At 41.6% G+C, this 70,865-nt stretch overlaps 5 protein-coding genes across 8 annotated transcripts; 4 read left to right on the plus strand and 1 right to left on the minus strand.

Moving 5' to 3' along the window:
• Positions 1-231: 231 nt before the first annotated feature.
• LOC121614319 (high-affinity choline transporter 1-like) lies at positions 232-8,541 on the plus strand. Its single transcript, XM_041948135.1, has 8 exons — positions 232-415; positions 2,696-2,812; positions 3,144-3,299; positions 3,514-3,662; positions 3,863-4,006; positions 4,322-4,475; positions 6,274-6,491; positions 7,981-8,541. Exons 1-8 carry the CDS (start codon positions 232-234, stop codon positions 8,539-8,541), a joined length of 1,683 nt encoding a protein of 560 aa, XP_041804069.1.
• A 12,886-nt stretch (positions 8,542-21,427) lies between these two features.
• Positions 21,428-29,180, plus strand: LOC121613922 (high-affinity choline transporter 1-like). 2 transcript variants are annotated; one of them, XM_041947634.1, is made up of 8 exons: positions 21,428-21,760; positions 22,977-23,093; positions 25,259-25,414; positions 25,629-25,777; positions 25,866-26,009; positions 26,116-26,269; positions 27,926-28,143; positions 28,415-29,180. In XM_041947634.1, the coding sequence occupies exons 1-8, from the start codon at positions 21,577-21,579 to the stop codon at positions 28,988-28,990; spliced, it is 1,698 nt and encodes a 565-aa protein (XP_041803568.1). In that variant the 5' UTR covers positions 21,428-21,576; the 3' UTR covers positions 28,991-29,180. The 2 variants fall into 2 exon arrangements, with proteins under 2 accessions (XP_041803568.1, XP_041803569.1); XM_041947635.1 differs by having other exon boundaries at positions 28,097-28,143.
• A 3,359-nt stretch (positions 29,181-32,539) lies between these two features.
• On the plus strand, positions 32,540-37,675 carry LOC121614330 (high-affinity choline transporter 1-like). Of its 2 annotated transcripts, none has more exons than XM_041948149.1 (3): positions 32,540-32,797; positions 34,568-34,684; positions 36,866-37,675. In XM_041948149.1, the coding sequence occupies exons 1-3, from the start codon at positions 32,614-32,616 to the stop codon at positions 36,961-36,963; spliced, it is 399 nt and encodes a 132-aa protein (XP_041804083.1). In that variant the 5' UTR covers positions 32,540-32,613; the 3' UTR covers positions 36,964-37,675. The 2 variants fall into 2 exon arrangements, with proteins under 2 accessions (XP_041804083.1, XP_041804085.1); XM_041948151.1 differs by having other exon boundaries at positions 36,902-37,675.
• Positions 37,676-45,165: 7,490 nt separating this feature from the next.
• Positions 45,166-54,894, plus strand: LOC121614002 (high-affinity choline transporter 1-like). 2 transcript variants are annotated; one of them, XM_041947762.1, is made up of 8 exons: positions 45,166-45,405; positions 46,871-46,987; positions 48,253-48,408; positions 49,454-49,602; positions 49,738-49,881; positions 50,668-50,821; positions 53,750-53,967; positions 54,221-54,894. In XM_041947762.1, exons 1-8 carry the CDS (start codon positions 45,222-45,224, stop codon positions 54,779-54,781), a joined length of 1,683 nt encoding a protein of 560 aa, XP_041803696.1. In that variant the 5' UTR covers positions 45,166-45,221; the 3' UTR covers positions 54,782-54,894. The 2 variants fall into 2 exon arrangements, with proteins under 2 accessions (XP_041803696.1, XP_041803697.1); XM_041947763.1 differs by lacking the exons at positions 46,871-46,987; positions 48,253-48,408.
• A 3,786-nt stretch (positions 54,895-58,680) lies between these two features.
• LOC121613975 (ankyrin repeat domain-containing protein 1-like) lies at positions 58,681-65,632 on the minus strand. The gene is made up of 9 exons (XM_041947717.1): positions 65,505-65,632; positions 64,469-64,651; positions 62,787-62,915; positions 62,320-62,427; positions 61,949-62,047; positions 61,777-61,875; positions 61,501-61,599; positions 60,979-61,077; positions 58,681-60,237 (listed from the first exon to the last, which is right to left on the minus strand). The coding sequence occupies exons 1-9, from the start codon at positions 65,529-65,531 to the stop codon at positions 60,145-60,147; spliced, it is 936 nt and encodes a 311-aa protein (XP_041803651.1). The 5' UTR covers positions 65,532-65,632; the 3' UTR covers positions 58,681-60,144.
• Positions 65,633-70,865: the final 5,233 nt, after the last annotated feature.

The raw sequence follows: 70,865 nt of genomic DNA on the forward strand, positions 1-70,865 counted from the left end.
CAACAAAACAAGATGCTCAAAATGCATGAAGGCTTTTGTTCTGCCTGTGAAGTAACTAAACCTGCACCCAGCTATTTTCACCAGAGGGCATCAGTGCATCTTCAAAGTGGACAAGGTTTTTGTTTTTCCTGTCTATCTGGAAGTTCATGCCTCTTTTCAAAAACACTCAGCCAGTCAGTAGTTTAGTCAGTCAGACATCAGCAGGTGGGGAAGACAATCGACCAGTGCAACATGGCTGTCAACATCCCAGGAGTGATAGCTATGGTGTTTTTCTACCTGCTGGTCCTTGGGACCGGCATCTGGGCTTCTTTCAAGTCCAAAAGGGCACAGAAGAAAAGTGCAGCTACTGGAATGGATATGGCCCTGCTGGGAAACCGGAGCCTTAACTGCGTGGTGGGGGTCTTCACAATGACAGGTGAGGAGAGCACAGTTAACAGAACTAGGATGGAAACTGTATCGCTGGGAATTCCAAATGTTCATGATGGCATCATTCGAATGAAAACACCACGATTTCCTACTCAAACAGCCGACAAAAGCCGAATGAAATATGGGCTACAAAATATTAGAGAATAATCAGTGCTTGTACATTATAATGATGCACACAATGTAACTGTGAAGTTGAGGTTGTTTAGTTTACTAAAGCAGAGTTTAAAACACAAAAAATATCAAAATAGAAATATACAGTTGCACTGTCTCTATTTTGGTCCTCTCTACCTTACTTACTATTTTACTACTATAAAGTGCTACGACTCTCTCTACCTCCCAGATCCAACAGCACAGCCACTGCATGCAGAGCACACACTGTAGCACTTGGCCCCAGTCAACCCCTCAATCCAAACTTTGTAATCCTCCCATTTAGTCACCACTTGAGGTTGCTAGCATGGAAGAAAGTGAAGTTCACCAGGAGTTTTATCCCCTCTGCCATAACAGAACTGAATAGATGATCCTGAGTTTTAGTAAAGTATAAGAATGTGCTGGTGGTGGGTGTATGTTGTTGGATCCAGTTGTGTATTCTTCTCATTTTACACTATTTTTTTAATTCATGTTATTGCTACTATTTTTTGGGTTTACATATTTATCTCATGTTATTGATTCACCTTTTAAATGACTGTGGTGTGTGTTTTTAAACCTCACAGCGGCACAACGGAGTGGTTCTTCCTTGGGCAGTTGTGGGCTGTGCCTGACACAGATTAGACCCACATTTAAACCCATCAGAAGACATTCGGAGAGAGGCTGAAATAGGCTTATTTTATCAAGGCCAGTGGTGAATCTGCGTCTACTGCAGAAATTGGGAGACTCTGTTTTGCTTGTTAGCTTCAGAGGCGGTGTTTGGTAGAGTGTGCACACAAGGCAAAATACTTTTTGAATGCTCGAATATTAAGTCTCAAATTTTTGACTGCCATTGTAATAAAATATATAGAGAATTTGGTGATTGTTTAACACTTCTATTTTCATCCTTAGTTTTATCTATTTCTTCTTTATTATCAAGTGGGTTTTATTCCCCAGCATATTTTACATTAATTTTCTATCCCTGTTTTATGTTCATTCTATATGTTGTTGTTTTTTAATGTAAAGTACTTGGTGCATGTGATTTCTTTGTTGTTCAGCACTTTGAGATGTGAATGTTGTATAAAAGGTGCCATACAAATAAAGTTAATTATTATTAGGATGAAAACACTGCACAGAAGTCTTGCCTAAACAGCCAACAAAAGCCTAATGAAATATCGGCTAGCAAATATCTAAAATTATTGAGTGGTTTTAGATGATTATGAGGAATGTGTAAATTGGGTGAAAGTTGAGGAGGTTCAGTTTCCTAAAACAGAGTTTAAAAAGTTAATAATTAGTTAAGAAAGAATTAATTGAGTTTTCTTGCACAATTAAATACAATCTTGATAGTTACTTTTGTTGTAGATGTAGATGTTAATGACTCCAAAAATTACTGTCACTTGCTGTAGTTGCACTCAAAGTACAAGACAGATATATTGTAGTTCTTACTAAATGCTGAATGTAAATAAGATTGATTCTTATTGTGTCTGTAGCCTTTGAGCCCTTTGTCAATTAAGTCACTCTGAAGTCACAAGTGAGTCTTTGACAAGTGGTAGGAGCAAGTCGTCACTTTATGACTGCTGCCACCTAACTCTAACGAGTCCTACTGTTTACGTCAGACTCACCAAGACAGCAGGAGGTTTGAAACTGTTTGTAGAACTCTTTCACAAAGAGTTGAAACATTTTGTCTCATAATCAAGGCTGAACTGAACAAAGTAAAAGTGTCACAGGGCCCCAAACCTAAGACCCCATGTTCACTGTTTGACAGTTTTTAATTTCACTGAAAATTTAACAAGCCTAATAGGGAAGATATAATCAATCCAAATTAATAGAAACGTTTCAATTTTTGCAGTGACCTCTCTTCACCCCCACTGTTATTATTACATCACACAGATTGATTCGAATGTCTGAAACAAAACATGGAATAAATATTTTTATTTGGTTTACGAACAAACTTTGTGGAAACATTAATTTGGACAACAGGATTTTAGACAGTGACAAAATTGTGTGATTATGACATCATGAGATGATTCTTGTGAAAGTTTCTTAATGATGATGAATTATCAGCCAAGTTTTTGTCTTCTGTCCAAATAGCTGCTGTTTGTCCACTAAATTACTGTGTGTTGCTGTGTGTTAATCCATCTTGTAGCTACATGGGTTGGAGGAGGCCTCATTGTTGGCACAGTTGAGATGGTGTACACGCCTTCCTTGGGACTAACCTGGGCAGTCGTGATGTTGATGGCATACGGCTCGTCTTTTGTTATCAGTGAGTGTTTCAAATTACATCTGACAGGCTACTTTATGTCTGCATGTGTAATAAAAAAAATATAGCCTTTGGATCTAAAAAATATGAATTACGATATGTCAGAACGGATGAATAATGACAATGGCTACCTCATAGCTTGACATTAATTAAAAAACTTGTATTCATCACCGTTTCAACAGTCACAATGCTTATTTACAGAATATAATTAGCCACTGTTGCTCAAATGCTGAAAAGCTCCGCATGGCTGCTCTTCTAAAAACAAATTAATCTCCACACCTTTGATCCAGCTTTTCTAACATTGTGATGTGGTCTGTTCTTATTTTAAATCAAGCTGGCTTGGTGTTTGCCAAGCCAATGAGAGAGAGAAACTGTATGACGATGCTGGACCCTTTCTACATCAAGTATGGAAAAGTACTAACAGCTGGACTGAGCCTGGCTTCTCTAATTATTGATTTGGTCTGGCTGCCCACCTCACTACTTGGTTTAGGTACAGTACATACAAATGCACTTTACATACATATTCATTTGTAACTGTATGTTTACACTGCCTTTATCAGTTCAGTACAATACATGTATGGATGGAAATTCCTACCTTTGCTGTGGCGATGAGTTGTGGGAGTGAGTGACTACAATAAATATGAACTGGTGATATTAACACAATGACTGGTCCTAAAATTTCACTGATAAAATGTGTTTGACAGGAGGAATCATGAGTGTAGTCCTCGATTTGTCCTTTACTGTGTGCATCTGGATCTCTGCTGCCGTCGCCATTATCTACACACTGCTGGGAGGCCTCTACTCTGTGGCCTACACAGATGTTATACAGCTTTTCCTCATATTGATCAGCTTGGTGAGTTTACTATACCTTTAGTTTTTACACTGTCTGCCTTTGTGTTCTGAGGAATTGTACACAAGGCATTCAAGATTCAAGAGTCTTTATTGTCATTGAGCATGTCAATGAAATTTTCATTGACAAGGCATCAAAAACTCCAAAGGATGCCTTTAAAAGTTGTTTGTGTTTAACATTCCCATTTTTATTTGTCTCTGCAGTCGCTCTGTGTTCCCTTTGTCATGATGAATCCTCACACCATGGACATTAGCCAGACACTGATGAACAACACCTTACATGCTCCCTGGATTGGTCAACCAGACCTGAAAAAGATCTGGATACTGATTGATAACTTCTTATTCTTTGTAAGGAAGCAACGATACAGCCTATATCAAACACAGTTTAGTTTAGTTTTTACATATAGATTCAGAATTATGAGAAATAATAATAATATACAAATAGTAGACTGTTTTTTATTGTAACTAAAGAATCAGGGTGGTTGTAGGAAAATGCTATTATCTGAAACAGCATCTCTGTTAATGTCAAGGTAAAAATAACTTTTCTATGACTGTGTATATCCATTCTTTGGTGCTAGTAGCAGGCAGACATTTTGCAGCATTTACCTGATGCTGACACCACACAAGTGATTGAATTAACTAACTGTCTGTTTTATGCTTCAGGCTCTGGGGTCTCAGGGGTTCCAGTGTGTCCATCAGAGGACCATGTCGGCTTCTTCCTTAGCCACAGCCAAGCTCACATGTGTTGTTGCTGCTTTCATCTTTCTTATATCTGGGATACCTCTTATACTGCTTGGGGCAGCTGCTGCATCCACAGGTATGAACAGCTTCTGGGGTACTGGGGTAAACTGTGAAAACGTTCGACCATTTGACTTTGAGATCTCCTCAATATTAAATATGGTCACAGTGGAGATTGATGCAAATGTATCTTATCTATAGTACCAGTCAAAAGTTTGCTGTGGTAGCCTTGCTGGTTAAGTGTGCCTTGAATTTGGAATAAATTGGGACCAGTTTCAGGATCAAAGCTTCCCCACACCACCCCTGCTCCATGGTTAACAATAGGAACAACACATGCAGGTACCATACCTTCACCTTTTTCTCAGCCCAAGCAGTTCTCTTCTCTCTCTTCTTCTTCTTGGTCTCCATCTGCAGTGGTTTCTTGCAGCAATTTGACCATGAAGACCCGAATCACACAGTCTCTTTTGGACAGTTGATGTTGACTTGTGTCTGCTACCTTAAATCTGTAAAGCATTTATGTGCACACTAATTTGAGATGCCATTAATTGACAATATCTGAGACTTCAGCAGAAGGAACTCTTGGTCTTCCTTTCTGAGGGCTATACTTGTGAGAGTCAGTTTCAAGTTTGCATCTGCATTTGAAGTTCCTTCAATGTTTGACTGACCTTCATATCTTAAAGTGGCTTAATGGCTTGTTGTTTCTCTTTACTTGGTTAGCAGTTTCTTGCCAAAATATTAATTGATATTGTTGTTGTCAAATAGGACCATTTACTGTATAAAACCACAACACTGGCACAACACAACTGACGGTCTCAAATTTCTATTAAGAATTCCAAAGGCTAAAAATTCCACTTATTGACTTTTGACAAGTCACACGTTACCTGGCTGAGGGACTGCCAACAATGTGCAAAGCTGTTATTAAAGCAAAAGGTGGCTACTTCGAATCCAAAATATAAAACATATTTTGTTGATCTTTCAGAGTTTTGATGACTTTAGTATTCATCTACAATGTTGAAAATAATAAAAATAAAGAAAAAACACTGAATGGGAAGGAGTGTCCAAACTTTTGACGTTTGACTGGATTTTATTCTGAATGTTGGAAGCAATGAATTTTGTTGTATTTGCATGAGGTAAACAGAGACGTTGTGGTTTCTACATAATTAAATAGGCAAAACCAGCACCACAATATAAAGTAGTGTCATCTACATAACGATGAACTTGATGCAAGGTCGAAATGAAACACAAAATCATTTGTAAACAGGGGAGGGCCCAAAATGAATACCTGCGGCACACCCTGACAAAGGGCCATAATTAACAGTGTGAGTGCCTATGCTCATGTGCCTATGTCTTTGTATTAAACAACTTTTGAACCAGCTACATGCAATCCTCCTTTGAATAATCTTTAAAACGTCCACAGTCCTCTTAGAACACAGTGCTGCTTGATGATAAATGATCGTGAATAAGCTCACATTGATAATGCTTACATGCTGATGTTTAGCACCTCAGTGTTAGTCTGCCAACATTTCACTACACCACTTTCCTTTTGACAAATGGATCATGGTGTTTATGATGTTTCCGTGTTTGCTTCACTCAGTGATCAATATTTCAGGCTCTTCAGGAGAATATTCTTAGATTCCATGTATCAGAGTGGAGGCCAAATGATCAAGGGTTGCCTATACATTAGTGCCGACTGCGTGAAAGGTGATTTGAATGACAGGCCTTTGTAAAAAGATTAACTGGCCCCACCTTGCTCCTTATATCTTATCACACAGTGCTTAGTTCATAGATTAGTAGAAACAGTAGTCTTGTCTTAAAATCACTCAAACAATCATGGGAGCATTTTTTCAGTCTTTCCCTCTCTTGTGTCCATGCCTCAGACTGGAACCTGACTACCTATGGTTCTCCTTCTCCATATGAGCGTGGGGAAGCAGCTCTCGTTCTGCCCATCGCCCTGCAGCACCTCACCCCATTCTTCATTGCCATCATTGGTACTGGATGTGTGGCTGCCGCTGTGATGTCATCAGCTGACTCTGCTTTGCTTTCTGCAGCTTCTGTCTTCAGTGTTAACATCTACAGGAACATCCTGAGGCCTCAGGTGAAAGAATGCACTTGTTTTTGAATCTGCTTCACCACAATGAAAAAAGCTGAATAAGCCACAGTTTGTTATTGTGAAGTTTATTTTGGAAGAGAGGCGATGGAGTGCAAGACAAAGTGGCTTGTTGGACAAACAGTGTAGGAGGAAGAATGAAGAAGACTAGAGGGAGGTGTATGAAAGCAGGATAGTTCCAGTCATTTGCTGTTAACTTGTTGGGGCCCGAGCACCGAAGGTGCGAGGCCCTATTGTTTTAGTAATGTTTATTATTATTATTATTATTTTGTCTCCACGGACGTTTGGGCAATTGAGGGGGGGTTGCCATGTGCGAATTCGAAGGAAATTTTGCACCGGTGTTCGGTAGGGTGGCAGGTACGTACACAAAAAAAGCCTCGCCCCTAGCAGAGCCTAGGTGGTCGATAGCGCCCCCTAATGTGATAAAGGGACGGGGCCAGCATACTGTACAAGTTACGGACTAATCCTTCTATGGGGGTGTGTATCATACCAAGATGAACAAAAAAGGTTCTTTGATGCCATGGCCAAGCCCAACAGGAAGTGAGATAATTGGACTTTTTTAAAATTTACATACAATGGAAATTGATTAACTTGTCCTACATTCGATGAGCCTATTTTTTTGTCCACATGAGCTCAAGGCATTAACGATGAAGAATTGCGGAGGGTTTTTTGGGATCTCGTAAAAAAAAGATGGCGGCTCAATGAATTTAGGTATCTTTTTAGAAAATAGAAAAAAATACATTAAAAATGTGTGCAGTATTTCCCAGTGCTGTGCCTTCACAGGGTATTGTGTATTATGACTACAAACATTTCTATGTCTTATAAGTGAAAATATAGCATAGCGCCACCATGTGGTAGATGAATTAGGTACTAAAAATGTTGTATTTGATGTACTTGTCCTACACCGTACATCCAATGAGCGTAGAATCTTTTCCACATGAGCTCAAGGCATTGACGCTGAAGAATTGCGGAGGGTTTTTCGAGATCTCGTAAAATAACAAAATGGCGGCTCGATGAATTTAGGTATCTTTTTAAAAAATAGAAAAACAAATATTAGAAAACTGTGCAGTCTTGCCACTGCATGAACTGTTGCACAGTTCTTCTCCTTCTTCTTCTTCATCTTTCTCTCTCCCTCTCTATCTCTCTCTCTTTCTGTGTGTGTGAGGTGGGATTCATTAGAAGCTAATAGTGGTATGCACTTCAACAACAGCCTCCGAAGCCAATTGAAATGTTGGAAAGTTTACAATTTGATTTTAACAATATTATTCTATCGCTTACTTTACTCGTGTCTCTGTACTGTGCAAATACTTTTGTAGCTCATATCCCTTCTGATCTGTTTGCCCGGTAACAAAGAAGGTCAATATGATGATCTGGCCATATAGGAAAAGATGATGGGCTCGCTTCGAGCCGTCGGTGCGAGGGCCCTTTATCGCTGCTTGCGGCTTTAATTCTTCTTCCTCTCTTTTCTCTTCCTCAGGCATCAGACAGAGAGAGTCAGTGGGCAATTCGTGCTGCTGTGGTGGTCGTGGGCTTGGTTGGTACATCACTCACCAACCTGAAAAACAGCGTCATAGTGTTCTGGTTCCTTGGTGGTGAAGTGGCCTACATTGTAGTCTTCCCTCAACTCCTCTGTGTCCTCTTCTTCAACATCTCCAATGGTTACGGGGCTATTATGGGCTGCCTGGTGGGAGTTGTGTTGAGACTGCTCAGTGGAGACCCATCTCTCGGGTTAGCACCAGTCATACACTTCCCAGGATGCACTCTTGAGGACGGGGTTTATGTCCAGTACTCTCCAGTCAGGACCATCTCCATGCTGTCTGCCATTGCTGCCATCTTGTCATTCTCCTACCTGGCTTCTGTGCTCTTCAACAAAGGCATGCTTCCTGAGAAGTGGGATGTGTTCAAAGTGAAAGTCCAGCAAACAGCACAACCACAGACACCAACAGATGCTGCCACAGAACATAACGAGAATGAGAAACTGAGCAGAAACAACTCTGAGGCCGAGGCATCAGAGCCAATGATGAGCACAAATTGCTAGTGTTCCTTTTTTTTGTGATCAAATTTTTACTTTATTTACAGATGCATATGCAGCAATACAGAAAAAGATTACAACCAGTGCCTCTGAACAAGAGCAATATGCATGCCAAGAATAGAACAATAACAATCGAAAATAATTAAAAGACCATAAAAGGAAAAAGAAAAAGGGGAAAAGAGAAGAAAAAAAAAACATCCCACCCCAGTCCAGGCCACTATTCCTAGAAATAATTCGTTTAAAAAGCTTTTGAGGTGTACAGACAGTGATTGCCACATTTCTATTGTTTTCTCTTTTCGCCCCCATGCACTCGGGCTGTTGATACTTCCAGGTACACAATATCTAGATATGTTAGAACCCATATTCGAAAAGAAAGCAAGTGTGGAGGCTTCCAACGCTTGGCCACCAGCTTTTTTGCTGCTGTAAATCCAGCTAATAATGCTCTCTTTTGGTTCAACGTTAAGCCCAAATTAGAGAGATCATTTAAAATGAGGGCAAAGGGCGAATGAGGACAATCAATCCCAAATATCTTTGAAAGGTTGGAGGCTACAATCCCCCAGAATCTGGAGCATTCCCAAAACATATGAAAGAAAGTACCAGTAGCTTTCATGGAGCGGAAAGTTTCCTCTGTGTCAAGTACACTAGGTGGACAAAGTTATAATGTATTTACTGGTGATCAGGATTCCTGGATACTAATACTATGTTGGACCAGACTTTGTTCCAATCAAAAGCTGGGTCCAGATCAAGGATGTCAGCCCTCCATAAAGCATCTAATGCCAAGGGATGTTGTGCTGTAACATTAACCGATAGAGTTTGGAAACCAAACCACTTGTGCCTCTTGTGCTGAGTAGAATTTTATGAAATGAGTGTGGTGTGAGAGGACTCTGTAATGGAACTCCACTAGCCTTTAGAGCTGATCGCAGTTGCAAATAAAAGAAAAAAGAAGAACTTGGTAAATTAAATTTTGAGCATAATTCTTGAAAGGAATGTAAGCCCTCATTACCATAAATGTCCCCCAGTGCACGCACACCCCTGTCTTTCCAGCAAGGAAACTGAATAGGATGGCCACCATCAAAATTCTAGTATTGTTATACAGCAGGGAACCGGGGTTCCATGCAGAGGGGCATCCACACAGCTTCTCCGCTGATCTACATACTGATAACATTTGTGAGACAATGGGGCCGAACTCCCGACGACATTGAGCTATGGATATGTTTGAAAACAAAAGATCTAGGAGAGAACAAGGGCTCACCAAGCTCTCCTCCAGCGCACGCCAAGACACTGGCACCTCAGGCTGTAGCCAGGTTAATAATGGTCTAAGTGTAAATGCCCAACTGTAAAGTTTAAAAGCTGGAGACAGACCACCAGCCTGTCTCTCCCTCTGCATTGCAGAAAGACTGATGCAAGGCTGTTTGGATTGCCATAAAATTTTTTTACTACTGTCTGCAATTTACTCCAATACTTGGAAGGCGGTGGGACAGGTAACATGGAACTGAAAAAATTTACTCTAGGAAGAATGTTCATTTTAATTATTGACAACCTACTCTGAGGTGAGTTTGGCAATGTAGACCACCTGTCTAAGTCAGAAGTAATTTTACTGAATAAACTGTTATAATTGTTTTTGGCTGTCACTGGAATTGAAGGAAAAATTTCTATGCCCAAATATGTAAAGTTTTTGACAACTGGAATAGTTGCAGGGACGGAGGCATTAACCATTGCCTGATTTAGCGGTAACAAAGCTGATTTAAGCCAGTTTATTTTAAAACCAGATAATTTACCATACCGATCAAAAATGGACAAAATATGCGAGAGACCTTGCACATCGTTATTGAGATACAATAAGACATCGTCAGCATATAATGAAATATGGTGACGTGTTCCATTGATTGCGATTGGTGATAGATCAGGTGACTGACGGATGGTCTGTGCCAGTGGCTCAAGGGAAAGCGCAAACAGCATTGGGCTTAGGGGACAGCCCTGTCTTGAGCCTCTTGAGATAACAAAGGGGGAAGAGCACTTCTTGCCCGTAAGCACTACAGCTGTTGGATTGTTATACAATACCTTAATCATGTTCATAAATGGAGCACCAAAACCCATGGCCTCCAACACGGACCACAAAAAAGGCCACTCTAGGCGGTCAAAGGCCTTCATTGCGTCAAGTGAAAGGACTGCTGCTGGGTTGCTCAGGCCTTGGGCAACATCCATGACATGTAGGAGTCTCCTGACATTGTCTGAGGCTAATCTACATTTAATGAATCCTGTCTGATCACTGTGTATGTGTTTGGTCATGTGACCCTGAAGTCGCAAAGCCAACACTTTGGCATATATTTTTAAGTCTGCATTTAAAAGCGATGTAGGCCTGTAACTAGCACATTCCACCGGGTCCTTGTCTTTTTTAAGAAGCAAGGTGATTAAAGCAGTGTTAACATCTCTAAAAAAAGAACCAATTCCAAGCGAAAACTGTATCATGTCAACAAGTAAGGGACCAATTAAGGGCCAGAAGGTAACATAAAACTCAGGCGGGATCCCATCTGGGCCCGGTGATTTACCTTTATGCATGGCTTTTGCAGCTGTCTCAATTTCATGAGCGGTTATAGAGGCATTTAGCTGTTCAGATTCATTAGTGGAGAGACTTTCCATATGAATATTATTTAAAAAGCCTTCACATGCAAATTTATCAAAGCAATTCTCAGAGCTGTACAAAACTTTATAAAAAGAAGCAAAGACGTCATTGACCTTTTTAGGATCGCTCAATTGTTAGCCTTCCTGTGTGTACAGTCGTATCTGCTGTCTCCAAATATAATATAGACCAGTAAATACTAGTGTAGAGTCGTCACACAAATTTTTGTATCCAAAAAACAAATGTATTGTGTTGGAAGGTGCACATTAATTCCAATCAAAGTATGTAAAATATCAAAGTGTAGTGTGATGGTTGGATCACTGCTCTCACAGCACATTCATACACATTAGGAATTTTCTCTCTCCGATTGGTTTCTGTGTTGTGTAGTTCATTGGACATACACATTAGTTTTCCCTGGTTCTGAAAGTGTCTCAAGACACAATGTAATAATATAATACAATATATTTGTAATATTTGACTTTTCTTTGCATTCAGGTGTACTGTTTTTGTAATTTGCGATTTTGGGAAGATGCTGTTGTGCAGCAGGGTAATTCCGCTTTTTGCTTTTACTTGTCCAGTGTGACAAAATTGTAGGTGTAAAAAATATTAAAATTTGAGAATGTGACCCCATTTCAGTGTGTTTTGTTGTCAATTGTATGTTGTTATAATGTTATATCATCAGGGATTTTTAACCTTTTGGTACAACAGATGTATAAAATATTTTATCTTACCTGAGAATTAACACCAAAAATATGATCTTTCACATTTATTAATGAATTTAATTAAACTACCCACCGTAGGTCTATATGCCTATCGTGAAACCAGAAGCTCAGAGTGAGGGCCTTGATTGATCATTATATGTAGTTTATGAAATCAATACGTACAGACAGTGAGAGATTACTGGCGTCTGAATAGCTGATTGAGGCTAGCCATTAATCCATCCATCCATCCATCCATTGTGGTGGCACCAGGCTGAGCAAGGTAGTAAGATGCTCCTCTGCCCAACGATGTTTCCCAGCTCCTGTTGAGGGATTGTGACGCACTCCCAAGCCAGATGAGATGTATAATCTTTCCAGTCTGTTCTGGGTCTACTCCAAGCCCTCCTGCAACAGCTGGTTGTGGCCAGAAAACCAAATGCAGACTGACTGGTAAGTCCAAATCCCAGCTCCCTCTGAGCTCAACTCTCTCTTTACCATAGTGACCATGTTACTGCTGACGATGCACCTGCAATCGTCAATGTCTGCACTAAAGTGGTAAATCAGTGCAGTCAATGCTTCATTTTGTTCTCACTCATTAACAAGAACCTGAGATACTTAAACTCCTTCACTTGGGGCAACAACTCACTCCCAGCCATGGCCTGAGAACTGGAGGTGCTGACTCTCATCTCGACAGCTTCCCAGTTGACTGCAACGTGCTCCTGTGAATGATAAGGTCACGGTCTGATGAAGCCAACAGAACTACATCATCTGCAACTGGTCCCAATGGACCTCAGGGCATGTCAGACCACTGACTCCTTTAAATAGACTGAGATGTCATTTTTTGTCCTCACTGAACATACATAACATATTAAAGTGGTGATAAAACAAAATGGCAAATGCTTACACATTGACCAACAACGCTGTCCTCTTTTAGTTTGGCTGGGCTGATTGTAATTCTCAATTTATTTAACAATTTTAACACAATGGAAAGTTTCTCCTCTCTTTCCTGCTTGTCTTCCTCTTACATGCTGCCTCTTCTTCTTCTCATATTTTTCACTGGGCTGTCCAACCTGTGAGTGTAAAGTTCCAGAGGGGTGGGTGGTCGACTCTGTTTTCTAAAATTATCCTTGGGTTCTAGCCACTACATTTGACAGACACAGCAATGTGACGTCATGTGATGATAAATTCAGCTTCTGACCTTTTAACACAGCAACTTTCTGAGCAGTAGACAGGATCCAATGGATCTCAGTGACTGTCAGTTTTACTCATTTTATCATATTTTCTTATTTTGCATTCATATGTTGGTTGCTGTTCAGTGTGAATAGTGTGAAATATGAATTTGTGTATATGAAATACAAATACAACATTCTGGATACATCTCTTCATTCTTCAATATGCTCTTGGCTCTTGTTAAAGTCTGGCAGACGGAAAGTTGCAGAACAAAAAGAAATATGTTTATTGTCGAGCAAAAGCAACACACTGTACCTTAAACTGAGATAAGACTGGAGTTAGACATTGTGATGACCCTGGTTTTACCAGTCCTGGCTCACTGATGTTTAGGGCAACATGGAAATGACAGTACAAAAACAATTTTCATCCAAGAAAGAGAAGTAGTCTGTGGTTGGGGGAAAAAGGAAGAGTGCACACAGACACACAAAATGTTACAGAATCCAATTACTTTATTTGAGTCATAAGAGTGGAGCCTGGAGATTTGGATGTAGTCAGCTCTGTGAAGCATGTATGGATGAATGACAGGATATGTGTGACTAAAAAGAGGACATGTGTGGGGGACATGAAGACATGTTGATGCTAACGGAGCACAGCCTGGGACAGCAGCCCTGTCACCTCTCACTCAAAGGTTGTTTGTTGTAACATGATGGAGCTCTGGGATGATTACTGGGGATCACTTTCAGAAGGATTTTGTGTCACACTATCCACACACTTACAATATCTGTTGGAAGTGTTAATCAATAACACTGTCATTACAAATCTAATTCCATGATGTTAATTGTAAATGATACTTAAAGTAATGCAGTAACCACACAAATGATTAAACATGAGTTAAAAGACAACAAATCATTCATGTGACATCACTGTATAGATCTGAATCTTAGGTGTCCATCTAGTGGCAAAACAGTGCATTAAAAATGATGAGAGTGTGGCAACAGACCTTCAAACTAAAAATCATCTTGCCTCCTTCTATGAAGTGTTTGGATCGATATGAACTATATCTCATTTATGACAATGAGATAATAGACAGACACTAAATATTTTTAGTTATTTTTAATGTGGAAAATGTAACATCTGAGCACACTCATTGATAAAGCATCACAAATCAAAGCTGCAATGTACATTTAGTTTCAATATATTGTCTGAAAACTGTTTTTAATTCTCTGAAAGGTGCCCTCATGGGTCCAGTGAACATACCAAAGTTTTCAGAAGCCCAGCTTGTTACTGTATGTGTGGATATATTTTGGGTAACATGCACAAAACACCAAGAATATTTCCATTTGATGTGCATACCCAACATAAAACCTGAATAAAACAGAATGTGATGCTCCACCTTTTTGACACATACTCATAAAACAGCACAACGACAATATATTTTATCTTTGACCTCATCATCTTCGTTGATTTTTGTAAATATCTGGTTATTCTGAATCTGATGCAGCAAGACAAACAAGTTTCAAACAAACAAGAGCAACAACAGACTGGGAAAGATGTGGAACGCTCCAAAAACACCTGTTTGGAACATTCCACAGGTAAACCGGTTGATAGTATCATGATTAAAAGGCTCAGTGGTTCACAGCGAGGATGGAGCGAGGTTCACAAGAGATCTACTGTGGTAGCTGCAATCCCTTCAAAATGCTTTGCTACCCCAGCTGCAATAATATTCATATTGTTTTTTGTAAAATATATATGAAAGGTTGTGGCCTGTCGGAATTTTTCAAGGGTTGAATTTTAGCTGTCCAAGTGCCGTGAACGCAGCAGGACATGACGCTCCCCGCAGACTGTGAAAAGTTGAGATCTCAGGTGGATGAAACAGGATAGACACGCGGTGAAAAAACAGATTTTATCGCCATAAAATAAGAAACTAATAAACAGCTTTGCCACAGTGTGGTGCCAGCAGCCTTTGGCGACAGACGGCAGCTGTCCCTGCAGCTCATTGGTTTCCCGGCCCGTCAGTTTTCTGAGCAGCCTCCCAGTACACAGACGTCGTCACTGCTTACATCACCAAATGCATCGATGATGTAACAGTAACAAAGACCATCACTGTCCGGGCCAATCAAAAGCCGTGGCTGACAGGTGAGGTCCACAGGCTGCTGAAGGCCCGTAACACGGCCTTTAGAGAAGGAGACGAGGAGGGCCTGAGGACAGCCAGAGCCAACCTGTCACGCGGCATCAGAGAGGTCAAGAAGGTGTACTCCAGGAGGATAGCTCATCGCTTCAGTGACAGCAGGGATACGCAGAGCCTGTGGCGAGGGATACAGACCATCACGGACTACAAACCCCCACCGCAGACCTGTGACAGCTCCACCCCCCTGCTAAATGAGCTGAATGACTTCTTTGCTCGCTTCGAAGCACACAACAGCACACCTGCACAAAAATCCCCATCCCCTCCCGGCGAACAGGTGCTGTCGCTGTCCCCTGACAGTGTGAGGAGGACACTCAGCAGGATCAACGCTCGCAAAGCTTCTGGTCCTGACAACATTCCTGGTCGCGTGCTGAGGGACTGTGCCGGAGAGCTCACGGATGTCTTCACAGACATCTTCAACATCTCGCTGAGCCAAGCTGTTGTCCCCACATGCTTCAAAACCACCACCATCATCCCTGTCCCGAAGAAGTCGTCGCCCTCCTGTTTCAACGACTACCGTCCGGTAGCAGTCACCCCCATCCTCATGAAGTGCTTCGAACGGCTAGTGTTGAAACACATCAAGACTGTCCTCCCACCCTCCCTGGACCCCTTACAGTTTTCTTATCGGACATGTTCATAGACTTCAGCTCAGCATTCAACACAATCATCCCACAACAGCTCATCACAAAACTGGACCAGCTGGGACTAAACACCTCCCTGTGCAACTGGCTGCTGGACTTCCTGACTGGGAGACCTCAGGCAGTTCGGGTCGGCAGGAACACATCCAGCACCACCACACTGAACACGGGGGCCCCCCAAGGATGTGTGCTGAGCCCCCTCCTCTTCACCCTGCTGACCCACGACTGCACACCGTCCCACAGCTCCAACCTCCTCGTCAAGTTCGCCGATGACACAACTGTGGTGGGTCTCATCAGCAACGACGACGAGGCAGACTACAGGAGCGAGGTGAGCCGCCTGGCCTCGTGGTGTAAACACAACAATCTCTCTCTGAATGTGGAGAAGACGAAGGAGATTGTTGTGGACTTCAGGAGAAGACGCCCCCAGTATGCCCCCCTTACCATCAATGGTGCTACTGTGGAGAGGGTAAGCAGCACCAAATTCCTGGGTGTGCACGTCACTGAGGACTTCTCCTGGACCACCCACACTACATCGCTGGCCAAGAAAGCGAACCAGCGCCTCTACTTCCTCCGCAAACTGAGGAGAGCTAGAGCCCCGACCCCCATCATGCACACCTTCTACAGAGGCACCATTGAGAGCGTCCTGACCAGCAGCATCACCGTGTGGTATGGCGCCTGCTCCACGTCCTGCGCATCGTGAGAGCAGCCGAGAAGATCGTCGGTGCTTCTCTCCCCTCCCTCCACGACCTCTACACCTCCCGCCTCACTCGCAAAGCCCTCTGCATTGCGAGAGACCCCACCCACCCGTCACACAGCCTCTTCAGCCTGCTGCCATCAGGGAGGAGACTGCAGAGTCTGCGGGCCAAGACCAGCAGACTGCGGGACAGCTTCGTCCACCAGGCTGTCAGGATGCTGAACTCTCTCCCTGCCCTCCCCCTCCTCCACACAAACACTCAACCTGGACTATAACTTCCCCCCAACACACACACACACACACACACTCCCTGGCTGGACACTGAAATACACCCCGCTGCCCGCCCCCCCACCACCACCACCACCACCACCACCACACCACACACACACACACACACACACCCTGGACTCTAAATGCCCCCCACCACACACACACACCCTGGACTCTGACATGCCCCCACCACACACACTCACACACACACACACACACACACGTATACACCCTGGACTCTACAAACTCTCACTGATGTGAACCCCTCCCCTCAGGAAAACAACACACTGTCACTTTATTCACCACCAGTTGTTAAGCTAATTCTTTTTGCACTACCGTTTACATTTGCACTATTACATTCTCAATGTTTCATTGTTTAGTTTGTACAGTTTTTATTTAGATTGTACAGTTTTTTATTTATCTCTTTTCTAATATATGTCCTGTCACAAAGGGTTGAAGAGTAACGCAATTTCGATTCTCTCGATTCTTTGTCCTGTACATACTGCAGAATTGACAATAAAGCTGACCTTGACTTGACTTTGACTTTGACAGTCCCGTAAATGTGTGTATAAGTGTTGAGGATTGTGACCTCTGATGCTGATTTTTTGCCTAATTGACCACTGTAGGATTGAATGAGTACAGCGATGTATTCTGGGTACAGAGCAGTTTCTGAAAATATAAAAGAAGAAACAAATTGCGTACTGCTGGAAATCAAATACAGTAAATAAACACTTCACAGTAAATAAAATGCATTACATCTGTATCAATCAATTCAATCAGTCAATCAATCTAATCTTCATAAGTTCTGCTTCAATCATGTAACATACACATGCAAACTGAAGGTAATCTGAAGGCTAACGGCCAAACAACTACTCAGTTATCTTAGACATGACTAACTCGTGATCATACTAACAGGAAAAAAACGGACATTTTAAAGAGAGCAAATATACACCAGGAGGAACACAACACTATCGGAAGAGGTAAGTATTATGTACACATTCATTTCTAACTTACATTGTCAGTGACTGCCGCACCGTTGTAAACATGTCAAGTTGAGAACGCAAGAGCAACTGACATAAACGGTCTTCAAATTAAAACGCCCACTTCAAAATAAAAGCATGATTACATTCTTAACTTGAACACTTGGAGAATTCTTTAACATATAAGCATATCAACATCCACTCGTGTAAATACTGCCGCAGACGGATTGTGGTGCGGATGTTGCGGGATGTTTTGGACGTAAACCCAAATATTCACTTGTGTTCCTGTGTCTCCGGATTGAAGCATCTTTGAAGTTCTGCAGACAAACTTCTACAAATTTCATATTCTTTCAGAGTTTTGAAAGTGCAACATAGAAACTCATTCGGTCTTAAAAGCACTAAAATCATTCACTCCAAGCCCCAAACAAAAAGCCACATGGCGCATGAATGCAGCAACAGTTGGTTCAGTGCTGCGTGCCGGATAGTTCTCACTTATTTGCACACTATGAGTCCTGACTACAGCTGATTGCTGAGGTGTGTAAATGTGAGTACACATAATGAATATGTAATCCCCATCAGTCACCATCTAGTCAAGAGCACCCATGAGTGCTGAGCATTATGAATGCATTATAATTTGCTATGAATGTGCCCATAATGCCCTTCTGATGTGGTCTTCATACTGAGAATATCAAAGAGTGCAATGGCAAACTGACAAATGCTTAGGATTTGTGCAAGAACTGTGCAGTGAAATGTCTATACTATAAACCCCCTTTATAAACAAGATAAAAACATGTGTGGCTGTGTCATCTGAACAGGGCAAATTAAGTAGAGCTATATCGTAATGCAACAGCAACAGTAAAGAAACGGCAGCATCACTGAAGTCCAAAAGAATGTGGCGACAAAAGACCTGGATTTAGCAGGAAAACACCAGGGGGAGCGAGTGGGCTTTCAAAATCTCACAAGAAAAACTGATCAGTTCTTCTTGTGAATAAGTCTGCATTTCTGCTCTCTCTGCTGTCAAACTAGAATTATTACAGAACGATGGAGGATGTAAGAAGATTTTGAAGGACGTGGTGTTAAAAAGATGCACTTTGCTGTGTTGGGGATGATGAACTGATTTTTGGGAGTGTGCTGAGATGATTTACACTCTGTGAATCGTGTTTCACTGATTTGCATCCTCTTCAGCATCTTAAATTTTTACCAAAGTGTTTTGAAAATGGAAAAAAAAAATCTCTCTCTGCTCTCTCTCTCAGAAAATGTAAGATAAACCGTTGAGATGAGTACACTGATCAGTAGTATACAGTATACTAAACCACAATTCAACTGTTGTAGCACAACCATCAACAGGAACAAACACAAACTTTGTAATGACAAGTGCAACCACTAGATGGTCATAGAGGCTAAAGAAACAATCACACACACACACACACACACACACACTTCTACAATTTACAAATCTCCTTGTAGTTTTGGTTTTGCAAAATTTCACATTCACCATTTAAAAATGGTCCAAAAATAATCTTTGTATCGAGGTGCCCAGGAAAGTGCAGTTTATTTATATGGCACATTTAAAAACAACAACAATTGACCAAAAGTGTTTTACAGTCAACAGTTACAGGTATGCATTATATATATTTGTGTGTGTGTGTGTGTGTGTGTGTATATATATATTTTTGTATGTGTATATATATATATACACAAACACATACACAAACACAAGAGTGTTTCAGGTTTCACAAAGGTGGTCGAAGTCATTTCAGATTTTAGGTTTCATCCTGTTTCAACAAGAACTGACCACTCACCCACTTGTTTCATTATCACAAAGTCTGCAGCATTTTAATAATTGCACACTTAATATGTGATTGACGACACCCACTTGCACCAATCAATACGACACTTATATATCGTCAGAAAAAAATTTGGGTGTGGTGGAGTATTCCCTCCCCCCTCCATTAGCCAGCTGATGTGCCCTTGAGCAAGGCACGTAACCCCCCAATATGCTCCCCGGGCGCTTGATTACAGCCCACTGCTCCTGTATTTGGTTCACTGCATGTTGCATGTTGCATGTGTGTTTCTTAAACAGTGATGGGTGGAATGCAGAGATTTCCCCAAGTCATGGGATGAACAAAGTAAATAAAATAAAATTAAATTAAAATTTTAGACTTCAGGCCCCTGAGCATGAGCACCTAAAGTGGTCAATGTCTGTCCACTGTGTTTTCAAGAACACATTTTTGGTACATACGATATTTTGATACTGTCAATACTGATACTGTCAAGTTCTATCGTGTTGTTTTTCAAAAAATCTATCATGGTGGACTTCTTATGGTCCAAGAGGCTTTTATGCTGAGCACAGTCAGTCAGGCAGAAGTGACTGAATAACTGGTACAAACACAAAAGGGGTTTTAACCCTAGAAATAAAAAATACAATGAAGGAAAAAAATACATTAATAAAGAGAAAGCAAGACTGAAAGTGGTACAAACTGATAAGATCAAATTCAAAGTGATACAAATAGAAAGTTAGCAGAGACAGAATACAGCCAACAATGTGTTTAAAACCTGAAGAGAATGGATGCCCAAGGCTCCCCATCCCTGCTCTAACTGTTCCGACAGGCTGTGAAGTCCAAAATTTTCCAAAACAGTTAGTGGTTGATCGAGGAAGAAGAAGCGACTTCTCTGTCATCCCTTCAGCCTTCGCGCTGTCTGCTGGAGGTTTGGTTAGCAGCTGCTGCACGGAGCTGTCTTTGTGGCTGTTGGCTAACATGAAATATTTAGTATATAATATAAAACTTGTTCCAAGCCATACTCACTCATTGTCAGCCCTGCTTGCATGCTCATAATGTGAGAGGAGAGGGAGAAATGCTGCAGAGCCACTACTACTGCAGCATGCAGGCAATACATTACAATATGATGGCTTTGTGCACATTGCACATATCCCACTTTCCTCCTGATGATCTGATTTACTCACTATTGTCACTTCTCAGAAGAACTACAAGTGTGTGTATGTGTGTGAAGGGGGGGGGGCGATGGTTGCCACAGCATAGTCAGTGGTTACATAATGGTTACATAAGTTTTGATCAAAATTATTGTTTGGTACTATTCACTGTTTGGTGGATATGTGCCATAAGCTACGCCCATGGTTGTCTTACAGTTCATATGCAAGCAGATCCGCGGGGAGGTGTCTAATTCTCACAGACACAAAGACACAGAGAGAAGCCTAATAGTTTTTATCATGATATCATTACAGTTACTCAGTAGTCACTCTTGTAGTTCATTATGCATGTTTTGGCAGCTACAAGCACATGAGCATTTAACACAATTGCTTTCAACCGAAGAACAAAAATGCATTGCAGATTGCAATTAGGTGTGGTACGGACCATCTCATGCCATGAAAATCACCCCATCTATCTATCTTTTTTAATTCACACAATAAACAGAAAAACAAAATACTGCATTATGTATTTGTTTGTCCGGTTTTCAAACACAGCTTTTAAATGAAGGTACAAAGAAAAAACAACAACAACAACAACAAAAAACCTGATCTGACCTGTTTTTTCATTGCAAGATGGTCAAGCATGATAAAATGCATGAATAAATGTTCAGAATCCTTGCCACGTAATTAAACCTGACTCCAGCCGTAATACCAGAGGGCATTAATGTATCTTTAAGGTGGAGCAGAATTATGTTGATTCATTTTCTCCTCTGGTATGTTATCTCTCGCTTCCAAAATACTCAGTCACTCTGTTAGTCAGACATCAGCTAGTGTGGAAGCCAGTCAACCAGTCCATCATGGCTGTCAACATCCCAGGAGTTATATCTGTGGTGTTTTTCTACCTGCTGGTCCTTGGGACCGGCATCTGGGCTTCTTTCAAGTCCAAAAGGGAACAGAAGAAAAGTGCAGCAAAAGGAATGGATATGGCCCTGCTGGGAAACCGGAGCATTAACTGGGTGGTGGGGGTCTTCACAATGACAGGTGAGGAGAGCACAGCTGAGAAAACTAGGATGGAAACTGTATGACTGCAAGGAAATTATTTATAAAAATGCCAATATGTTAAATCTTATGAAATGGGTGTTATATCTGCTGGCTGCAAATTTACAGCAAACGTTTGTGCAGCAAGATGTTTTGAATAAATTAACATATCTGTGAACATATATGAACAAATTCTGTATTAAACTGTATCATTAGGACGAAAGCACTGCACAGAGTTCTTGAGCAAACAGCCCATTAAGCCTAATGAAATACAGGCTATGAAATGCAAGAGTTTAATAAGTGGTTGTAGATTACTGTGAGGAATGTGAACACCCTACCCTTGAGGTTGTTCGTTGCTTGTTTATTTTGTGTTCTAAACCAGAGTTAATAAACTCAGGAAAGGCAAAAGATTTCGTAGATATTGAGCTTTCTTGCACAATTAACTTAAAATCCTGATAATTAGACTTTTGGCGTTCTTGTCTCGTTACACACACACACACAGGGGCTGAGAGCTGTCAGAGCTCTCTGCCAGCCCTCAGGTTCACTGTGTGACGGATTGTGATATTTGAATTAACTGCAAATTTTGCAGAAACCCGACTTAAGCACAAAATAAATTAAAGTGATAAGGGCTATAAGGCGGCTCCTGCTGTATTCGGTTCTGTTAACATGGCCCAGTGTTAAATCCAGTTTTAATACCTTGATTGTTGTCAGTTGATATTCTGCTTGCATTGTGCATATTCTTAAACCATGTGACCAGGTGCATGAAGCATTCAAGCTGACTTGATGAAAACTGAAATTAATTCACATAGAATTAATGAACAGAAAATTCCCTAAAATAAAAATGACAAAAAGTGAACATGATGACCTTCATGGAGGTAGGAATTATTGCAGGGCTGAGGGGCTGAATATACTGGATATCATAATCAGGTAGATATACGTAAAACTCCAGAAATATATAATTTATGCAGTGACCTTTCTTCCACTGTTGGGTATTACGCCATCGCTTTGAATGTGTGAAACAAAACCTGTTCAAAAAACCCATTTTGTTTGCTTTTAGTTACAGTTTTCTAAACTGGTAACAAGGTATGATCATTGTGAGACATTGTGAGATGATACCACTGAAAGTTTGTAAATGATAATGAATTTTCATCCAACTTTTTGCCCAAATAGCTGCCATCTGTCCACTAAATGACTTGCTGTGTGTTAATCCATCCTGTAGCTACATGGGTTGGAGGAGGCCTCATTGTTGGCACAGTTGAGATGGTGTACACGCCCTCCATGGGACTAATCTGGGCAGTCGTGATGTTGACAGCATACAGCTCATCTTTTCTTATCAGTAAGTGTTTCAAATTACATCTGACAGGATACTGCTTGTCTGCATACGTGGTAAAACAAACAATCTGTAAAAAAAACTCTAAAAAACAACAAACCAAAACAGGAATTACTGTATATTATACAGGAATAATAATGGCATCAGTGTTGACATGATGGGTTTCCAGTCAGCAGTTGGGCACTTGAGATGGCCAAACTTCATTTCCAGAATACAACTGGCCACCTGCTCAGGAATCCCTAACTGTCATTGGCTAAAGGGCCAATGCTCAATGTACCAAGCTCAATAACAAATCGCCAGCGGATTTGGAGCATTTTCCAGACATTACTTTTAATTTGTTTGGAGAGGACCAAACACAGCTGGAGAATGACATGTCCCCGGCCAAAAAGACAAGAAAAGTAAAGAACAACGCACAGAGACTGACCAGGCTGAAGCGGACAGACACACAAAAAAAAAAACACCAAGAAAAACACAGCATGAGCGATCAACCTGCTAAAAGACTGCTGAGTGGAGACAAAACTGGAGATGTATGTCGCTGACAGCAGAAATCAGCTGCTGTGGGAATTTTATCCATCAGTACAAAATAATTCAAGATTCAAGATTCAAGGTTCTTTGTTGTCATTGAGCATGACGTGTCAATGAAATTTTCATTGCAACCCACATGTTAGAAACAAGATAATAAGAAAGATAAGAAAGATTAGAAAGAATAAAATTAAGATAACTACAATAAAATAAACTAACATGCAATAAAAATATTCGTAAATGCAATTAAAAATATACCAGAATGAAAATATACTAAGGCAATAAAATATACTAAACAATAAACAATAAAATATACACAGTGAAATGTACCGACAGAATAAGACATACCAGTGGAATGTACTGACAGCAGCTGAAATATACTAAAATGTATATAATTTAGTTAAGTGTGTGTGTGTACTTATATGTTAAGTACACAGAAGGTGCAGGTGGAGGTGGAGGTGTAAAGTGCGGTGTGCAGTGTTCACAGTTCTCACAGTCTCTCACTGCAGTGAGGGGCTGCTGGGGGTGATAGCTCTAACAGCTCTGGGGAAGAAGCTGTCCCTCAGTCTGTTAGTGGTGGTGGTTCCTGTACCGCTTTCCTGATGGTAGCGGTACAGCAGTCTGTGGCCCGGGTGGCTGGGGTCCGTGGCGATGGATCTCGCCCTCTTCCTGACCCGGCCTTCATATATACAGTCTAGGTCAGGGAGGGGGCAGCCCACGATGCCCTGTGCAGTTTTAACCACCCGTGCCAGTTGGTTCCTCTCCTGAGCCGTACAGCTGCCGTAACACACTGTCACACTGAGGCAGAGGATGCTTTTAGTTGTGGCCCTGTAGAAATTGACGAGCAACCGAGAGGAGAGTCCAGCCCGTTTCAGTTTCCTGAGGAAGAAGAGCCTTTGTTGTGCCTTCTTCACTAGGCGGGAGGTGTTCATGGACCAGGAGAGATCAGATGTGATGTGGAGGCCCAGGAACATGATGTTGTCCACACACTCCACCACTTCTCCGTCCATGAGCAGGGGGGCGTGATCCATCTTCCTGGACCTCCTGAAATCCACAATGACCTCCTTGGTCTTCCCTGTGTTCAGCACCAGGTTGTTGGCTGAACACCACTGGGTAAACGGGCGTATCTCCTCTCTGTCGTGGGTCTCGTTAAAGCAATAATAGCTTTAAACCAAACTCTGTCTCCAGCTACGTCTCTCTCAGGTCTGGGATGTCCCGTCACTTCTCCACATTTGACGTGCTTTCTCTGAATAACTCTAAAGAAATAAGTTTTCCTGCCTGCCGGCCTGCACACAGAGAGGCGGGTGCTAGGTAACGTACATGTTTACTTTCAGAGCCGCTGTACAGTGATTAATGAATGCTTTAGTAGAAAGCCCTGTTCTAAGCAGAATATAATGTATAGTGAGCAGGTTGCTTCAGAATGAATCGTAGCCCTCTCCGCTTCGAGTCGGGCTTCTATGTCATCCTGTCGGGTTTATTTGCTCACGGAACCTGCTCACTATACATGATCCCTTACTTGTTGTATATGTTAAAAAGACAAGAAGAGAAACAGATATAACACTTAAACTTGTTGCTGAAGGTGATCTTTGTTCACCTTCACTTGATTTTTTTTTCTAATTGTGATGTGGTCTGTCCTTTCCTAAATCAAGCTGGCTTGGTGTTTGCCAAGCCAATGAGAGAAAGAAACTGTGTGACGATGCTGGACCCTTTCCATATGAAGTACGGAAAAGTACTAACAGCTGGACTGAGCCTGGTTTCACTCTTGGTTGATGTGGTCTGGGTGCCCTCAACACTACTTGGTTTAGGTACATTACATACAAATACATTTTCTATACATTCATCACAAAGACATATTTAGAATTGTGTGTTCACTCTTCTTTTATCAGTTCAGTCCAATAAACATATACATAGATGTAAATACCTATGTTGTGTCGATATGACTAAAAACAATGAATATGAACTGGTGATATTAACACAATGATTGGTCATAAAATTTCACTGATAAAATGTGTTTGACAGGAGGAATCATGAGTGTAGTCCTGGATTTGTCCTTCACTGTGTGCATCTGGGTCTCTGCTGCAGTGGTCATTATCTACACAGTGCTGGGAGGCCTCTACTCTGTGGCCTACACAGATGTTATACAGCTTGTCCTCATATTCATCAGCTTGGTGAGTTTGCTATACTTTCAGTTTTTACACTGTCTGCCTTTGTGTTCGAAGGAACTTAAACAACTTACATTTTTATTTGTCTCTGAAGTGGCTCTGTGTTCCCTTTGTCATGATGAATCCTCACACCATGGACATTAGCCAGACCGTGATGAACAACACCTTACATGCTCCCTGGATTGGTCAACCAGAGCTGAAAAAGACCTGGATACTGATTGATAACTTCTTATTCTTTGTAAGGAAGCCTGAGTGCTAATAGCAGGCATTCATTTTGCAGCATTTACCTGATGTGGACGCAACACAAGCGATTGAATTAACCACCTATCTGTTTTACACCTCAGGCTCTGGGGTCTCTGGGGTACCAGTGCTTCCATCAGAGGACCTTGTCAGCTTCTTCCTTAGCCACAGCCAAGCTCACATGTGTTACTGCTGCTTTCATCTTTCCTCTATTTGGGATACCTGTTATACTGCTTGGGGCAGCTGCTTCATCCACAGGTATTAACAGCTTCTACATACTGGGGTAAACTGTGAAAACTGAAGTCTATGTTTTAATCATATAATCACTGGTGATCACTGAATGATTTAACATTTGCAGTCAAGGAGGACTGTCCATCTAGCTTTTATGGCACCCACCAGTCTCTCCACTGAAGTGTCCTTGAGCAAGTCTCTGAATCATTAGCTCTGATACCTCTTCTGATCTAAGCTTTAGGGCATTCAATCGTTCGCAAATGGACCTCGTCAGTTTGTCTTAGAAGACGTTTCGCCTCTCATCCGAGCAGGCTTCATCAGTTCATGCGCAACCAGACTAGATGGGACAGCTCTAGTCCAATGCAATGGTGTTAGGTTCAAGTATTTATCCCCTGAGTGAGTCCAACCCCCAAAACCAAGAATGGTATCACTCTATTGTGAGGCAAACGATCCCCCCATTAAGGCAGGGTGGGGTGCAACCCTTTGGTGTCAACGACAGTCGTTTGCCTCGTTAGTGTCCCATTCTTGTCATTGGGAGGCTCCTGGAGCCATGTGTGAATGGCTTTGTTGTTTATCCTCAGAGGCTAAATCTTTGAATCTCTTTGGAAGAGATGAAAGGACAGCATTGTATGTGGGAGATAGGTGGTGTCTCAGACCCCCCCCCTCTGTTCAGAGATGGTTTTTCAACCTTGACATAGATGGCTTCTCGTACTCCTCTTTCAAACCATCCGTCTTCTCTGTCCAGAATATGCACATTTGTATCCTCTCCTTGAGATGCAGGTAAACAGCTGAGTCCAGCCCTGAAGAGTTAGCCCTTCTGTGTTGTGCCATGCGTCTGCTCAGTTCTGAGTGTTGAAACGTCTTCTTAAACAAACTGATGAGGTCCAGTTGCAAACGATTGAATGCCCTAAAGCTTACAATGACCTGGATGAATGAGAATATTCACAGGCATGCTTCTGATCTAAAGAACTTCCTGTCAGGCATCAGTAGACCAGTAATTACAAAGATTGTCATATAATTATCTGCAGCAATTTGAAGAGTTCACCTAACCCTAAAATAAAACTAAGAATTAAAGAAATAATGTGGTGCTCCTCTTTGTCGGTGATCTAAACTGTGTTTGAACCATAACATGCATGAGTAGAAGGGGGAACTTTTTGTCTTCCATTCCTAGAGTTGTCCTCATGAGACCTAGTTTCCTCAGAGCGTTTTTCGACTACATTTGAAGATACTTCAATGTTTGACTGACCTTCATATCTTAAAGTAATGACGTTGAGTGGTTCATGCCAATATATATATATATATATATATATATATATATAGTAGCCATTTAATGATGTATTTCAATAATGTTAAATTGTTAAATGGACAGAATCAGCGCCACAATATAAAATAGTGTCATCTGCATAAAGATGAAGTGGATGCATGGCAAGCTCTTCAGAAGCATATTCTTAGATTCCGTGTATCAGATTGGAGGCCAAAATATCACGGGTTGCCTATATATTAGTGCCGACTGTGTGAAAGGTGATTTGAATGACAGGCCTTGGTACCCACCTTGCTCCTTATATCTTATCACACAGTGCTTAGTTTATAGATTAGTAGGAACAGTAGTCTCGTCTTAAAATCACTCAAACAGATCATGGGAGCATTTTTTCAGTCTTTCCCTCTTTTGTGTCCATGCCTCAGACTGGAACATGACTACCTATGGTTCTCCATCTCCATATGAGCATGGGGAAGCAGCTCTCGTTCTGCCCATCGCCCTGCAGCACCTCACCCCTTTCTTCATTGCCATCATTGGTACTGGATGTGTGGCTGCTGCTGTGATGTCATCAGCTGACTCTGCTTTGCTTTCTGCAGCTTCTGTCTTCACTGCTAACATCTACAAGAACATCCTGAGGCCTCAGGTGAAAGAATACACTTGTTTTTTTTCAATCTGCTACAACGACATCACAAAAAAGACTACTGTTCATTATTTTGAAGGTTTGACATTTATTTTGAAAGAGGGGCAATGGAGTTCAATACAGTATAAATGGAGTAAAATGGTTTGATTGAGAAACAAAGTCGAAGAAGAGTGAAGAAGACAACAGGGAGGTAAATGAAAGCAGGATAGTCTCAGTCATTTGCTGTTAACCTGCTCTTCTTCCTCTCTTTCTCCTCCTCTCTTCTCTTCCTCAGGCATCAGACAGAGAGGGTCAGTGGGTAATCCGTGTTGCTGTGGTGGTCGTGGGCTTGGTTGGCACATCACTCACCATACTGAAAAACAGCATCTTAGTGTTCTGGTTCCTTAGTGGTGAATTGGCCTACATTGTAGTCTTCCCTCAACTCGTCTGTGTCCTCTTCTTCAACATCTCCAATGGTTATGGGGCTATTATGGGCTGCCTGGTGGGAGTTGTGTTAAGACTGCTCAGTGGAGACCCATCTCTCGGGTTAGCACCAGTCATACACTTCCCAGGATGTACTCTTGAGGATGGGGTTTATGTCCAGTACTCTCCAGTCAGGACCATCTCCATGCTGTCTGCCATTGCTGCCATCTTGTCATTCTCCTACCTGGCTTCTGTGCTCTTCAACAAAGGCATGCTTCCTGAGAAGTGGGATGTGTTCAAAGTGAAGGTCCAGCAAACAGCACAACCACTGACACCAACAGATGCTGCCGCAGAACATAACGAGAATGAGAAACTGAGCAGAGACAACTCTGAGGCCGAGGCATCAGAGCCAATGATGAGCACAAAATTTACCTTGTGTTTTCAGTAAAAAGGAAAATCACAGTACAAATTGACTTTTCTTTGCAATCAGGTGTCCTTTTTTTGTAATTGCAAGGCAGGCTCAGTGCTGCTGGGCTGCATGATAATTTGTTTACATTCCTGCAGTTGCCCACTCTGAGAAATTGGAGGCAAGTGAATGTGTAATGTATAATGAATGTGTAATAAATATTAAAATGTTAACCCAATTCAGTGTGTTATGTTATTATGGTGTCATATCTTTAAGATGAAAACATTGTAACCATTTGGTACAATAGATGTGTAAAACATGTCAAGTAGAAGGTTACTCCAAAAGCCTGATGTTGGCAGTGCCTGATTGCCACTAAGGCATCCATCAATTGACTTGGACTTGCTGAATGTAACAGCAGGGTGGTCTGCTGCATTTGAAGAAACTGAGGTTTGAGGACACAAAGTACAGACTTCACAGACACTGTGACACTGTGGGTGTAGATAACCCTTGAGTATATTTGTATTCGTTATTCTATTCACTTTTTCTGTGCTTTGTTAATTTCTGTGCCGAAAAAAATATCAACAGTTACCTTCATTCACTGAAAGACCTAATCAAGGAAGGTTTGAGTGGTCACATAACATTTCACTCCAGGACTTTTATTCTAATATGATGGATATCTGGGATGATTGCTTCAATTAATTTTTTGAGGGATAATAAAAAGGGATGTTTGAAGTGTGACAATCCACAAGGCTACAATATGGGTTGGAGGTGTAAATCAATACTAGACAATTCCGGCGCTGCCGAAATTTTGACAGTGGCATGAGGGGACTACTGGTCTTATTAACTGAATCAATGAACATGAATGAATTTAATGGAAATGAACCATCTCTATTGTCATCCAAAGTTTCCTTTTTCTAACAGAGCTAACGGCACAAACGCTAATGGTGCTAACAGAGCTAACAGAGCTAACACTAACGGAGCTAACAGTGCTAACATTTCTAATAGAGCTAGCAGAGTTAACGGTGCTAATGCTAACGGTGCTAATAGAGCTAACGCCGTTGTGCCTGTCTTTGTATATGAGTTTGTCTGTGTGTATTTAACTGTATTTGTGTGTGACTGTGTGTGTGTGTGTGTGTGTATCTGTCGTTGTGTGTGATTGCGTATGTGTGTGTCTTTGTCTGTTTGTGTGTGTGTGTGTCTGCTTGAACTACACATTTATCAAATTGTCCCAAGTAATTGAACAAGCAGCCCAACCAGTTCCTACATGGAGATGTGTCTGGTATATGTGTGTCTGAATGTGTATATGTGTGCGTGTGTAACTTCTGCCCCACCTGCTGATAATTACCTCTCTATCTCTCCAACTTTTTACCTGTTCCTGAATAGCTACATTTTCGCTGTTGGTTTCTTCTGAACAACTTGTGATTGTGACAAAACCGTAGCTGCTATCAAAAAAACGATTACACTGTGAGATGCGGACAAGTCTGGGCCAGATGTACGTGTGTTTTATGTCCAGATATTCTTTAGAAAAATGACTAAATGGTCGATTTAAAAAGACACACACCGGCAGGCTGTGACTCAGAAAACAGGAGATTGTATGGGTTTAAATGAAGCAGCAGAGCAGGGCAGCTGGTGCAAGATCCCTCTTTATTTAAATTTGGTGGGGGCTTAACCTTTAAAATTGAACTTTGACGAGAGAAGAAAGGTTTGTCTACAAAAAGATCCAAAAATTATGTGTCTCCTATTCAGCGTTTGGATTTTACGGCAATTTTAGAAAAAAATTTCAGGCAATTTGTCACTGGCTCTTTCTCTCTAACTCATGATGTCATCCACTCTAGGGGGAAAAATTCAGAGCATTTTTTGAGAAACTTTATGGTCTTGAGATGGTCAGGGATCGAAAATTGTAAGAGATATCAAAAAATGTGCCGAGGTTCATTTTGAGCCAACAAAATTATCTACGTTTTAAAGTTTGAATGAAGTCTCTAGGAGAAAGTATGGCGAAGCAGCGGACAATTGAAAAAGGCTGAAATTTGAGGAAATTTCCCATTCATTTCTTATGGGAAATTCTTCACAGTTTTTTGCATATAACTTTGCAAATTATTGACGAAAGAGCTATAAAAGTCGTAGCACGCCATTCCCGATCGAGTCGCACGTTTTGATATATAGTTTGTGAGGGTTTTCTCAAAGCTGCGGGACTAGTTACGCACCGAAATTTCTGGCTGAAGATGAAAAATGGGAAGAAAAAACGCGCGGGATAACAATAGTGGCTCTTGCGTTGTCTCGTGCCACTAATTAATGTTATGCCATCTTTAATTCCATCTTTAATAATTATAGTAGTTTTACATTATATTGTCACTGTTTTACATCATACATCAAATTATTGTGTTTGTGCAGATTGCACAAACTCAGCTGTCAGGCAGTGGTGGTCAGTACATCCACTTCAGTATTGTACTTAAGTATTCTACATTTTCAGGTATACCTATTTGCCTTTAATTATGACTTTTACTCCACTACATTTGAAAGACAAATGTCTTAGTATTGATTCCATTATATTTCCATGAAGGCTCCTGTTACTTGTTACTTTGAAGCACAGCTCTGAAGTCAGCAGATTAATTTTCTACCCTTTCCTAAAATGACATATGCCAGTGAACTACTCCTCAGATTCCTGTCAGTTCAGTTCAAGTTCAAGTTCATTGTGTCCGATGCATTTTTTGAATAGTTCAGTTTGAACTCGGTGGTTATAATGATGGCGACAGCAGATAAAGATGACAATTTCTCACCGCCAGAGAACCTATATCCATATCTGATATCCTTGTTTGAGATTTTTGGAATAAAGATTCATATCGTTTTAAACATTTACCACTCAGTGTACTCTCAATGCCTCCTGTTCATTTCTAATGCGACAACGGCACATTCGTTAGTCATGATTGAGTGAACATTTCAACTCCACAAAAACCCTTACAGTCATTCACAGGGCAACAGACACATCCAGTAACAAAAGGTGGAATGGCTCCATTTCTACACTGTTCACCCCCTCACTGGATCTGAGGCCTCTTGTTTGGTAATTTCTAAGAAGTTCACATTCTCATCTCCTGTTGTCACCATCTGTTGGTGTCAGTGGTTGTGCTGTTTGCTGGGCTTTCACTTCTCAGGAAGCTTCGACTATATATACACATGAGGTAACAATGAACAGCTGGAGACAATCAGGGCGGGGTAGACAATCAGACAGGCGGGAAAACACACCAGGAAGTCAGGGTATGAAACAAGAGGGGAGTTAGGGTTTCACAATAAAACAGGAAGTGCAAGACCAGACTAGACGCTCGTGAAACAAACAGCTTAACAGACACGACGAAACATAACAGGTTTTCAAACACAGCTGGAAGGTACAAAGAAAAAAAACAATAACAACAAAAAAACTGATCTGACCCATTTTTCCAATGCAAGATGGTCAAGCATGATAAAATGCATAAATAAATGTTCAGAATCCTTGCCACGTAATTAAACCTGACTCCATCCGTAATACCAGAGGGCATTAATGTATCTTTAAGGTGGAGCAGAATTATGTTGATTCATTTTCCCCTCTGGTATGTTATCTCTCGCTTCCAAAATACTCAGTCACTCTGTTAGTCAGACATCAGCTAGTGTGGAAGCCAGTCAACCAGTCCATCATGGCTGTCAACATCCCAGGAGTTATATCTGTGGTGTTTTTCTACCTGCTGGTCCTTGGGACCGGCATCTGGGCTTCTTTCAAGTCCAAAAGGGAACAGAAGAAAAGTGCAGCAAAAGGAATGGATATGGCCCTGCTGGGAAACCGGAGCATTAACTGGGTGGTGGGGGTCTTCACAATGACAGGTGAGGAGAGCACAGCTGAGAAAACTAGGATGGACACTGTATTACTGTAAGGAAATTATTTATATCTGCTGGCTGCAAATTTACAGCAAAAGTTTGTGCAGCAAGATGTTTTGAATAGATTAACATATCTGTGGACATATATGAACAAATTCTGTATTAAACTGTATCATTAGGACGAAAGCACTGCACAGAGTTCTTGAGCAAACAGCCCATAAAGCCTAATGAAATACAGGCTATGAAATGCAAGAGTTGAATAAGTGGTTGTAGATTACTGTGAGGAATGTGAACACTCTACCCTTGAGGTTGTTCATTGCTTGTTTATTTTGTGTTTTAAACCAGAGTTAAGAAACTCGGGAAAGGCAGAAGCATTTTGTAGATAGTAAGTTCTCTTGCGCAATGAGGATAAAATCCTGATAATTAGACGCAGATGACTGCACTAAAACTCAAGATAAACTTGAGATAAGCAGCATATACAGATCATGTTTAAAGTAAAAAAGCTTTTCTATTTTGCAATATGTCAAATAAATTAATTCAATTACCCCAGCCCCCTCTCAGTTAATTCCCTCTTGATTGGCTTTTATTTTGTTTTTTTTGTTGTCAATGCTGAATCAATTGCCTTAATATGGGAACAAAAAATTTTGGATTTTATTATTTGACAATATTTCGCAATATCTTGTGTCATCATCTGACTTTTGGCTTTTTTGTCTCGTTGCACATGTAACCGTGCTCAGTCACACTCTGTCACTGGCTGGTTCAAAACCCCTTGACTCTGCGTTGTGTATATTTTTTATAAAGAAGTCGGGAGGATGAAGTGTCTTGTTTATGCCGTTTATTAGCCAGCCTGGTCAACAGGAGGACACTCTGGTCAGTCGGCTCTGGCATCTCGTGCACAGCACACTATAAAAGGAGCAGCACATTCATTTATGCTAATGTTTGCTAGATAGCTAGCTTACAGAGTATCTCAAACTCCCCGGGAACATCCTTAAGCGAGTAATATGAAATAGCCCTCACACACTCTACATCCAAGTAGTTCATACTGCATATAGAGTTATAGAATAGAAAAAAGGTTCATCATATAAATACACAAATAAATACAACATTTATCTGCCCGTGCTGTGCTCCACAACCCACCTCAAGCACGCCTCTCGGGAACTGACAGCGCCACACCGATCTGGTGGCACACTATAGCTCCCGAGGGGGCGCTATTGAGCCAATAACAATAAAATATATAAAAACCAAATTCCAGCAAGTGGAATTATTTACCATTTATACCCCGTTACACACACACACACAGGGGCTGAGAGCTGTCAGAGAACTGCCAGCCCTCAGGTTCACTGTGTGACGGATTGTGATATTTGAATTAACTGCAATTTTTTTAGAAACCTGACTTAAGCACAAAATAAATCAAAGTGATAAGGGCTATAAAGCGGCTCCTGCTGTATTCGGTTCTGTTAACATGGCCCAGGTAGAAATTATTGCAGGGCTGAGGGGCTGAATATACTGGATATCATAATCAGGTAGATATACGTAAAACTCCAGAAATATTTAAATTTTATGCAGTTGTTGGGTATTACGCCATCTCTTCGAAAGTGTGAAACAAAACCTGTTCAAAGTAACAGTTTTCTAAACTGGTAACAAGGTATGATCATGACATCGTGAGATGATACCACTGAAAGTTTATAAATGATAATGAATTTTCATCCAACTTTTTGCCCAAATAGCTGCCATCTGTCCACTAAATGACTTGCTGTGTGTTAATCCATCCTGTAGCTACATGGGTTGGAGGAGGCCTCATTGTTGGCACAGTTGAGATGGTGTACATGCCCTCCATGGGACTAATCTGGGCAGTCGTGATGTTGACAGCATACAGCTCGTCTTTTCTTATCAGTAAGTGTTTCAAATTACATCTGACAGGATACTGCTTGTCTGCATACGTGGTAAAACAAACAATCTGTAAAAAAAACTCTAAAAAACAACAAACCAAAACAGGAATTATATTATACAGGAATAATAATGACATCAGTGTTGACATGATAGGGTTCCACTCAGCAGTTGGGCACTTGAGATGGCCAAACTGCGTATTTACAGAATACAACTGGCCACTGTTGCTGAAATGATGTAGACCTCCTATATGGTCAGCATAAAAAAATGAAAATAAATCCTCACACCGTTGTTTGTAGATTTGAACCTGCAACACATCACTTTGCATTTTTCAGTGGCACCTAAATGAGTGGAAGTGATAGAATGTTTGAATGGTTAAAGAGAACTCATCTATAAATTATTTGCTTTTTATTTCTATGCAACCTGACAAAAACGACTGCTTGCATCCCTTCTGCTACTGATAAGGTTGTGAGTCATTCTGTTGTATTTCGTATAGGCTTCGTGAGACGAGAGACAGGTGTAGCAAGGCACTGACACAAAGAATAATCCAGCAACAAGGCCAGAGTGGGGGGTGATGATAAAGGGCCGGTGAATACCAATCGGAGACAGGTGTGTTTCAGCGCACTCAGCAGGGCGATCAGCACCGCCCCTCTCCAGCTCCAGCCTGAAACAAAAAGAAGCAAGGAACCAAGAATTCACAACCATAACATTTTGTCTTCTGCTGCATCTTCGCCAAAAGTTGTTTGAGCATTCATGTGAAAGGCCAAAATTAATGTTAAATGATCTTATGACCTATCATTAGGCCTTCTGACAGACAAAACTATTCTCTAAGCCTGACCTAGCATACATTTAAACTTTAAGTCCTCTATTTGACCAAGCAAAGAGCATACACTCAGCTCTTATTTAGGCTTTATATCTACATTGTATCTGCTCTGGTTAAACTACATCGGCTCCTCTCCTCCGGTTTCATCTGAATGCGATGGCCTGCTTAGTTGCCCATTTGCCTTCCCTGCTAATTTAGTTCCATTAGTCTTAATAATAGTAGCTGTATTGGCACCCTTCTGGTATCAGAAACTTTTCTACAGCACTCTCAGACATAACATACCTCTAAACTGCCTTTGAATCCCACAGTAACACATGCAAAGATGCTCAGATTCTGTGGATACTCAGCTGCTTAATGCGTCCTCATGGCTATACTGTATCTAATTAGGCTGGAGAGGCTGACCTTGCTGGCATGACAGTGTTGCTGTCAACAGTTAAAAAACCATATCCAGATCAACATCAAGGGTAGAGCACATTTCTTACTTTTAAAGCTACTGCAAAAAGCCTTTAAAATCTATTTTGTTATGTTACATCGTCATATCGCTGAAAACAAAGCTGTTTTCTCGGTTTGTGAAAAGTCGAAGTTTTGGAGATACATGGTCCACACAAGACAGCAACAATTGACAGTTTTGGATCAGTCAGTTTTGCTACTGAGCACGAAAAACAAAGGAAAATGGAGTCTAATGGAATATCATTAGTGATACATGTATTTAGTCGTAAACCAAAGTATTGGACAAGGACAAAAAATAATGATAATTGATGGTCATTTTCCTGGCAGGGGCTTTTGGTTAAAAAGTCATTGTCTGGGGCCCATGAATGTCTGCACCAAGTTTTATGGAAATTCTTCCAACATTTGTTAATAAAAAATAAAAATGTTCATCACATGTTGTTGTTCAAGGAAAAGTCAGGAGATAACAAAAATCATTTGGATGGCAGTTCCAACAGGATTGGATTCATCCTCTGGAGATCAAAAATGTCTGTACACAATCCATCCAGTAGTTATTGAGATATTTTTCTCTTGACTAAACTGGTGGCTGAACAGATTGGCACTGCCATCCCTAGAGCCACCGCATTATCATGGCTAAAATAATGATTTTTCAGCAAACTCTCATTTTGATCCAAATCCAAATCCATCTAAATGTACACATTTGCAGAATTTACTAATGACGAGTTCGTCGTTGTTGACTGTTCGGCATTGCTGATCATTTGTTCTTTGGTTCCCTATACATTCAAAAAATGTAACCTTGAAATGTTGTGAACCAGTGAACCACTGAATGTTTTTTGTCTCTTGTTCCCTTTTGCTCTTCTCTGATTTTCTAATCTTCCTATTTTGTTTTGCACTTCACCCATGTTTATCTTTCACAGTTCACACATTTACAAAAGCAAACCTGTTTCGTCAAGATGTTTTTGTAGATGTCCGTGGTGAAGACAGAGGCTGCAGACAACAAAGAAGAATCCGCTGAGAACTTAACAGCAGAAGCAATGGCTCCAATTGTTGTGAGAGGCTGCAGGGTGATGGGCAGGATTAGAGCTATTGGCCCACGCTCAAATGGAGATGGAGTACCATAAGAAGTCAGATTCCAGTCTAATGGATTGACAGCAAGACAAAAACAGATGTTCTTGGAAAAGGTCTCTAAAACACAAATTGGTGAATTTCACATAGATTTTTAGTTGTATTTGCTGTTGTGGAACCTTTTTCAACCCTTTTTATGTATTTATTGGAGCCATCCGTGACAATTTAGTTTTTGTTTTCATACTAGGTGAATGTGTTTCGTCATTTCACTTTTCTGATCTTTATATCTTGCTTATATTGCATTTTCTGGTCTTATTGATGCTATGATTTTAAACTGTTATCTATTTTTCATTGTTGTTCTTTTCGTGTGGATCCCAGGAAGACAAGTGACCACTTATGCATACAAGGAGCTAAATCTTAAAACTGATCCCGCAAGTGCAGAGAAATAAGTCCAGATGTAATGTGTTCAAACTGTGTTTTTTTCCAGTAACAATGCTTGCAGCCACATTTTTCAGTCAACTGTAGGTGCTGCACAGTTACAGTCGTCTAGTCTGCAAATTAAAAATGCACACATACATGATCTAGAGTCTGACTTTGAACAAATGTGAAATGAAATGAATTCCCTTTTGTGAGCCTGCAAGTTGGAAATGAGATGAACTGAACAACAACATGAGGCTATGAAAGCTCTGTAATTGTGTGTGTGATCACTCTGCTGAATGAAAGAAAGGTTGCAACAGACCCAAGTCATTACTGCTGCATTTTTTCCACTTGCCAAATATTGTAGTGTTGTGATCACTTTCATTCTTGGCATTACAGCTTTATTGCATTGGGTGGGAGATGAGAGGGCATCTGAAATGAGCTCGATCACAAACACCATGCCTGCATGATCTAATTTTTAGTGTTTCATTAACTAAACTGTCATTCAGCGTTTGGAGAATGTTTTTCCTACCTCTTTCTCTTTCCATCTTCTCCTCTGCATAAGAAACTTCTAATCCTCTTGAAAGTGCTCCCCCCTTCTCCTTACAGTTTCACTTTAGGAGCTCTCTTAAGGGCTAAGATGCTTTGTGAATAACTTCTATCTTTACCAGGTTCTAGTCTGAAGTCTTAGGGGAAGTTCTTAGAAAACATAACTAAGCGCAACTCTTTATAGGAATCTTTATCTTAATATGGCCCCCGGTCATTTTATTATGAAAAACCGAAGTAGACATAATAGCTTAGCTGTTCTGTAATCAATCCAAATGTGTCATCTTTAACTTAAGTCAACAAAACAGTTAAATCCACACCTACATCCTTGAGGCTAATTACTATATGCGTCATTTCATTCTGTCCTTCAACCATCCTTTCATCACAACGATCAAGAGAATGTTTAGTGGTGACAATAGTGGATACGGATTCCTTCAACCACCACCCCTGAAACAGACATTAGTGTGTACCCTACTGGATTCACAGAGTAGCAACACTTTTGTGGATCAAGATGTGTGCGAGACGATGGGGGCAGTTTAAGAGCCAGTTAAGCTAAAGCTCACCACTATGATGGGAAAAGATTTCATTGTTCAGAGTGAAGGAGTCAATGGGCTTAGAGTTAAAGGGTTTTCTTGCCACCCGCCTACACCAGAGAGTTCATACCACTTGAACGTTCCCACATTCCCACCCCTGAAACAGCCAAAAGATGGAAACACTTGAACAGAAGCAGCATAAGAAAATCCAGAGTTCATGGATATCGAGGCCGGACTCCTAATCGGATATGACTGCTCCAGAGCACTGGCACCTCGCCAAGTCATCACAGGAGGTGACGAAGAGCCGCGCGGCAGTGGAGCATTGTCGGGGGTTGCAAAGTCAACAGAAGTGGCAGGTCTATGTCATTGTATATCTGTCGAGGAACCTCCACCATTGCCACCAGTCACAGTCAGCTGTATGCTAAAAGAGAGCCCAAAATTGATCAAGAATATGTTTGGACAGATTCTCAGGTAGTCTTGGGCTACATTACCAATGAAGCCTGAAGGTTTCACATTTTCATCACAAATCCAAGAATCCAATCCAAAAAATCAGAGAAATAACAGACTGGCGGATCACGCCTCAAGGTGGGAGAGTCGATTATTTCAAAGTTCCTGTGGAAAAGAGAGATTGTTACACAGAAAACAACTCCTGAGCTCTTGGTGGGCAATTCTGAAATCAAATCGACACAAGTACGACAAAACGCAGTTATAAAAGAAGACCATAGATTACTGCCATGATAAACCTCAGCACCAAGGCAGATGACAGACTCTCAATGAACAGGTCAACCGGTCACTGGATTGTTGGTGGCAGCAAAGTCATGGCAAACCACATTAAACAATGTGATCCTTGCAGGAAAGCTGTTTGGGCGACAGAAACACAAATGATGGCGGATCTACCTGCTCACCATGTCGATATCTCGCCACCATTCTCCGTCTGTGGGATGGGTTGTTTTGGGCCATTTCACACTAAACAAGGTCATAAACAGTATAAGCGACATGTTCTTATATCCACTCGTCTATCCTCAAGGGCAGTCCATATAGAAATGCTCAAAGATCTAACAACTTGCCCTGCGATGTGTTTTAGCTATCCATGGAGCTGTTAGAGAAATGAGATGGGGAAATTAACTGACAAAGGCTTTAAAAGAAGTGGACAAGGACAGATTGGCTGCATACTTGGCCGAAAAACAATGTGGTTTCATTATAAACGTACCATGGGAGATGTTTGGGAACGTCAAAGGAGTATTTAGGAAAGGAATATTTAGCGAGCATTGCCCTGAGACAACAATCTTCAAAATGAAATGTCAGGATTGGAGACATCCTTATTATGAAAGAGGAAGAGATACCTTGCAATCATTGGAGCCTTGAAAGAGTATCTGATATTTGTAAAGACGATGATTGACTTGTCTAGAAAGCCACAATACAAACAGGACACAGAAAGCTGGGGCTACGGTCAGCAACTCAATAATCTATCCATTCTTGAATGCCCAATCCGTAAATTGGTTGTACTTGTTGAAAATACCTAAAAAGTGTTCTACTCAAACTGGTCTCTGACTGTGTGGAGAGTTTTTGCAAATACCAATTATTTGGTTCTGGCCATTATTTTGTTACTTACCAGTGTAGCTGAATAAATATCTAGGCAGGAAAAAATAGAGTCTGATGATGGCTGAGCAAAATGTGATACTCTTTCAGTGTTGATAAAAGATCCCTGATCATGTATTTTTATGGGTGTGTGTTTTATTTTGTCAAACATGTTGACTCTTGAAATGAAAAGGAGCTGGAATCCTTTTTTTAATGTGGCAAGACACTTCCATCATTTTCAGATAATTATTCCTGATCAAAATTTTAATAGGCATGCACGGGTACTCTGCAGAAAATTTCCTATGCCAGCTTCGTACGGTCTATATCAATGAAATAACGATGTGCTGTGTTGAACATTTCAAACAGTTGCCACAGCCAAAATTGTCAAGTTTTCAGGTGCTTTGAGAAGACTCAAGCGGAAAAAATTTAAGTTCATTAAAGTTCACGCTGACGCAAAGACATTAGGTGTACATTTTTCTGTTTTTATGATGACAGCACTCTGTTCATGGCTGGATTTGGCAAACAGTGTTTATTTGTTAGTCTGCTATGAGAATGATGTGTCCCCCTCAGGGACACAATGGCTCCTCCAGGGCGTCCTTGCCTTCAAGGACATGGATTTTGTAAGAAGCTACTTCCACAGATCACGTGTTGATGCAGTTACACTTGGGAAGAGTAAAACTTTGATATGTCTCTTGCAGAGACTGATGCTTCACACCTTTTCAACATCTGCCTATAATGTGTTTGGGCAGCAGTCAAATTTTAATCTCTCTTGGATGCTACATGGCTGAATCGATACTTCCCTGATATTCAATTGTAGTTATTATGCATCAATGCACACTGATCCACTTACACACACACTACAACAAATGGTTCAGATCTTTGCATACTCAATAAACAGCTGTGCTCGATCTTATTTAAAAAAGGAATTACTTACACAGCATCTAAACCAACAAGTGTGGCTGTCACCCACAAAGTGTCAGTCACCACTGAGACCAAACGGCTGTTGGTACTTTTCCATACTCTATCTAGAGAGGATCAATCATGCAGTCAGTAAACAAACAACGGAAAAGTACTGAGTAATACGAGAGGAGAACAAGCTGAGCGAGGTTGTGCAACATCTTCTCACCACACCCTTCGGCTCCGAACCATTTATTATAACTATTGTTTATACTTCCCTGTTTTGAAGTTAAAGATGTCTTCTCGTTAATGAAAATGCATTGCATGAATAGCAGAGCAGGGTTGTGTTAGCTGCCGTGTGTTGTGTTGGTTTGATATTAGTGTTTACAGTTGTGTGCCTTTGTGTGCATGTCTGTGTTCTGAACAGCCCTTCAATGGGAGATAAAAAGTAAAGGAAAGTATAGCATGGGAGATAAGAGGAAAAAATGTGATGAATTTGAAGAGAGAGAGAAAAAAAGAAGAATTAATAATAGTAAAGATAAAAAAGGACACAAATGCTACTCTTATTTTTTGATGCTGCTACTATTACTATCACTACCACTGCTACTAATATTAATACAAAAAAAATCCACTGATGTGAAATTTAATAAGTACATTTTTGTACTGTTGTAACATTTGTCATTCATTCTGTTGCATATGTTAAAAAACAAGTTGAGATAATGAAAACAAGAATGCAAAAAATGGGAGGTGACATTGATGACTGTCAGGCCGGGGACTCAGAAGAGGACTCAGACGCAGAGATCAGTGCACACAGAAGTTTATTGAACACTCTGGTACCAATTCGCGAAGTGTTAAACAAACCAGCTATAAAATTATCTAGGCAGAAAGCTATGTCTAATAAATATCTATAATAAGGAAAATAACAAAGAACAAAAAACACTCACTAAGAGGAATATCTAAGGAACTCAACGGCTATGAATACAAGAAACAAAAATCGCTCCCGAAGGAGGAAACTCAAACAACTATGGCTAAACCAGACTAGGTATGGAAAACAACGAAATCAAAAACTATTTCTAAATAACGGAGAAATAAGTAATATCAAGAAATAACTATCACAACAGAAAATCACTCAACAAATCGGCTAAGATAATACTACAAAAATAAACCAGAAAACTAAGTTATCAAAATTACAACAAAAAACACTCACGAAGAGGAAACAAGAGCTTACGACAAAATCTGTGGCTGTGGTACGGGCAAGGGAGATGACAGGCTCGGGTGAATTGCTTGACGGACAAAGACACACTGGCACAAGACAAGGGAGACGCAGACTATTTAACACGTGGAGGGTAATCAGGAACAGGTGGAGACAATAGGTAATCAGGGCGGACACACGGGACACATGAGGAAGGGCAAGTGCTCTGAAACGAGAGGAGAGTTAGGCCTTCAAAATAAAACAGGAAATAACAAGACAAAAAACCCATGACAAGACAAACCTCACCGCGGTGTGACAATGACAAATACGTTTTTTTGATAATACTTCATGACAGGTGTGAAAAGAGAACTAGGTAAAGGAATGAATAGATATATTGTAGGAGTTTGTCAGTGTTGAGGAAGTTGTGGCTGTGTGTTTACCAGTTTTTAAAAATGAAACAATAATAATAGTAACAGTAACAATAACAACAACAACAGCAACAATAATAATAATACTAGTCATAGATAATAGACAATGTCCTTAATAATACTGTGGGTATAATATAAGAATGACAAACTGTAAAATATACGAGATCAACAGAGGAGAGAGAAACAGAAAAATGAAATATAGATAAATAATATCATAATAAATAATATAAAGACTAATGAATAAGATAAAGAATGGATAATGACAACAGATATGTAGGTATATGTTATAATAAGTAATGTTATTACAGATATGGGTATTATATTCATGCATTTTCTTTTATTACAGTACTACAAACAAATACAACGGAATCATTACTATTCCCTGTTTCTCGTTTTTGTAGCCAGTGAAGAATCTTTTGTTTTGAAGACTTTCTCAAAGAAAGGTTTCTAGTTCTGTGAGTTCTTGCTCTTTTGAGGTCCAGCCACTTATTATCGATGATGTTTAGTTTGGGAGACTATGAGGGCCATGGCAAAACCTTTAGCTTGTGCCTCTTGAGGTCGTCCATTGTGGATATGAAGCCTTAGGGGAGCAGTTCAGTCAGGAAGACTCTTCTGTCGGATGCTTAGGTCATTCACTGGCTGTGTCAGCTGGTCACATCTATCCAATAGCACAGCAACACACCTTCACCGTCACCTTGCTGCTGTCTTTTTAAACATGACTCTCTCTCCACCTTAGTTCTTTCATGCTACCATTACACAAATCCCTCCACCTCCCCATCTATGCACACCTTCAACTTCATCATTTCATCATTCTCATCATCAGTCAACACAGTCACCACCAGTGTCTGGACTCCATGGGGGAATTTTTCTTGCTGCTGCTCAGGATGATGCCCCTCGATTACAAAATCTCCCTGTGGAAGCTCTCCCTGTGGAGTCTAAGTGCCAAAGACTTCCTGATAAGACTTAACTATCACATATCATCTGTCATGATAAACAGATATCTTTATTTCATTCACTTGTCTCTCCTGATTGAAATACAGAATATGGACAAAGGAAAAAACAACAAAGTGTTTTAATAAGGTGTTGGGCCACCAAGTGTTGCCAGAACAGCCTCAGTGTGCCTTGTCATTGATTCTCCAAGTCACTGCAACTCTCCTGGAGGGATTGAACACCATTCCCCTGAAAGAAATTCTCTCATTTAATATATTGATGATGGTGATGGAGAGCGCTGTTTGCCATGTGTGTTCAGTTGGAGTGAGATCTGGTGACTGCAAAGACAACTGCATATTCAAGATTCAAGATTTCTTTATTGTCATTGAGCATGACATGTCAATGAAATTTGCATTGCAACCCCCATGTTAGAAACAAGATAATGAAAATGAAATTAAGATACTAGAATAAAATAAACCAACATGCAATAAAAATATTCATAAATGCAATTAAAAGTATACCAGAAATGAAAATATACTAAGACAATAAAAATATACTGGAGTCACATTGCTGTAGACCAGTGCCTATAGTTTGTGCACCAGTGAACTCTCAAATGTGTGTTCACCTTTGTAATGTAGAGTTTATGCACTGCAACCTGACTATAATATCTCTCTCTCTCTCTCAATGAACTGTTCTTGCTGATACAGGCTGATCACATTCTGCACTGAAATTGTCAGTCACCTGAGGAAGAGTTGCTCCTCTGTTTTCCTTCACCTGCAGGCTGCAGGCCTTCTGTCAACACAGCTTAACCAGACAATGAGGATTAATGTCTGTTATAGACTTTGCACGCTTCCGTGAAGTTTGTGTTGTAGTCAAAGCGCATATGCAAGGTGAAGAAGTCAGAAATCCACAAATCTGAAAGAAACACTGAAATAACACTTGTGTTTTGGTTCTGGCTTTCTAATCCATTCAGTTACCTACTTTAACAGGAAAACACACAATTTTACTCCACAAAAAATAAAAAAAACAAACCTCTGACCTGTCTCTCATTTGCCAAATTGAAGGAATAATTGAATGCCTGCATGATATACAGACCATTCAGGAAGGGTCAGATCCACAAAGGTGAAGTGTTGCCATCTTTGACTTCCTGTTCCTTTCGATCTGAGTTGCTGACAAGAAAACAATTAATAATTGATTAAAAAAAAAGCAATCCAAGAATAATAAAACAATGAATCCTTTAAAATTGTAGCCTCACATGAAAACTTGTGTGACTCAAACTTCAATTATTCATTGTTGCCTTAAAATTCAAAATTGACTGATAAAGTACACAAGGGTTAGGTCAAGGATTGTCCATTGTTCTAATGTAGTAAAATTTTATGTTTAGTTTGTCATTCCAAGTCATTCAGGTATAAAAAATAAAAAAAAAAACTGAAGCCAAAATGAAACTGTCAAGCTGCTCAAGCATGCATAATGAAAAGCATGATTAAATTTATGCATGCTGGCCAAGTAACTAAACCTGACACAAGCAATGAAACCAGAGGGTGTCACTTCATCTTCAAGGTGGAGCAAATTTGTTTTTCCTCTATTTCTTGTCTGGCACGTTATCCTCTTGAAAAAAAAAATCACTTACTTACTGACTCTCTCCGTCAGACATCAGCTAGTGAGGAAGCCAGTCAACCAGTCCATCATGGCTGTCAACATCCCAGGAGTGATCGCTATGGTGTTTTTCTACCTGTTGGTCCTTGGGACCGGCATCTGGGCTTCTTTCAAGTCCAAAAGGGAACAGAAGAAAAGTGCAGCTACTGGAATGGAGATGGCCCTGCTGGGAAACCGGAGCATAAGCTGGGTGGTGGGGGTCTTCACAATGACAGGTGAGGAGAGCACAGCTGACGAAGCGAGGATTGACTATACTATATCACTGTAAATTCCAAAAAGTCATGATTATTGAGGAAATTATTTATAAGAGTATGAATATCTTTAAAATTCTTCAAAAGGTTTTGAATAAATTAACATATCTTTGAACATAAATATAAATATAAATTACAGATATATGTGAAGAAATTCTGCAGCTAGCATTAAGGATGTCCACAAAGCCAAATGAAATATAGGCTACAAAATATTGACAAGCCGTTGTAGATTATTAACAGGAACACAAAAACAAGGTTACACTGGAGGTTGTTTCTTTGTTTTGTCTAAACCATTTATGTATTGTTTATTAAGAAACACAGGAATGGCAAACCCATGTCATAAACAATAATTAATTAAGTTCTCATGCACAATTAAAATGAAATTATAGTTGTTCATGTGGACAAATGACTCTAAAAGGATTGGCACTAATTCTGATGGGACACTGATCGGAAGATATATTCTAGTTCTCTGTAAATGCAACTTTTCATGAGAACAAAAAATATTACTCAAATGTCATGTAAATATGATTATTAAATATGATAGTATGTAGTCGTAATAAATAAAAAATAATACAATAAGTAGTAGAGTAACAAATAAGTTGCTGAAAACTGCACTGAAACTCAAGCCATTCACCCATTCAGCCAAAGGTCGCGAGGCCACCTGCTCAGTATGAGCATTGACACTCAATGACCGGCATCTGGAGGTTCAGTATCTTGCCCAAGATCCATCCATTCCTGCAGAACAATGTCTCTGTCAGAATGTCTTAGTCACCCGCTGTTTTTCAGCCATGCCTGGTTCACTCAATCACTCACGGCTCAGCCTCTGTTCTCTCTCAGCAAAGTGGCTTTAACTGGAATTTGAGTGTTGTTAAATTCCCCCCTGCACCCACTCACTGCCTTCTTTGTCTTGGGTTCACAAAACTGGTCCTGCGTAACACTCTCTGTGTGGCACAACAGTTCAGCAGCATGAAAGGTACAGCTTTCAAAATGATCAAGTTGAATTCAACTTGTCTAAAACAATTTTGATAAAAATGGAACATTATAAGCTTTATGGAGACAGGACATATCGCAATGCTGCAGGGCTCAAAATATATGGAAGCTATACTGTATTCAAAACAAAAATATTTCAATTAATATAATGAACTCTCCTCCAGTGTTGCATCACAGAGATCTCTTTAAATGTGTGAAGCAAAACCTGTAATTAACAATGCTCTTTGTTTTTACTTTTTCTAATTACTTATTTTCTTGGGAACATTAATTTGGACTACAGAATTTTCTAAACTGATGACATGGTGTGCTCATGACATCATGAGATGAGCCCATTGAAAGTTTCTTAATGATGATGAATTATAACCCAGCTTTTGTCCTCGATCCAAATAGCTGCTGTTTGTCCACTTAATGACTTGCTGTGTGTTAATCCATCCTGTAGCTACATGGGTTGGAGGAGGCCTCATTGTTGGCACAGTTGAGATGGTGTACACACCCTCCATGGGACTAACCTGGGCAATGATGATGCTAACGGCATATAGCTTGTCTTTTATTATCGGTAAGAGTTTCAAATTACATTTGACAGAATTCTGTACGTCTGCATCCTTCATTAAACAAATATTTCCAGCAATATCAGAAGGCAGTACTGTATATTAGACAGGATTACTGATGACCTTGGCAACCTCACAAACTGACATTACTGAATAAAAAAATCATGCCAGTGCTGACATGTGTCGAAGAGTCAGCAGTTGACGGATGACTAATCCCAATAACTTTGCACTAATGTCTTTCCTTGTGCAGACACAGCAACTCTTTATCTCAAAGTGTTCAAACACTAGCCAAGCATTCTTTCTCCATTTGAGCATCCCTGGTCTCTGTGTGCTGAGTCTCCTAGAGCAGAAGGCCACAGGCCGCAGGACCCCCCCCAAGCACATGAGCATAGGTGGAAAGCACAGGTGCAGATGCTGAGGCAGACTTCAGTGTCTGGAAGGCAGTCTGCTGTGCAGGTCCCCACAGTCATTCCACCTTCATCTTCAGCAGTTCGTAGATTGGGGTCCTGCTGTACAGAGCTCTGGGATGAATTTGGCCATGTAATAGACTACTTCAAGCAACTGCTCGTGCTCCAATACATTTATGGCACGCTTGTTATCCCAATAGGCATCAGCAGAAGCCATATCCGCCAAAGGGAGTGATAAAAGTGGCTAATTTGCGTCAATCTTCATGCAGGGGAATCTGATATAATCTAAGCATCTGAGAGCTGAAGCATGGTTTCCGATATTGAGGGTGGCACATACTTTTTTCCTGTTTCGTATGAAAGCAGGCATCTGGGATGCACCAGGTTTTCAACTAACTTCACTGTTAACCCATCCACAGCAACATCAGATGCTCAGAGCAAGGCGATATAGAAAAAGAGCCAGTCTGCAAATGGAGGAATGTAGGATAGAGAGATGGGTCAAGCAAACATACAACTTTCACCCAGTGGGGCTATAATTGAACACATAGTTTTATTGCCTACATTTACACCAAGTACTTTTGGTGCCCAAACACAATTTATACATAATAAAGCACATTGACCATTCATGGTTCAGCCACATATGAGGTTTCAGCCTAGTCGTTTTACCAGTCTTAGTTAAGACCAATTAATGCATTTGAGGTTGTAGACTTTACAGATTAACAGAACCTTAGGGCTGATTAAAAATTTCGGTTTTGGATTCATATTAAAAGGAAAAGAAATAAGTCAGAAAATGAAACTTGTTGGTGCTTTTTTCACCTTCACTTGAGACTTTTCTAACTGTGATGTGGTCTGTCCCTTCCTAAATCAAGCTGGCTTGGTGTTTGCCAAGCCAATGAGAGAAAGAAACTGTGTAACAATGCTGGACCCTTTCCATGTCAAGTATGGAAGACTACTAACAGCTGGACTGAGCCTGGCTTCACTTATTATGGATGTGGTCTGGCTGCCCGCAACACTAATTGGTTTAGGTACAGGATATATGAATGCACTTTACATACATAAACACAGGACATAAAATAAAGAAATTTGCATTTGGTATATTATTTCTTTGTTGTAACAATACTTCTTGCCAATAAATCTTCCACAGTTGGAAAGCATGTTTACTTCTCTTTTAAATGCCGCCACATTTGTAAGGAACATGGATTTGTGGGATGAGCAGCAGAGCTGAGTATGTGGGTTGTGCCCATGAAAAATTAGTTAAATCTTCTCAGTGGATTGGATGATTGAAGTCTGAAGAAACAAGACATATTGGCAATTTAACAGTTTATTCATTTAACAAACAGGAGCCTCAGTAGCGTTAGAAGAACCGTCCACAGCCACTACAGCCTGGCACCTCTTCCTCATGCTGGTCATCAGCCTGGTCACACACCACGACCAGCATTGGTTGCAAGTCAGCCAACGTGGTTGTGTTGGTCACTCTGGCATGAACAGCATGTCCAAGCTGATCCCACAAGTGTTCAGTGTGGTGTCCTCTCCGTTCCCAAATTCTGAAGAGAGGAGAGTCTCAGAAAAACCCAGCGAGTGTTGTCATCTTGGAGGATAGAGACTGTGGAGCTCTGGGATTGCCATCGGTTGCAGAATCTCATCTCGATATCTTTCTGCATTGAGATTGCCTCCAATGATGTTTTTCCAGTGAGGAAGATGCTGCCCCACACAATCACACTGCCTTCCTCTAAAGATGTTACTCTATCGGTGCATCAGCACAGCGTTCTCAACATTGGCAGGGAGGTTTTGGCAAATTTTACCCGCATACTCAACTCTGCTACTCATCACACAAATGCATGTTCCTTACAAATATGGCAACATTCAAAAGGGAAATAAACAGACTTTCCAACAAGATTTCTTAAGCATTGTTACAACAGAAAATAATCTACCAAACACAAATTTCCTTACTTTTTATATGCTTATATTTGTAACTGTGCTGTGTTAATGTGACTTACCACAATGAATATGAACTGGTGATATTAACACAATGACTGGTCATAAAATTTCACTGATAAATGTGTTTGACAGGAGGAACCATGAGTGTAGTCCTGGATTTGTCCTACACTATCTGCATCTGGATCTCTGCTGCAGTGGTCATTATCTACACAATGCTGGGAGGCCTCTACTCTGTGGCCTACACAGATGTTATACAGCTTGTCCTCATATTCATCAGCTTGGTAAGTTTACCATACTTTATTTTTACACTGTCTGCCTTTGTGTTCTGAAGAGCTCACACAAGGCATCAAAAACTCCAAAGGATGCCTTTAAAAGTTGTTTGTGTTTAACATTTCCATTTTTATTTGTCTCTGCAGTGGCTCTGTGTTCCCTTTGTCATGATGAATCCTCACACCATGGACATTAGCCAGACACTGGTGAACAACACCTTACATGCTCCCTGGATTGGTCAACCAGACCTGAAAAAGACCTGGATACTGATTGATAACTTCTTATTCTTTGTAAGGAAGCAACAATACAGCCTATATCAAATACAGTTCAGTGTAGTTTTAACCCCTTGACGTCTGAATTTATTTAGAATTATATGAAAAAAAATGTCTTTGTGTTTTTGCTTTCAAATTGATCCTAAATTAAGAGGAGTTTGTTAATTTTTTTGTAGCACATACAATAGATACAAATTTAGGTATGATGCAAATTAGCGACGACAGGCATTAATGCTTAAATGCATTTTTTTCAAAATTCATAAATGTCATTCAAAATTTATTTATTTCATCAAAACAGCTGCAAAACTGGCTTACAGTCATTACAGTGTAACAACAACACAACGGATGTAGTTTTCACTTTGACCGGTCCGGCGAGAAACCAGTGGTTGCAAAAGGTTCCTAGGTGTGTGTTAATATGCACAAACCGGCTTTAGAGGAATGCATGCACGATTCAGCTGCAATGTGGATTAAAGCGGTATGATGCGAATTCGCGTCAATCTGCGTTAAGGGGTTATAAAGGTATCTTCAGAATGATGATAAATAACAAATATTTTAATAGTAGACTGTTTTTCACTGCAACTAAAGAATCAGAGTGGTTGAAGGCAAATGCTATTTTCTGAAACAGCATCTCTGTAAATGTCAAAGTTAAATTAACTATTCTATGAGTGTTATTGTAAGGTTTAAAAGTCTATCCCATTCATTTGAATCAATGCTTCAGTGCTGCTAGCAGGCAGAGATTTTGCAGCATTTTTCTGATGTGGACGATCGTGATTGAATTAACCACCTATCTGTTTTACACTTCAGGTTCTGGGGGCTCTGGGGTACCAGAGCCTCCATCAGAGGACCTTGTCGGCTTCTTCCTTAGCCACAGCCAAGCTCACATGTGTTGTTGCCGCTTTCATTTTTCTCATATTTGGGATACCTCTTATACTGCTTGGGGCAGCTGCTGCATCCACAGGTATTAACAGCTTCGACATACTGTGTATATTTTGATCATATAAACACATGAATGATTTAACATTTGCACTAAAAGTCAAGGAATAGTGTCCATCTAGAATGTCTGTGTACAGCTTTAATGGCACCCACCATTCCCTCCACTTAAATGTTCTTGAAGAATTGGTTTCATCCATCCATCAATTTTCTTCCGGTTATCCGAGGCCAGGTCACGGGGGCAGCAGTCTAAGCAGGGATGCCCAGACTTCCCTCTCCCCAGACACTTCCTCCAGCTCAGGGACCCCGAAGCGTTCTCAGGCCAGCCGAGCGACATAGTCCTCCAGCGCGTCCTGGGTCTTCCCCAGGGCCTCTCCCCGGTGGGGCATGCCCGGAACACCCTCCCAGGAAGGCGTCCAGGAGGCATCAGATAAAGATGCCCGAGCCACCTCAGCAGGCTCCTCTCGAGTGACAGAGCTCCTCACCCCATCTCTAAGGGAGCGCCCTCGCCACCCTGCGGAGGAAACTATGACCCAAAGTTCATGACCATAGGTGAGGGTAGGAACGTAGATTGACCAGTAAGTCGAGAGCTTTGCCTTTCGGCTCAGCTCCTTCTTCACCACGATCCACGCCGCCGCACCGATCCACCTGTCAATCTCACGCTCCATCCTTCCCTCACTCATGAACAAGACCCCAAGATACTTGAACTCCTCCACTTGAGGCAGGAGCCTTCCTCCAAAGCAGAGGGGGCAAGCCACCCTTTTCCGGATCGAGAACCATGGCCTTGGACTTGGAGGTGCTGATTCTCACCCCAGCCGCTTTGCACTTGGCTGCAAACCGCCCAAGCACATAATGGAAGTCCTGGTTCGAAGAAGCCAACCGGAGGCCCTCCAGCCCTTGTCTGCGCCTAGAAATTCTGTCCATAGAAATAATGAACAGAACCGGTGACAAAGGGCAGCCCTGCCAGGGTCCAACATGCACTGGGAACAGGTCTGACTTCCTGTCGGCAATGTGAACCAAGCTCCTGCTCCGGTCATACGCAGACTGGATGGCCCGTAGTAAAGGGCCCCGGACTCCATACTCCCGAAGCACCTCCCATAGAATGCCACGGTCGAATGCCTTCTCCAAGTCCACAAAACACATGTGGACTGGTTGGGCAAACTCCCACAAACCCTCGAGCACCCTGCGGAGGGTGTAGAGCTGGTCCAGTGTTCCACGACCAGGATGAAAACCGCATTGTTCCTCCTGAATCCGAGGTTCGACTATCAGCCGAATTCTCCTCTCCAATATCCTGGAATAGGAGGCTGAGGAGTGTGATACCCCTGTAGTTGGAGCACACCCTTCGGTCCCCCTTCTTAAATAGAGGGACCACCACCCCGGTCTGCCAGTCCAGGGGCACTGTCCCCAACTGCCATGCGATGCTGTCAGCCAAGACAGCCCACAACATCCAGAGACTTGAGGTACTCAGGGCAGATCTCTGCCTTGCCACCGAGGAGCTTCAGAACTACCTCGGTGACCTCAGCCTGAGTGATGGATTAGCCATCCTCTGGGTCAGCCCCTGCTTCCTCTACGGAAGGCGTGGCAATGGGATTGAGGAGATCCTCAAAATACTCTTCCCGACAATATTCCCAGTTGAAGTCAACAGCTCCCCACCTCCGCTGTAAACAGTATTGGCAGGGTACTGCTTCCCTCTTCTGAGGTGCCAGCCGGAATATCCTTTTGGCCGACCAATAATCCTCTTCCATGGCCTCCCCGAACTTTTCCCATAATCAAGCTTTTGCTTTCACAACCGCCCGGGCTGCAGCACGCTTGGCCTGCAGGTACCCATCAGCTGCCTCAGGAGTCCCACGAACCAACCATGCTCGATCGGACTCCTTCCAGCTTGACGGCATCCCTTACTTTCCGGTGTCCACCACTGGGTTCGGGTACTGCCGCCACAACAGGCACCAGAGTCCTTGCGGCAACAGCACCGAACAGCTGTTGGAGTTGGAGAACATGGTCCATTCAGACTCAATGTCTCAAACCTCCCTCAGGATCTGGTCAAAGCTCTCCCAAAGGTCCAAGTTGAAAACTCCTCTGACAGAGGGCTCCGCCAGATGTTCCCAACAGACCCTCACTACCTGTTTGGGCCTGCCAAGTCTGTCCAGCTTTATCCTCCGCCAGCGGATCCAACTCACCACCAGGTGGTGATCAGTTGACAGCTCAGCCCCTCTCTTCACCCGAGTAGTAGGGCAGCGACCCTCTTGTTCACCGGGGAAAACTCCAACACATGGCGGCTAAGGTGGGGAGCTAAAACCAAACCCACACCAGCCCGCCACCTCTCACCACGGGCAACTCCAGAGTAGAAGAGTCCAGCCTCTCTCGAGGAGTTGGGTTCCAGAACCCAGACTGTGCGTGGAGGTTAGCCCGACTATCTCTAGGTACTCCATGTCACTCCTTCTGGCTATGCACAACTGGGCCCTGTGGGCAAAGGCCCGGCCACCAGGCGCTCGCCTGCGAGCCCCAACGCCAGGCCTGGCTCCCGGGTGGGGCGCCGGTAACGCCAGTCCAGGTGAAGTAGTTGTCCTTGTTTTCATATCTTTCATCGGGGGCTGTCAAACCGCTCTTACTCTGACCCATAACCTAGGACTTGCCTTGGGAGACCCAACCAGGGGCAATAAGTCCCAGACAGCATATCTCCTAGGATGTTTGCTTCACTCACTGATCAACATTTCAGGTTCTTCAAGAGAATATTCTTAGATTTCATGTATTAGAGTGGAGGCCAAATGATCAAGGGTTGGCTATATATCAGTGCCAAGGTGATTTAAATGACAGGACTTGATGAACTGGTCCTACTGTGCTCCTTATATCTTATCACACAGTGCATAGTTAATACCGTAGTAGATACATTAGGCTTGATCATGGGATCATAGGAGGCCTTTTTCAGTCTTTTCCCTCTCTTGTGTCCTTGCCTCAGACTGGAACCTGACTACCTATGGTTCTCCATCTCCATATGAGCGTGGGGAAGCAGCTTTCGTTCTACCCATCGCCCTGCAGCACCTCACCCCGTTCTTCATCTCCATCATTGGTACTGGATGTGTGGCTGCCGCTGTGATGTCATCAGCTGATTCAGTTTTGCTTTCTGCAGCTTCTGTCTTCACTGTCAACATCTACAAGAACATGCTGAGGCCTCAGGTGAAAGAATACACTTGTTTTACACCACAATGAAAAAGGTTGATGAAACTGCTGTTTGCTCTTGTGAAGGTTTGAAGTTTATTTTGAAAGAGGGGCAATGGAGTTCAGTACAGTATAAATGGAGTAAAATGGCTTGATGAAGAAACAAAGTAGGAAGAAGAGTGAAGAAGACTAGAGGGAGGTATGAGAAAGCAGGATAATCTCAGTCATTTGCTGTTAACCTGCTCTTCTTCCTCTCTTGTCTCTTCCTCAGGCATCAGACAGAGAGAGTCAGTGGGCAATCCGTGCTGCTGTGGTGGTCGTGGGCTTGGTTGGTACATCACTCACCATACTGAAAAACAGCATCATGGTGTTCTGGTTCCTTGGTGGTGAATTGGCCTACATTGTAGTCTTCCCTCAACTCGTCTGTGTCCTCTTCTTCAACATCTCCAATGGTTACGGGGCTATTATGGGCTGCCTGGTGGGAGTTGTGTTGAGACTGCTCAGTGGAGACCCATCTCTAGGGTTAGCACCAGTCATACACTTCCCAGGATGCACTCTTGAGGACGGGGTTTATGTCCAGTACTCTCCAGTCAGGACCATCTCCATGCTGTCTGCCATTGCTGCCATCTTGTTATTCTCCTACCTGGCTTCTGTGCTCTTCAACAAAGGTGTACTTCCTGAGAAGTGGGATGTGTTCAAAGTGAAAGTCCAGCAAACAGCACAACCACTGACACCAACAGATGCTGCCACAGAACATAACGAGAATGAGAAACTGAGCAGAAACAACTCTGAGGCCGAGGCTTCAGAGCCAATGATGAGCACAAGTTGTTAGTCTTCCTGTGTGTGCAGTCGTATCTGTTCTTTTGGAGCATAATCTCGATGAGTAAAAGTAAAATTCACTCTGGAGATTACTGCATCCAAAATATAAATGTATTATGAAAAGTTGATCCTGTCTCTTTGTGATTTTTTCTGCATAGTCTTCCTCATTGTATATACACATTAGCTTATCAGGTTTTGAGTAAGTGTGACCTCTGCGTGTATGTCCCCCTTTAAATAATTGTCTGGAGCTGATCTGGGTTGTCAGTTCAGGTTTATTTCCTTTCTGCAGTCAAAGCATAGACACAGAGCAAATCACCGTCAACTGTGGACACAGCACATGCGCTCTCTCTACGGAGTTCCTCCATTGTTGTGATCCTATTTTTGGATTTCTTTTTAGAATACATCTATTTAAAAAAATGTATATATAATAAACAAAATGTATATTTATATATGTTAATACAAAATTAAAAAAAGGTTTCATATACTAGACCACCCACTTTTTTAAGTTTCTTACATAACTATTAAATAACAGACAATAACATACAAGAACACAAACCATTTAGAGACACACGTACCTGCAGTCAAAGCATAGACACAGAGCAAATCACCGTCAACTGTGGACACAGCACATGCGCTCTCTGGAAAGATAGCATACGCACCGTCTTAGCTAGCAATACGCAAGAATAATAATCCTTGCTTTATCGACAAAAAGCACCAGAAAACCCACAACCAACTCAATAAGAACATAGCGAAATTAACTTTAAACAATTCAGAACAAACAAAATGCAGCCAGTTAAGGTTTTCATTGCTTTTATAAAGGTCGGCTAATATCATTTTGTCCACAGACTTTCACAACACGTTACCTCTACGGAGTTCCTCCATTGTTGTGAGGATTACCCATAATCCGTCGCCAACTAAGACTGCAGGTACCAATAAAAAACAGCAGATGGCACTGTCGTCCCATTCAGCAGGATTTAACCTATTATTCTATTCTGAACCTTTTTAACTATGTTACATAAGCTTTAGAAATAATCTTTTTAATTAAGATAAAAAAATACAAGAAGTAATAAGTGGCTTTTGTTTGCAATGATTTGATGTGGCCACAGCAAAAGAAACATTTGGCAAAACCTCATAACCAGCGATATATAAACAGGATTCCATACCTAAGGTGTAGTTTGTAATGCATAACCAATTTTATTTACAACTCACGCCAGAATTTAACCAAAGCAGTGCGAGTCTGGAGGTCTTGCCAAAAAGAGTTGTAGATAAGTTGTTGTGGGTTTTTTTGTTATTTTGTGTAGTACTGCAGTTGGCCACTGGGACAAATTCACAGCAAGGTGTAATGACTGTTTTAAAATTTTACTACAAAGAATATGATCCCAGTTCATTGTTATGTAATTAATGAAGGCCAGAAGGCAAGTCTTCTTACTCTCAAACAGCCCTTTGAAGTTCTGAGGACCAGCCAAAATGTCCCCACTTTCCAATAATGTCCTCACTCTGTTGGTTAAAAATGTGTCCTCGTCCTCACTATGTAGCAAGTGCAAGAACACACACACACACACACATGCAGATGCTCATGCGCCTTGTATGTAGTTCCACCACTCCACAAGATTTCCTTGTTTCATTGTTATATTCAAGTAGTGTTGGCTGTGTGGTTATTGCTGTTGTGGTGACTTGAACAAATCTGTTTGGTTGAAAAACTAACCTGCTGACTTGACTCACAATTGGAATTGCCCTGAATGGACCACATGCCACTGATCAGGAGTGAAAATAAATGAGTGGCAGCCATGATAATTCTGCCAATCACAACTGTTAAACTAATTGGCAGCCTTTTTGGTTGATTACTCACTTTTCTCTTTGGGCCCTTAAAGGATAACTTTCGTTTTTTACAACCTGGACCTTATTTGTAGCATTAAATACGCCCATTTACTCCCCCAGACAACTTTGGTGGCATTTGGAGTCATTTTGAAGAAATTAGCCCCAGAGGAGCGGCGCGTATATCCGTATAATGTGAGTACTCGGGGCATCCATGCAGCCTCTATATAACGCATAATCTGCGGCGAAACTCGTTCATATTCCAATATTTAGTTATGATATGCTGGTGCTATTCCCCTCTGAGCCCGTGGTGGCATGTTATCAACATCCGGCGTCTCTAGACAACTACCTCTGACGTGGATGATGTCATTACCGAACGCCAGGCGCTGCGAGCAGCCAGCCACAACACGGCTGACTCTGCGGCGGTCGGCTACGAATACGCAATAACGAACCATAGCTGTGCCAAACTACAAACTACAGCTAAACTAGCCGACCGCCAGCTCAGAGGGGAATAGCACCAGCATATCATAACAAAATATTGGAATATGAACGAGTTTCGCCGCAGATTATGTGTTATATAGAGGCTAATGCTGATTTTAGCAAGAAATCCAAAAATGAACAATTATTGAATCCATCTGCCAATCAGAAACTGCCAAGAAAGCTTCTACATGATCAGTATGAGTGATGCACAGTATATATTTATGTAGCATCATCTAGTAACGATGACCAAGTTGCGATGGTGAATTCAGATCTTCTGAATGAATACACAATATGTTATGAACACTGAAACACAAACTGATTGTGTTTTTCTGGCAACAAAAGGGATCATGCAGTCAGTAATCATACCATGGAAAAGTACTGAGGACCAAGAGAGAGTGGAAAAATCTAAGCGAGGTTGTGTAACATCTTCTCACCACACCCCTTGGATCTGAACCCATTTATGCATTTGCACTACCCGATATTATTTTAATTTCATACCAGGCAATCAATCATTTGTCAAAGATGCCCCCCCCATGAATATAAATGCATTGCAAAACTGTCCACTCTAGTGAAGGATTGTGTGAATTATGGGACACTATAAGAAAACCATTAAATTAAAAAAAAACAATAAAACAAACAATAAAATCTGCTGTATACACTACGGCTTTACAACAATCATGAGCATGTAGACACAAGTAAGCAGCAGTGTTTATATTGGGTTATTAAGTGGAATTAATGTACTAAAGGGAAACTCCTCAGCTGTTACACATCAGTCAGTGCAGAGAACAACTCAGCCTGTGATGTCTGCATATTGTCTTCTGTGTCTGTGGAGTTTTTCATGGCAGTCACTGACAAAACCTCTGATATGGTAAGTCCTATTTCCTGAGCAAGTCTGAAAAGCCAAAAACTCTGAGCTCTATTGTCGTGAGAGTGACACGACCACCGTGTGGCGCTGCAACAGTTTGGTATTTGACTGTTGGTCAGCTCATTCTTTGCCCAGACAGCACAACGGTTGCAGTTCAAATGAGATATGACTCCAGTAATTTGGTGATTCTGTCAACAAGGACAAAGCAAATGGTGAAAATAGACTAAAATTGGGAGTAATTCTTAAAAATGTTAAACTGTTTGAATTATTTAGTCTCCTGTCAATACACGTGCTTAAATCTGCATGAAAACGTTTAACGTGAGCACAACAGGAGCAGTACAGTAAATCAGTCTGCACTGGTCTATACACTAACATGGGTGAATCCGTTGTTCACACCTGCATAATCCTGCATGAAAAGCTTCTTGTTCAGGTCATTAAATCCCTTCAGTCATCTGAGGACAGCGGGGCAGATTGATTGCACAGTTGACAATGTTGTTATGAAATGTGATGACAGGCAGCCAGTAAGATTTTGGAAAGCAGGTTAGGCGAGGGAGAGAGCCTCGATCAGAGAGGATTAAAATACAATGTCAGTTGGTGCAGTGACTTTCTGCCTTAATGCTAATGCTCACTTAAAGGCTGCTTATTCTCCTTTGTGTGTGTGTGTGTGTGTACTTCTCATTCTGTCGCTCAAAAAAAGATAAAAGCTTGAATTCAAAATCATCTTTATTCAATCAATCCATAAATACAAGGAGAAATTCATATACATCTTCATTGATTAAAAAAAATCCATCTGATTATCATTCATATATCAAGACCTGTTTCATCCACATAAACTTGCCAAACATCCTCTGAACCAACAGTGACTTTACAGCATCTTCCCTCTCACACTGTCTCTGCTTGTGACTCTGGAGAAAATATCTTGACTGCACCAAAACAAAGGAGGCCAGCAGCTGGAGTGTCAAGGTCAGGCTGTGGCGGAGCCCTGATGAGAATCTGAACGACATGACCTTCGTCTCAAGACAAGATCAAGATTAGAAGAAAATGAGATAGTCAGGGCTGTCAGACTGGTGTTGGCCATGGAAATAACAAACAAACAAAAGAATACGGGAGTTTTATTGTGGCCGAGAGCAAGACGAAATCTACAGATCACCAACATCAATACAAGAAGTGTAAGTGGAAAGATTCTTCTCAACCTGATCCAAAAACTTTCTTTGTCCTGTTTCATCTCTCTATCTTAAAATGCGTAAGACCAAATAACTTGGTTAAAATCATCTGAATGTTTAAGTATAACGACACACATCATCAGCAAGAGGATGCTTAGTTTTCACACTGAGCTGGAGACTTTTTTTAAAAATAAATCATTTCAGCTTTACACTGGAATCCATCGACAGACTGTTGATCCAGCGGTACAGTGCGAACCAGGTGAAGCAGCATCTCCTAGCTGTTAGTTAGTAAATTAAAATCTGACCGTAAAAAAATCATTAAACCAACTACAGTATAACTCTAGTTATTAAATATGTTATTTCTATAAATCAATCAAACCTGATAAATCGATTACTGACAGCTGTTATAAATCAATAAATATATCATCTTCTCGATGCAGTGTCGCTGACTTCAACTCAGCTTAAAGTAAAAGACGTCGTCGCGTCGTCGGCCGAGACATTGTCCAGCAATATTTGGCGATCGATGACTCTATCAGTGCTAATAATCACATTATTAACTTCATTCTGATCAGATTTCACATTGTTAATCAAAGACTCCCTCGAGTCCCTGCCGCCTTCCCTCATGCGACTACAGTTGTGTATATAGATTTGCATTTCCAGCATCTCACGAGAAAATCAAACCTTGCTAGCAGCCCTCAGGTAAGAGGCTGGAAGGGTGCCTAGTCAAATTCCTGAAGCGGGAGGAGGTAACATCAGGTCAGGTCCAATGAGGCAACATTATGAGTCATGCTGTCTTTGTTATGGTATCCTCCAGCACCCTGAGCCAACTTCAAAATACTAACCAATATTTCCTGAGGGGTTCAACAAGCCTCTCTGAATAAACAGACGTAAAAAAGACTTGTGTGCCTCATGAACCGCAGCATGGAAATGATTAGAGCAGGCTACAAAATACAAGCTGTTTCCCTTTTCGAGGATTTTTTTCCTGATAAACCAGCAGACCCAGGTGGCCGAGTCTCATGTTGAATTTCTGCTTTTACTGGAATGTGTTGGGTTCTACTGGTCAGGCTTGTTCTGGCTGAAGTTACACAGGAGGCTCTTGGCTCCGTTCTGCCATGAATACAGCGTCTCCATTGGGGTTTTTCCATCCTGCACAGGAGAAATAAACACATTACATGTACATCAACTGGACAAACTAAAGCTTTTATTGTTTGGACTCGCTCCAGTAGATGAGTAAGGTGCAGTGTGGTAGGTCTTTAGCTCGGGTGGTGCTCCCTGCAGAGGACAGTTGTTGGCTATTGTCTATCCTACCACCTGTAGTGTGTTTCTCTGCTTACACATGTTGGCACTTAGTTCCCAACCAGTACTCGCATTACTCTCACACAATGTGGCTGCTTGCTTGTACATGTTAAAATGCTCAACACAATAAAACTTAGCAAACATAATTAGCAGCTGGGCCTGAGGACATTACACACCTGCAGCCCTGCAGAGAGTCGCATCATTTCACATTAGAAATCCTGTTTTTATGAGCAGTTGACACGCTGATGAATCGGACAGTGTTGTGCCCTGAGGAGAATGCACACACCAATAAACCAGTGGTGGAAAGTAACTCAGCACATTTACTCAACTGTAATTCTTCCACCAGCGCAACCTGTTCTGCAGGTGCACAGGCCTGCACAGAAAATGATGTAGCTCTTTTACACTGTCATCAATGGGTCATCAAAAGCCTTCATCCTCAAGTATCCACAGCAAGTTTAGCTGAACACTGTCCATTAGAGCTCAAAAGGCTAATGGACGTTGAAGTCCTCCATATGTCAGCTGGTTACTTGTCAAATGACAGAAAATGCTCTGCAGTGTCGTGCATGTGCTGAGGTGCAGTTCAGTACTTACACAGTTCTTGGTGTTGAGGCTGGCCCCGTACATCATCAACAACTTGATCATCTTGAATCTATTTATTCTCACAGCATCGTGCATGGGGGTGTCTCCGTCCTTCGGTAGGGCAGGAAACAGATAAACAGGTCATTTCTCGATCTCCATTGCTTTAGTGTTGTGTTGTTTCTTTCACTGTGTAATGAGCAGCAGTGTGGCAGCTATTCAGCCCCATGTTTTCATTATTTGTGCAGGAATTAGAAATTTGTGCTCAGAATTTAGAGAGAATTCGCTGTTTGTTGTTACCCATACTCCAAAACGCTGCTGCTCAGCTGCAGCTGACACTGAATGCTCCTCCAGACCAGACAAGCCAAAACTTATTTCTGCTGCAATAACTTGGCACTAAACAGAGCACAAGCTACAACAACAGCACCAGCATTTCTCCTGTGTACTGTCTGTGTACTTGAATCAGCTTTATGTCCCGCTGCAGGTGATTTAATGGACTGGTGAGATCTGTGGTGCGTCGTACGCCTCAGTCCTTACTCTGTCTTTGGCGTTGACGTCTGCTCCGCAGTGGATGAGATGCTCGGCGCACTCACAGTGTCCTGTCCTCACTGCAACGTGGAGAGGGGTGCTGTGCAGCTGAGGAGAGCAGAGGATTTCAGTTTTCTTGACTTAAGCAAGAAAAAACACCTGAAAATGTCACTAAAACATTAAGGGCCTGCGTCTTTTTTTAATGCCACCACTAGATGGTGCCAAAGTGCACATACTGAGATGACCTGCAGTGACCCCTCTTCCATATTCAGGGTATGTACCAACCTTGTCTCTGTAGGTGAACTTGGCTCCCTGGTCGAGGAGGAGCTGCAGAGCGGGCAGGCTGCCTCCTCTGCAGGCCCAGTGGACCGCTGTGGCCTCCAGCTGAAACACACACCCAGCTGTTAGACTGACGGTGTCTTTGTGAGATGAAGTGCAGACTTTTTAAATCTCTCACCTTGTCTTTCTTCTCGATGGCAGCTCCGGCCTCCAGGAGTCTTTTCATGACCTCCACGTGTCCTTTGAACGAGGCTTTGTGCAGAGCTGTTCTCTGGAACTGAACAAGATTTGACAAGTTTCCCTTTCAATAGATCAAGAGTTTCTTCACTGACACAGTTCATGACTTCAAAGCAAAATAATGACAAGCTAACAAAACATAAAGATTATTTGCTTCTCTCAATTGTTGAACTGTTTCATACATATATTATTATCAGCCTATAAGTGTTTTTTTTTTAATAAAGTGTGTTATTTTTAAATGCACATTAGCATATTTTTTGCGATTTTGACAAGCTGCCATGTTTCCACCCACAGAGGCTGGGGGACACTCACATGGTCGGCTCCATTGGGGTTTCCTCCATCAGTGAGATACTTCTCCACCACAGGCAGGTTGTTCTCCAGAGCTGCCGTCAAAAACAGCTGCTCATCCACAGTCTCCGGCTGGACGGAACATGTAGAAATAAGGGAACAGGGGTCACTTAAAACCACATCGACCCTTCATTTGACCAACAAACACACAGAGAGGTCTGTCTACTGTCTAAATAAACAGCAATAAATAAGTTTATAATTTTTATGAAAACAATATTAAACAATATTTGTTTCCCCATTTCATGTAACTGCTCGTCCGCAGAGTTATAGTATAAAACTGTGTCGTTTGTGGTAGAAAGAAATTCAGTAAATCCATCCCGAATCACATAATAACCATGAACATGTTCCTCTCAGGAAAAGAAAAGTTCAGTGTTTGTCGAGAAAGTGAAACTTCCACTATTAAAACAAAGAAATGAAGACTTGAATCTTACCACAGGTTCAGGCTCTGGTTGTTGTTTCTTGTGGACGGGAGCCTTCCTCTCCCTTCTCCTCTTCCTCAGCTGCAGGATGTTGAACAGGTCATCCACCGTCTCCAACTTCAGCCGGCCACTTTTATCCGTCTGACGGGGCATCAACCAAAACAACAAAAACAAAAGAAAAAACGTATTTACTTTCGGTATATATATATAATATATAGTCTATATTATGACTGTATCATTTGCTTTGCAAGTAAAATAATAATCTGTAAATCAGAATAATGACAATTTGTTAAAAGTACAATAAAATAAATAAAGTATAAATTAGCACTTATGCTGACATGTTACCCTGAAGAAAAATGATGACAGATTAATAACAGATATTAAATGATAATGGTGTTTGGACCAGCACACCAAAAAAAAGGTGAAAATTAGATTGATGTCCCTAAGATGTCTCACAAACTTTCAGTGCAGTAACTCGTGTCAATTGGCTCTTTATAAGGTTTAGAGTCTCGTTTCCTCCTGAGTAGATTATCATCAATTAAGATATGTTATACTCTCAACGGCCTGAAGGTGGCAGCACAGACCAAAAGACAAACTCGGGAGCCTATCATTGACTTTGTCCCAGTGGACGATCATGGATTCAAGTTGTTTGTGCTGTGTCTCATTTGAAGTGTAGCATCAGTTAATTCTCCCATATTTAACTGTGCAGCGTGAGCTCTGTGGACGGACGTTCACACTGAGGGCTGTGATGGATGTTTGTGGAGCTGTAAATGAGCATCTTCACAGTTTTACATCTAATACTATGTGGAGTACTTCTTCTGTACTGTGCTTCTCTTCTCCTTTCGTTCTACTTCAATCAGTACTAGCGACACCATCTTCATTCCTGCTTCTAACAGTACAACTACTACATATATCACTGCTTTGGTAGCTACTGCTATTACTGCTATTAATGTATAACCATCCATTTACCAACACGCCTTCTGCTAGATGATTTTACTATTACTATTATAAGTAGGCATCTCTCTGCATCACTACAACTTTAATCACTACTGAAATACACATACTGAATATTACTACGACAACCAGAGTAGAAGTTAAAGTGAAGCAGAACATTTCTCTTCACGCCACCGGATAAATGATCTGACAGCTGTTACTCATAACTTTACAGAAGATTTTACAAAACCTGATCGGCTTATTGAACTCGATGCGTTGTTGCTGATTAAATAAAACTGAATCATATAAAGCAGCTCTACCTCAAAACCATTGAGGTATTTCTTGCATACTAAAATGCATCAGTGACATTTATCTAATAACAGAACAGGATCATTCCTGCACTTCTTTACTTTTACTTCAGTGAAATTGTCATTTTCGTGGATGTATTTGCTGGTATATTGTGGTATTGCTATTTTTACTTCAGTAAATTATTTGAATAGTTCTTCCACCACTGCAAATGATTATTCCAACTATTTCTATTGTTAGCAGCAATGTTTCTTTACTGTAACTGCTATGACTAATTATTACTTTGGCTCCTACAAAGGTCCCTGATACCGCAGTTACTGTTCCTTACATTTATGTATTTCCATTCACATTAGCAGTAAAAGAATTCCTTCTGCATGTACCTCAGGAGAGCTGGCTCTAACTGCGCTGCTGACACTGTGCCAGCACTGTGGCTGTCGTTATCTGTGTGTTCTTACACTCAGAGCTGCCACGCTGACTTCCTCCTGCTCGCCGCCGCTGTCGTTCTCCTCCGACGGATCCCCGCCCACCAGCTCCCTGTGGGTCCTGCGGTCATCCTGCTTCTCTTGATTGACGGCCGCCTCGTACACGCCCCCCTGGAAGCCGTCCGGCTCTTTGCCCTCTGACCTCTTCCCGGACACCTGAAGAAGAGAAGAGAAGGAGGTGTTGGAAACCTTTACACAGGAGAAATGAGTCAAACCTGGTTTAAAATGTGCCACACAAGTTCCTTTTCTGTGTTTTCATATAAAGATCATAAAGGTCTAAATCTCTGCTTGAGCCTTCACAAAGGTGAGAATTTTCTTCCTATCCGATGATATGAATGAGTTTGGGAAAAGGTTTGAAAGCGTGAACAGATTCCAGCACTGATGTCCTAATCTGAGCTCAGCAGGAGAGCTTTTGCTTTGTGTTGGTCCACAGTTAAACACATGAGCAGCTCTCAAATCCCAAATCCTGCTGCTAACGGAGGAATGTAAACACACCGCAGGTCCAACACATGAGCACACACACACACACACACACACTTCAGCACTTTAATGAGCTACAACTGTTTATATGTTGCTGAATCACTCGTGTCATCATTTAAACTGCTGACAGTCTACGAATCATTCAAACCCTTCAATTCAGGTACTGAGTAAAAAGTGTTGAGGTGATCACTGGGTAATGATCCTTAATGATCAGTTTGGTATTTAATTACTTTTACTGTTTAAGTACTTCGACCATAGCTTAAGTCTAAATAAATCATGACAAATTCTATTAGTTACTATTAACAGTCATCTTATTGTAAACATCATCTGTTTCCAGCTGAGTGTCACTTTAATTTCTCATTTCAGTATCTGAACAACTTTCTAATAAAACAAAAAACTTCTATTCTTGCCTCAACAGATTTTGAGAATTGTTTAAGAACACAACAAAATGAATTGTGTAGCTTCTCAACCTCCAGTCCATGTTTTTCTTATTTTAACAAAGATCCTGCAGCTCCTTTTTAGGTCTTACCAGTTCCTCAACGCTGTGCAGTCCCATTCTCCTGTTTGATATGAAGTAGTTTAGCAGCACTGGGGGTGACTGGAGGTAGAGTTAGGTCCACTGGTCTTCTGCTGGGATGGTCAGCGCGTCTCCGTCTGTCTCTTCTGTCAGCAGCCGGAGCGTCGGCCTCTTTTATAGCCCTGTCAGACCTCAACTCAGATCACATTACTGTCCTCATGTGCTCATTTGGCATGCTCAGTGGTACCAGCATCACCCCCCCGTCTCCATACGCAGCCCCTCCAACCATTACTTCTGCCCAGTTTGGGCTGGAGCTGGCTTCTACGTCATCACGCAAAGATGGAGTTGAGGTAAGAAGCGTCACTCTGCAGGTGATCGCTGGTGGGACAATGAGAACTGAATGGGATGAAACTGAAGAAAGGAAGACATTAAAGGACAGCTTGTCCGTCCTCGCTGTTGGGTATTTTCCCATTTTTACACCTTGCACGCTTCATTACATCTGAAGACGAACAACATGAGCTTCTAAAACTTTTATTCAAAAGTGAAAACAAATATACAACATATAACATTTTGAAAGCCTCATCCTGGTTCAACTTAAACCGATCAAACTTAGTCGTTAAGCACAAGAACTGATGGAGAGTTTGTTAAAGTGAGGATTTGTCTCTGATGGTCTGGCTGCTCCTGATACTCGTCCTGAACTAATCAGCATGATGAACGACAAAAAGCTGAATTTTCCTGTGCTCAGTCGTTTGAAACAGCACAACGTTCACTTCTTTTATTAATTTCATCCAGAAGCTGCAATTCAACAGCCGTGACAAAGTCAAAGGAAGTTTCTACTGGAGATGACCCCGATGTGCAGGACTGGGTAGATTCATGCTACGCTTCAGTCTGAAGAGCTGTTTACTGTTTCTTTACTGGTTTCCAGTAACTGAGCGAAGCAACATGAATCTGAAAGAAATGATTCAAACATTTAAGTGATTTTACAGAATAAAAATCACATTTTTGATCAGTTGCAGACGGAGAGCACAGGCATTAAGCTCCTATGTAGTGAAGCAGTTTTTCTTTTCTGTTCACTGCAGAGTGATCCGTCGTCTCGAACGTAGACGGTCTTTGGCAGCGTCACACTGGGCTTATGGCCACAGAAATGCGGTGACATCACTGCGAGCGGACAGGTTCACGGTGGTCGAGAAATAAATAGTCACACTTCCAAACATCCTCTCACCGCACTGCAGCCAATCACAGACCAAGGTCAAAGGTCAGCAGGATGCCTGGCCGTCTGACTGACAGCTGGTAGCGGGTAACGTCATGTCAGGTGCTTTCTGTCCTGCTGTTAAATGTGGTCGAACTGCATATTTCACATCTCAGAGCGATGTACAGTACACACTCTGACAGCGATGACACCTGATGGTATGTTGGCGGTCACGAGCTGCGTGAGCTCACTGTTCACCAATCAGGAGCGACAGAGTGAAGACGTCAGCTGAAATGCATGAAATGAAAAAAAAACGCTACTGTAATAAAAGCTGGTTCAAAGTCACACACAGTTACAAGTAATTTAATTTAAGTTCAAACTACATTCAGAACAAAAGACAGTTTTTTTTTTAATCTAACACAAATTCTAAACGACAAAATGACAACACTCAGACGAAAACAATGTAGATAATATCAAAGATGAACATGTTTATGTGAAGAATAAGTATGAACATTTATTAAACTCATGTTACAGGATTCAGAAAAGCAGTTCCAAAGCAGGTTTGGTAACAGAGATTTCATGTCCTCGTTCGAGTCTAAAGAAAGACTTTGTTGTGTTTACTTATTGGTAAGAGTTGCAGATGAATACAGACATTATAATAACCAGTGTAGCAAATCAAAGTGAAAATACAAAATATCAGCGGCCTGCTGATGTTGCTCTTCTTTTAGACCTTTCGCGTCAAAACAGAGCCGTCGCTCATGCGTTTGCAGCTGCGTCGTCCACGACTGAAAGTGAATTCATAGCCGAGAGCTATTTTTGAAACCGACCTTGTGACTGAAATAGACGATAAAATGGGGAAAATGTTTTGGATGGAGACCTTCGGAGCTGTAGATGTGTTCGCCATGGCAGAGGGAAGTTCAGCGTGTTGCTGTAGTGCACAACAGCCCTGAAGGCAGCGTGTGCCGACCTCAACCTCCAGCCGTGACACAGCCGAGGGAATTCTGAACGGGAACGGTGACCTTGCGCAGAGACCGTTACAGTCGTCAGTTAATGTTTAAGGCTGTGTTCAAGGTATTTGGTTAAAACAGCATTTGGCAATAATTACTGTGTGTGACAGACATTTTTGCATCTTGACATCTTGTTCAGCGTCCACTGTGTCTTTGAATCGTGTTCACACGAAGCTTGCTGAATGTAAAGATGCATCTTTTTCTCTCGGTTTGGCCTTGTGTCCGCTGTCGATTTCACCTGAATTACACATCTTTGTAACTGACATGAAAAGAAAACACTGTCAATGAACGTCTCTGCAAAATGTTCAGTGAAAATGTTTTTCATTCGTTTTTTCCTACAACAATGCGCTCATAGCAACTAAAGCTTCTGTTTTTGTGTGAAGTTTCAGTGCTCACACTTGTTTAAAGGGAAACTTAAGATCAAATTATGTTACAGGTTGTAAGTGTTCTACAAAAACTATATGAAAACAGTAGAATTTATTGTATTGTGTCTCCAGGGGGCGCTGTGTGAAGTCTGTGTGAGAAAATGAAGAAAATCTGAAGCTGTGCAACTGGAAAGAAGAACGCTTAACTTCTGTAAACCTGCTCCTCATATCTGCTTGAAGCTAGCAGCTCAAGGCTACATTAGCTGCTACATGCATAACACACAACAATCCAGAGATGCATTGTGGGTAGTGTAGGCAGTTTTATGACAGGGAATGCGTGGAGTAAAAAATGTCTCGGATTCTGCTGCATGATTTTCTTAAACCGTCCATCAAGAGTCAGTCTGACAGTGTTATAGGAAGCAGGACGACAGGACACAGGAAACTTCTAACCAAAACTAAAATCTTTATGTGCTGTTCCTGCCGAAAGACTTGTTGCATTTGGTGCGTCCAGCATCCACCCAGATGACCTGAAGTGTAGCACTTCCTTCGTTTTTGTACAAAATATCACCACTGAACGTGATCCAGGTAGCAATTGTTTTACATTACATGATAGTAGAATATAAATGTCATTTCTAGGACACAGGCTTGCACTAAGAAACTGTTTCAAAACCAGTGCAGACTAGGTTGGACTAAAACGTGATGATTGAAGGCAGGATGTCACCCAGCTGATGCTCAGCAGGTCCATCAAATCTCGCTGCGCTGCATTCGGTTGAATTCTGGCTCAGCCGCAGCTCCAGAGTTCACAGGAAACATTTGAGGAGCAGAGCTTCTTCAGCAGCCACACGCTATAATTTAGCGTTGCTTTTACAAGCATATTGAATACATGTTTGCAGATCATTTATATGTAGCAACAGATTCTTTGTGGCTGTGCTCACGACAATCGTAGATTACACTAACATGCTCGATGAACGGTCCGATCCACAGGGCAGCGGCTTGGCATTAACACGCTGGGTTTACAAGCTGGCAGAAAAAAATGTAAATGCGACAAACAGAAAAATGTGTAAATGAGAAAAACGTATGAAAACCATCCCTCCATTCTCTCCTTCTTTTCTTGAACATGAAAAACTAGCCTCACTGGGGATGTGTCAGGACGTAGTCAGTGACAAATGAAATGCATCGTCAAATAATACTTTTAGACGTTTGTATAGATTCACAAGTGAGTTTCAGTTTGCAGAGAGGCGAGCTGCTCAGGCAGAGGCAGAGCCGGCGTGTCTGGTCACCGTGTCGCTGGACAGCACCTAAAAATGGTGCAGCTTCGTGGGATTCGAACACAGTCACAACAGCTTCCTCAGTACTCTCTGCCATCAGTTACGGACAGGCCTGGAAAGCAACAAGGATTTATCATTTATTTTCGTGCTGTGATGAATCCTGTGATTGCTTCGTTGACAGCTCCGCAGCTCAATCAGGAACAGCAATATCACGTTGTTGCAATGAACGCTCGGCGCCAACAGTGAGACTAAATAAAAAAGATGCAGCTCACCAAAATAAAGTCCAGCTGCCGCTCCCTCCTCTCAAACACACACCTCAGATCCTTCTCTTATATTTGCCTGCAGTCTTAGGTCGAGTGTGAAGATGACACTATGTTTATATCTGTGTGTGTGTGTGTGTGTGTGTGTGTGTGACAGTTCCTTGCAGCCTGGTCAGCGGCATGCCGGTAGTCTAAGACCCGTTTGGCGTTAAACCCAGAGGGATAATTCATCGGATTCTGTAATTATAAATAGGGCCCGTGCAGAATTCCTTCTCTGGAAATATATCTAGTTTACTCTATTATTAGCCGCGTAAATCCTCCTCTCACCCAGTATCCTCATTGGAGGGGTGGGGGTCACTGCATCTGTGAGATCGATTGCAGCGCCTCAGCACTGTTTACGAGTGTGTCATCGTACGAAGATAATCCTTCACTCAGAGAGACAAACCGTCTGGTTGTAATTCACAACGCTGTTTGCTGTCTGACAAGCGCCCGCGGGGGCTCCGCGGCCCCCCGACCGTCCTCCATCCACCTGTCTGAAAGAGCTGTAACTCTGACAGGGAAGAAATTTAAAGGTAATTTGTCACACTGCTGCCACGTTTTTCAGAAGAGACAGGAAGGAGGCGAATGGCGGCAGAGATGGGATGAGATAAAATGTGACGTGAGGCTTACGGCGGCGGACAGATAACGCTCAGTCATGTTCATGTGAGATGCAGGAAGTTCTCTAGCGAGGTGGAAAGTAAAGGTGTGGACTGGGAGGAGAAGACCAGACTGAAACTGGAACTTATGGCGTTCTTTGGCCCAAAGAGGGAGAATCTGTTCATGTCAGACACTTACTCTGTCCGACATGTTCAGGTCTGGATGTAACACAAACCGCAACCGCAAGGCAGTGATGAAGCTTTGGAGGTTAAAATTCATCAGTGTTTAATAACTCACAGTTACTACAGCCAAGACGACACATTACTGTGAGATCAGCCTCACAACCACAACACTGATGATGCACAGAGATGCTGCAGCGCCTCTTGGTTCAGGTGTTCCCTCCAGGAAATAACTCCTGGAAATAAAGTTTGTTGCTAAGCAGCGCCGGCCAAAACTTGGTTTCCTGGAAAATAACTTATTTGTTGCCAAGCAACATTATCTTATTGGCTGTGTGGGAACCACTGGGATGCTGTCAGTGTGCAGAGTAAAACAGTTATGACTCAGGATTATTAACATGTTAATCAGTGGGTCTGCTGTGGCACAGAGGAGCTACAGTGTCGGAGAGAGATTCATGAGTGGAAAAAGGAA

The sequence above is a fragment of the Chelmon rostratus genome, chromosome 11, assembly GCF_017976325.1.
Source record: "Chelmon rostratus isolate fCheRos1 chromosome 11, fCheRos1.pri, whole genome shotgun sequence".
NCBI classification, from domain to species: Eukaryota; Metazoa; Chordata; class Actinopteri; order Chaetodontiformes; family Chaetodontidae; genus Chelmon; species Chelmon rostratus.

Excerpts from the sequence above, each read along its gene's own strand:
- LOC121614002 (XM_041947762.1), top strand. The coding sequence starts at position 45,222 with ATGGCTGTCAACATCCCAGGAGTGATCGCTATGGTGTTTTTCTACCTG. Across the intron at positions 49,603-49,737 it reads TCCTCATATTCATCAGCTTG|TGGCTCTGTGTTCCCTTTGT; the intron begins GTAAGTTTACCA and ends TTGTCTCTGCAG. Across the intron at positions 53,968-54,220 it reads AGAACATGCTGAGGCCTCAG|GCATCAGACAGAGAGAGTCA; the intron begins GTGAAAGAATAC and ends TCTCTTCCTCAG.
- LOC121613975 (XM_041947717.1), bottom strand. The coding sequence starts at position 65,531 with ATGGGACTGCACAGCGTTGAGGAACTG. Across the intron at positions 62,428-62,786 it reads AACCAGAGCCTGAACCTGTG|CCGGAGACTGTGGATGAGCA; the intron begins GTAAGATTCAAG and ends TGTTCCGTCCAG. Across the intron at positions 61,078-61,500 it reads ACGTCAACGCCAAAGACAGA|GACGGAGACACCCCCATGCA; the intron begins GTAAGGACTGAG and ends GCCCTACCGAAG.
- LOC121614319 (XM_041948135.1), top strand. The coding sequence starts at position 232 with ATGGCTGTCAACATCCCAGGAGTGATAGCTATGGTGTTTTTCTACCTG. Across the intron at positions 3,663-3,862 it reads TCCTCATATTGATCAGCTTG|TCGCTCTGTGTTCCCTTTGT; the intron begins GTGAGTTTACTA and ends TTGTCTCTGCAG. Across the intron at positions 4,007-4,321 it reads TTGATAACTTCTTATTCTTT|GCTCTGGGGTCTCAGGGGTT; the intron begins GTAAGGAAGCAA and ends TTTATGCTTCAG.
- LOC121614330 (XM_041948149.1), top strand. The coding sequence starts at position 32,614 with ATGGCTGTCAACATCCCAGGAGTTATATCTGTGGTGTTTTTCTACCTG. Across the intron at positions 32,798-34,567 it reads GGGGGTCTTCACAATGACAG|CTACATGGGTTGGAGGAGGC; the intron begins GTGAGGAGAGCA and ends TCCATCCTGTAG. Across the intron at positions 34,685-36,865 it reads CAGCTCGTCTTTTCTTATCA|TTCACACATTTACAAAAGCA; the intron begins GTAAGTGTTTCA and ends TATCTTTCACAG.
- LOC121613922 (XM_041947634.1), top strand. The coding sequence starts at position 21,577 with ATGGCTGTCAACATCCCAGGAGTTATATCTGTGGTGTTTTTCTACCTG. Across the intron at positions 25,778-25,865 it reads TCCTCATATTCATCAGCTTG|TGGCTCTGTGTTCCCTTTGT; the intron begins GTGAGTTTGCTA and ends TTGTCTCTGAAG. Across the intron at positions 26,270-27,925 it reads GGCAGCTGCTTCATCCACAG|ACTGGAACATGACTACCTAT; the intron begins GTATTAACAGCT and ends TCCATGCCTCAG.